Genomic DNA, 72,089 nt, shown 5'->3' on the forward strand with positions numbered 1-72,089 from the left:
GTTAAATGCAGTGGCAGCAACAAAAATCAGTTAATTACGCATTAAATGCGATGTATGATGGGTTAACATGCTATACAAGCCAGTAGTTAAGCATTGGAGAGCAAAAGAGGGGGAGAATAATTTGTTTGTTGGTCGTGTGTGTTATTATGGACTTATTACTTACACCTGACTTCGTTGAAGAGCCTATAGTTTGTGTTAAAAGTATGTTATGAGAAAGTTGACTGTTAGAAAGATGTCGGTCGATGTGGGGTTAAAGGTTAATTTTTTTAAGCAAAGAGGGCCACAGACTGATTAATCTTTTTCGGAAATCTGTGAAGATCTGCTTCGAAGACATGATCTAAGGAACTCAAAATGAAAACTGTTATAAGATAGCTGCAGCTTTTGTCGGTTTTTAATGAAGCTTTCTATCACGGACCCGTTGTAGCTATCAAAGAATCAAGAAATCTGCATCTTCTTTCAATCAGTATTCAGCCTGAGATAATGTCAAAAAATTATAAAGAATCAATATAGGATCAAACCCTTTCGTACTCAACGATCGGACAAAAGACCATACCAAAGTGATTTAAAACTGAATATCATATTAATATTACTGAACTCTTTCTGACACGATTCGATAAAACTTTTATAAAATATTTTGTTTGTACAAATAGCTCAAGCTCAATAGACCTTAACATCTAACGAAAATACCAAAAAAAATAAGAATCTATAATCGATATTTTCACGAAAATTAGTTTTTTGTCGGCGGCAATCAACAAGGAACTAAAACTTCTACTGAAACTTGAAAGCTCTTTGGAAAGGTCGAAATTAGCCTTTCTTTCGTGGTTCAACGATTGAGCTGAAAATTTTCTGTTTAAAAAAATTTACCAGGTAGATCCATTGGTTCAGATCCTAACCCTTTATCTTTTCAAGTAAGAGTTTCTGAAAATATGGGCACAACATTTTTAAACGGTATCCTGAATATTGGGTCTTATAAAAGATGAAGTAAAGCTCAAACGTTACTAAGAGTATTTCTATATGATCTATTGGTGGCTCAGACTCGCTTCAACAGTTCAATTGATATGGAACTGTGGATGGATAAGAGGGAGGATTCGGTTTAATTCAGAAAAGTTTCAAAAAATATAATTTGTAGTGTAATTATGCAGAGAAAAATAAGACCACACTCAAATTAGAATATCTTCAGTAATTTCCCTAATAAAAATATAAATAAATCTATACCGCTTCAAACATTAAATGGAATTTCGAGTTCTGCTCGAGAACTCATACTGAGAGCACCCTCTTAAGGAAAAATTTCGACTCTATTAAGGTTAGAATTTAATATGAGACATATTTCCAGTATTGACCTACCTCTTGTGCTAACCATTATTGCGCCGAGACTTCTTCTGACTGTTGGCATAAATAGTGATTCCTGGCCTTGCAATGAATTATAAACCTAATTACATTTAGATTTGGTTCAATGAAAAAAACGCTCGGCGGAGGTCGCTTTATCTATTAAAAGAGGGCACTCATTGGAATATTACATCTTCGTATCTTTAAGAAGATGAAGAGAAGTCTCCTTTCGAGCTTCAACAGACGTCTTCTACTCATTTATTTAACCATAAAGCAAACTAAATCTCTCTACAACACTTAAATCAACATAAAGTGACATAAATGGAGCATGGCATGCATAATAATTTTAGAGGCGGAAATATTTATGGATGCGGAAGGAGTGTTTTTATAATTTAAAATATGTTTTAAGGTAAACAAAAGTGATTAGAAATATAATGCCTGCCTGCCTTCCAGGCTTGTTTTCATTATTATAATTTATTTTATTTTATTTTTATGCGAGTCATTCCCGCAGCAACGCAGCCAGCACACCATTGTTGCAAATAAGATGCGTAAGTTATGCTAAATTTATGCGTGAGTTGCATGCGAGGAGGCATGTGAACATACTGAAACATATATAAATCTACTTGTCCGGCCTATAGTAGCAGCGCTGGCTAAAGATGACTCTCCAAGGGATTTGCATGCGGTGCATAGGAAGCGACTCTCGGCTATTGAGGTCATATGCAAAAAGACAAACAATTCACATGCATCGTATGATAATATTATGCGTGTGGACTCTGGAAATAATAGAAATAAAATGAATTCAAACAAAATGCAAAGAGGCTAAGAGTGCGCCTAAGCGCGTTCAGTTGCAGGCAGCGTGCCTGCGGTCTCTGTTGGGCTTCGTAATTTTATTCGCGCATATAAAGTTAAATAAAATGCGTATCAAGTTGACATTTCAATCCGGCCAGGCAGGCGATTTGTAGCTTTGCTAAGCATCTAACCCAGTCACCGATCGACCTCCGAAAGCTCCTCTACCCATCCACTCTTCTATGGTTTCTCCATCATCTAATCTCTCTGAAGGCAGCCGTCGCTTGATTCCTTCTGGAATATCGATTAGCATATACTAGATGTGTTTGTATGCAAATTGTTATTGTTGTTATTGTTATTTGAACTGCTGACTATACTCTGGACAGCTTTTGACTACACACACAAATATACAGTTATACATACATAGCTACAAATGTATATAGAATCGAAATAAACCAGTACTTTGTCTGTAAACACATTTCATATACAATTTGTTGTTGTTGTTGTTGTTGCAGCATCTCTTTCATTTATTCAAAGCGGCTGTCTAGCATGCCTGTCAGTCAGTTTGAAATTTATCAATGCCCTTGGTTATTCATCAAGCACACATCTAAATTATTCAAATGTAAATTGTGCCGGTGAAATGCCTACAAAACGAGGATAATCGGATAAGTTTGTGGATTTTTCGATCAAATATTTGTTCGCTCTCTCTTTAGCAGTCGGTATATGGAATATCGTATTTTTCCAATTTTGTTATACTTTCCTGAAAGTGATCTTCTGAAAATGAACATTATACCCATTACTTTGAACTATGACTCCTTAATTCGACTAAAGTTTCACATTATATAGCGAGAACTCTCGAATAGTATGTATTCTTCCGCGCTCCGCTCTTAAAGGCTTTCAATATCTAAATGCTCATTTCAACTAAGATGTTTAGAAGCCTATAGTCGCAGGTCTTCTTGTGTTTCTTCAGTAGTCGACCGTTCAGTACTTTTGCCAACCATTTACGGTGTGACAAGCCTTGACATATATCTGTGACATATAGCATATAAAGCTGTGGATTCATGATTTTTATTCGTATAAATCAGATGCTCAGTGAAATTTATCAGTATGATTCTCTTTGAAATCCATTGATTCGTTGAATCCTTTGAGCTGTAAATGACATTAGCCTCCATTTAGCTCGCCGCTTTCTAGGACCATGGTGTTCGGCTACTTGTGTAACTTCTTTGAGTGGTCCCTATCTGAAAAAGGCTCCTTGCATGGTAAGGAAGAAACTTATAAAATATTTGCAAGCTGATTTCTGAATCCAAAATTCGCCTTGTTGTCTTTCTGAATCTCCACGTGGCAGCAGTGTTGCACTTAATATATACCTATCTAACTGTACTCGTACGTGTATAACCACACCTCATAAACACCTTCCTAAATAAATACGAATACCTATAAGAGTGTACTGGCATGTAGGCTGAGATAACAGTTCAACCTCATTTCACCACTGTTGCAGTAAATGTGAAATACTCACTGTTACCTCTATGAGGTTTAAATATCGAAAATTTATGAAGCACTTACATATAAAATACAACTTCAATTTAAGTTCTAAGGCATTTAAAGCATTGGAATGGTAGGTGTGATAAATGGAATGCAACCAGAGAAGCATGCAGGCATGGCTTAAACAACTACAAAATACGGTTTCATCTCCTCGAAGTCAATTCATTACCTATAATTGTTCACTCGTCCAAAACTCAGACAAATTGTGGTCTACCGGTAAAGCTCCATGAAAAGTTTGATTTCGATCTGTTACTATTTTTTGATTAAGTATACGCCCTCCTATCGAGAGTTCTTATGAGAGTCTAAATGTCAAATTAGGTTCCAGTACTTTTATTTCGAAGCATAATGCCATAGTAAATGCCAAGGCGCACTATAAATCATACTAAAGCTCTCTAAATATAAAGGGAATTACTTATAGGATTTTATTAGGCAAGTTTCGGAAGGACGATGATCTCCCCAACTTGCCTCAAAGCAGCTTTCTAACTTTTCTTATCTTACGGAACGTGCAATTAGTTTATAATAACTTGAAACTCTAAAGGAAACGGAGATAACGAGTCCAGTTCCCACCGGATAGAACACACGGAAGAGTTCTTGATTGCTTTTAATACTTCTGTATGGGCTGTATCATAGACAAAATATACAAAATAATCTAAGTCATTCCTCTGTCAAGATATCATGATAAAGAAGGATGATTTGGAGGAACTACTTCTAGAATCTGAAATCTTCTGAAATTTTAGAATGTCAACGCAATTAAAAAAAATGAGTCTCGGTTAATACCTCTTACTCCAAACGAGGAACTATAAGGATGGGTAGAGACGTCATGCATTAGGAATGTCCATTAACTTGATTTAGAGGGAGTCTGCACTCGGTTGTCGAAAAGTACTAAAGCTCCGTGCTTCCATGAATGCATGTATTCGAACTCAAGGGATGGAATAAACGGTTTTCTATGTAACTCTCTTCACCTCCTACTCTAGTACTCTGCGTCAGTAAGAAACCTAATTGGTACCGAACTCAAATTGACTATGTATAATAAAAGATTAAATCTAAACATTAAATACTGCATTGATTCAAGGCATATTTTCGTTTCCGACATTTCTCATTCCGGCAAAAGCTGCCAGAAAATAAAGCATAAAACGCACGAAAATCTAAAAAAAAATAATTGAGAATAAGAAAGCTCGCAATCAAATGGCACATCCGAGGAGCATTAATCCCACCAGTCACCAGCGGAATGCAGATGCAACGAGGCGACTGCATTTACACGATTCTTAACGCCAAACAAAGTAAATGCAATCAATGAATGAATGAGCCTTCGAAAAGTGCTACGCAATTAAATGCGACGCAGCCAACAGCCGTTTTGGTGGCAGGCAACAAGTGCACTTGCCGGGCCGGGCTTAGTGGAGCAACAGCGCGAGTATGAGTTAGTGAGTAAGTCATCGGCGAGCCTATTCAGACAGAGAATGCGTCCAGTGGAGCGTTGAATACGCAATCAGTCATACGATTAAGCGGAAAAAAGTAGGAGAAGCAGATGAAGAAGAAGAAGAACAAAAAATTAGTGCAGTCAGCCGAGTCACACCGGTGAGCAGTCACCTGAAGCGCCAGCAGCAATTAGAAGAAGTCGCCAATGCCGTCGGTCGCCACTTGCAGATCAAGTATTTTGCGGCTGCGAGGTGTTTGCTTAAGTGCGTGCCACAAACTGTGGCTGCAGAGACGCAAGCAAGCTGCTTACTGAAGTGTCACTGCAGTGAGCAGTGGCAAGCGTCTGGTGCTGCCGCTTATTGAATGCCTTAAGGAGAAAGCGAGCTTTTTTGGTGGCTTCCAGATGAGATGAAGTGAGGAGGCGGCGCTGTGGCATGCGGCCACTTGAGCCTGATTATTGTTGACTGCTGCAATTTTAAGTGCAACTCATTAATCGTAATCGGCAGCGTAAATACAACAGCCTCGCACATGCCTATGCACTTTTAGTACGCGCCAGCGTTGCAAGTGGGATTTGCGCCAGCCGCAGGCGCTCTACTTGCTGCACGCAGTATTGCGGTGCTGCGATTTTAGGCTTAACTTTGATTATGGCTTTACAAGATATTTTTACACATGTTCATTGAAATTCCAACGCTGTCGTTATTGTTTTTGTTGTAGTTTGTGGTGTTTGCGCTTTTAATTGGAATTATCCGGCAGCGCTGAAATTTCGCATTTTTTCCACAACGCTTAGCGCTTCAAGTGGTTACGCCTTTTGTCATTTGTTAGCGCTTTCGCTCGCCAGTGTGTTTGTGCATCTGGGGGCCTCGATATTCAGCTCTTTAACTGGTGTTGGAAATGCTAATACCAATTGCTTCCAGCTGATTTTGTTGCACGATAATAAATGTAGCTAAACGAATATAAATTGTAAACGCGATTTATCAATTTTAATATAATATTTATAAGTGACGGTGGGAGGAAGGTACTACGGAGTGGAAAGTACAGTCATTTTGTAGAACGAGATCTGTATAAATGCAAGGACGCTTTTCTTAAAAGTTGTCCAAAGGATTCAGAGTTTTAAGCCGCATTAATCTATTGATGGATTTTCCTAACAGCTTTTGTGGAAGCCAAAAAAAACATCTACCTACTTAGTTTTTATACCGGGGCTTCAGAAGGAAAAATTGATGAAACGGATTTGAGTCCATAACTGATCGAAAGAAAATCAGGCACTTCACTCATTCAGTTCCAACAACGTTCAAACGGTGAGTCCATACCGCCCAGTTAAAACTACAACTTAAAGAACAACGAGAGATCTGGTGGTGGTAAGAAGACGAATCACTTTATGTTAGTGGATTTTACGTTATTTTAGATAGTTCTTTTAGCCTTAAGCTGTGGAAAATTGGCAAGTTTTAAGCGTGAATTTGATAAGAAATAGTTAGAGAACAGAAATAAGATCACTTCAAATCTTTTAAGACGTCTGAAGTGCATGGATAATAATTCCCACTAGGGTTAGGAACTTATCATTTATTCAATTGCGGGAAATTGTTTTCTTTTGAACTTTTGAATGTTTAAGTTTAACCAGTCCTTAGTTATTAGGTTCTACAACAATTTTGGGTGATCTCCTTCATTGAAAGAAAAAGTCGAACAAATGTCTGACCGAAAGCGTTGAGTGCCAACAAAGCTCTAGGTTTTTTAAATTTCTTTTGCTTGTCCGCTTATTTTGCGATTGAAACATTGGGAGATGTGAAATTAACCGGCTGAGGCCTGAGCATTTGCTGAGTACTAATTTTCGTCATTCTTCATGTTTATGAATGTGAGATTGCAGTGTTAAGTGACCAGTATACTATATTACTCAGTTCCATATTTTCTAAAAATATAAGTTTTTTGATCTTTCAGCATCCCAAATACACTAAATAGTTTTGTGTTACACCCTATCTGAAGAATCCGCAAAAGCTCCGTTTTAAAAGACCACCAAGATAGGGACATGGGGGTTCTGGTCTTTTTTTGGCAACTAATGGAGACTGTTCTCCAAAATGCTTAAGATCGGACCTTGTTACTTAAGGGTACCAGTGTAACCTATGAAAAATTAGGCGATTTTCGTGAATTTTTTTTTTAAGAAAGTACTCGATCGATTGTTTCGAAGTTTTTTGCACATAATAAGGTAAATTTAAAAAAAAAATATTGAAAAATAACCGAGTTATATACTATCTTTGGCCGAATGAGTTGCTAAAAGAAAAAAATTCAAAAAGGTTATTCAAGTTGAACATATTTCCTATGCAATGACCAACGATTATTGAAAAATATCAAAAATTAACAAAATGGCGTAATTTTTAAACAAAATATCGCTTTTTAGCTAAAAAAATGGTATTTTTTTAAAGCCAAATTGAAATTTTTCATCAAATCAAAAAGAGGTCATTGTATAGTAAATATATTCAATAATACCCAGTTTAAATTCGATCGGTCAATTTCTCGTTGAGTTATGGTGTCAGCAATTTTGAGAAATGTTGATTCGAGGAAAACGCGTTTAAAGTTTCGACTATAGCTGCTTATACCTGTGGGCGGTCGCTCTTTAGAACGCTACCATTCAAAAATTGTTCAAGGTCTTACCGCTTTCACAAGATATTATTGAAAGGCTAAACTATCGAATAAGCTAAAAATCGATTTTTTGAAAATGTCACAGTGGGATAGCCCCTAAAGATATGTGTATTTCGGAGTTTGGCAATTTCTTCTTTCTGCAGCATTTCTCCCCAGGAACTACAAATATTATAGATTTGAGTTACTTATTTGAGTTAGAAAAATTATTTTTGGATTATAAAGTACAAAGTATTAAAGAGAATCAAGTGGCAGATATATAATTCCAAATATTTTTGTTAAAAATTGTGATTTTATCCTGGCTTAAATGAACTAAGTATTTCTAAGGTTATTTAAGTTCTAAGAATATTTATTCTTTGAACACTACTTATTTTATATTTATTTATTAGATAAATATGTTAAATATAATTTCTAATGATTTTTTCTCACATCCTGTGTACTTTTGGTTCCGGAAAAATATTAAGACCAAAAATTTTCAAAAAATCATTTTTTTAACTTACTATAGTATGGATTACTTTCCAATATGAGAATTATATCTCAATATTGCAAATAGATATCTTAAATCATTTTAAACAAGCAAAAAAGTCATAAAAATCTGCAACTTTCCCCAAAGCGAAAAGCTTATTGATGTGTCAACGTAATTGCTTTGACATTTCGCTGCGCTATGCTGCTAACTTACTTGCTTAAAGCGCTTAGATTGTTTCCAAATTGAGTTCTACGAATCGCAACGACAAATGTGGCAATTACCTGTGGCGCTGCGTGAACGTGCAACATATGACAAATATCCACATATCCAAACATGTACGAGCGTTGTTACTAAAATAAATTTCGACTTACACTTTAAGCCGAAAACATTAGTCACACTGGTCGCCAAGCAACAACAAACTGCCACACATGCCACAACTGCAACGCAACGCGGGCAACAAGTGTCGCTGCACGCGGGCCTACACGGCTACGGAGGATTAATGTTGCATTTTGATTAAGTTTAAGCCAATTTTCTCAGAGTTTAACTTAATTAGTTCGCGTGTGCGCACACTTGCCACCGCGGCGGCTGTGCAACATTTAAAAACAGGTGCGTGCCATGGCATACTCACCAGTGTGTGCTCGCCACATATTTGCATGTGTTGCAAGAACGCTGGAGTACTTTTAATTTTTTTTTGCATTGTTGCCACACGGTCACTTGCCCCTTATGGTTGTGCTGCTGCTGCTGTGGCATTGCGCAATTTTCCTGCTCTTTTGCATTATCATTATTTATTATTAGCCACACTCATCCATCCGGGTTTTCCTTGAACTGCCCCTCACTGGAGCTGCCACATTCAAATGCGCGCGGCATGTTGCATGCATGCGTATGCGTTTGCAACAGCAGCGCCGACAGCATGGAGCCGGCATTCAAATGCATTTTTATATGTTTAAGTGTTTGCTGTTGTTGTGTGTGTGTGTGCCGCGTTGCCCAGTAGCTGTTTGGGAACAATTTGTTTTTGACAGATTTTGCTATTGACAGCGCCTTAATGGATTAACATTTGTAAATGTCGTGTTGCGTGCATTCAGAATGTCTTAATATTTGCAAGCAACGCCAGCACATACATATGTACGTGGCACATAGCGTTGTTGCAACAGCGTTGCACATACATTTGTTGTTGTTGTTGTTGTTGCAACAACTGACACTGCCATTTGCGCGTTGAGTTTTTATCTCTGCTTGCTCTCCAAGGCGATAAATTATAGAAATCTCAAACACAACAACAAAGTGACCAGCGGAGCTATAGTTGCAACAACAACAACACGCTCTTTATCTGTATTTGCAACATTTATTGTATTTGCTACAAGCGATTTCCAGTTATGACACACTTGTTTGTTTGCATGTGTGGCTACTTGTGCTCTTTTTTTGTTATTTTTATTTTTATAAAGTTCTTCAGCATTTTTTCTCTTTTCTTCATAAATTTTTGTAAAGTGTCAGTTGCGTTTGCTGATTATATCTGATTTGTAAGGCAAAACTTTTTCAATAAGCAAACAAATTCTTAATGGAGTTTATGATTGCGCAATAAACAATGTCAATAAGTAGTATTTGCACACAGTAGGGTGGCGCATACACATATAGGGTGGTCTGCGTATTGGTTTATACATGTCTTAGTAAGAAAATACTCTGTAAACCCAATTTCCAAGAGCTTAGGGTGAGTTCTCGATCCAACACAAATCTCTGTATAGTCAAATTTCAACCGAGATTCGCCCAAGACCGTGTTTTTACTATCCGGCTACAGAAAATCTTTTATTATACCTCAATAGTCCTCACCATGTACCCACACAAATGTCTGTATAGTAAATTTTCAACCGAGACTCGCCCAAGATCGAGATTTTACTACCCGGCTACAGAAAAATTACTTATCTTACCTTCATAGTCCTCACCATTCACCGAAATCGAACTTACATATTATCGTCGAGATAAAAAGGGCTTCTTCTGAAAATATAGAGCTGAGTAGTATGTCTATATTTTATGCTACTCTGAGGCTCATATAGATGTCATATCTTGAGCTCGAGACGGAGTTTGTTCGTTCCCACTAGAATCGGGTCTAAATGGAATAGGTTGAGCTCGAGCAAAATCGTTATCCATCTCTAAAACCATACCGAAATCGGAGCGAACTCGAAAAAATATTTGACGAAGAACTGGGAACTTGCCAGCATTCCTCAAATCCATGGAATTTTTTTACGCCGCTACCACAACTACTGTAAACATTTTAAGGGTGGTCTACTACAACAATACCTACAAACGTAATCTTAACATTGTAACGAATTTTATCGAGTTCATCGCATTCTCAAAAAGATTATTGACCCTAGTTGTGTCACTTTTTACCGTTTTTATTCTTACCGTACACTTTAATCTAACACTTTTCTAGTATCGTTAAATTAAAGATTTTATGAAGGAATTCTGGATCGAAGAATTCTTTTATTAATCATAAAGTCCTACACATTTCCTCGATTTGGGTTTCTGTAGAATGCTTCTTAACCATTAATAACCCCGAGCTGTTGATCCGTCTTAGTTTTCTCTATCCTATGTGTATCCTCAAAAATTGGTCCCTTGAATGATTCAACTTCCATCTTCCATTTTGGTAATGGCAATAATTTCGATAACTACATTGCAGAAAGTTTTCCCTCCTTTTATAGACATATTCGGTCAAAAAGCGTGGTAATATGGGTGCTAAGGTCTTACCAAATCTATTTAACTTAAGGGGTTACATGGGTTTTGTCGCTTAAAAAATGGCCTATTTTCAACATTTTTTATGTAAAAAAATCCTTCGTTCAAGCACGAGTAAATTGTATCTCGAACACCTGTTCAAAATTTCATCAAGATCGGTTGAGTAGTTTTCGAGAAAATTTCGACAACCGACTTTGAAAAGATGGTTCCGAGAAAAACGCGTTTAATGTTTTGAGTAACAATAATAGCTGACTTGGAGCGCTCACCTTCCAAAGGCTGTATCTCCGAAACTATTATTCGGATCGACTAGGAAATTTAGGACAATATTCTTGAGATGTAATAAGCCAAAAAACCAAAAATCGATTTTTTGAATTCACGAAACTTATGTAACCCCTTAATAAACCCGAGCTGTTGAGCCGTCTTTGTTTTCCTATTCCATCTCCTCAAAAATTGGTCTCTAGAATGATTCAACTTCCATCTTCCATCTTGGTAATGGTAATAATTTCAATAACTATCAGTACAATATTGCAGAATAGTTTTCTCTCCTTTATTCATCCAAAAAGCGTAGTAATGTTGGAGCTAGGGCTTACCCAATATTTTTAAATTAATTAAAGCAAAATTTGGTTCCGAACCGAACTTAATTTGAAGTTACTTTCTTTGATCATCTAACGATCTCTTCCACCATCATATTCGGAAAACTTAAGAGCGATATGAAAACAAAGGTCCGTGGAAGTTCGGGTCCAGCTTTTGGGGAACCGCTGATAAATTCGTGACAAATTGTAAACCGTTTACCTATTTCAACAAGTCAAGAATTTGTAAAAGGGAGTAGACAAGACGGTGGACAATAGATATAATTAAGAAACAACTTTCGTTAAAGTTTGGGGTTTCTTAAGGTTATGTCACGAATGCCGAATTTTAGAATTTTACAGATTCCAATATATTCTGAATGAATGTTTTTCTTTTCATTACTATGTCTACCTGATATATCGAGAGTTTATATTTTTTTAACCCTAATTCGACAAAATTTTCAACCCGCGATTATCCAGGTGTTAGTTAAATAGTCAACCAACTATGCAAGAATGGCCGATACTTTTTATTTTACCTTCTGCACCAGAAATCGCACGAAGTAATATGAATATCATATTCAGACAACACCAACTTTACTCTGTTGCTTTAATATCACTCCGAAGTACCACAAAACTTTATTGGTACTTCCACACACCGAAAAATCACACTGAATATTGTGTTTACATAACGAAAATTGTGGCGCTTCCTTTAAACTGCGCTCAAAAGCAAATTCCAATCATACAAACAAACCTATGGACCAAACAAACGGCGCAAGAGCGCTGTAGGAAAGGCGGAAAAAAGACGGAGAGACTGCAGAGATGTCGTGGAGGCATTTCGCCGACAGCCTAGAATCACAATGTCACACTGAATATGGCAATTATTGCTTGTTACAACAAAAAACATTGCGAACGCGTTATTGAAATGCCAGTCAAAGTGTCACTTCATCGAACGCCGAACGCCAAATGCCGACCACCGACCGCCGACCACCGCATGCGAAAACGCTGGAGGATGAGCGTGTACTCTACGTAGCTGCCGGCATGTGTGTGTGTGTTGTTCATGCTTCAGCTGTCGCCGGCTGTGAAGTGCGGGTAATGAGTGGAGAAAGCTTGTAGTCGCTGCAAGTGATGCAAAGTAAATAAAATTCGCTGTGGATATTGAGACTAGCTAGCGACGGCAACGTTGCGGCGCCACTTGAATTTGCCAAATGCCAATTTTTTCCGACGGCACTACAAAGCGCCGCTGCTGCGCCGTGGAGCTGGGCGATGGAGCTGAGCGTTTAAAAGGTTTTTCGTGTTTGTCATGGCACACCGTTGAGTCGTGGGTATCGTGGGCTTGTCGGCAGAGTTTGGGCAGATGAAGGCAGTAGGCAGGTGTTGTGGCGCTTGTATCTTCTATATACTATATGTATCTACCTTTGAATTTATATGTCATTGAGTATTCGCACGGAAGTGTTGTGGGCTTTTGGCTTGAATATTTCAAAATTAGCACAAATTTTCAATATTTAATCAATGAAAATCAATGCTTGCACTCGTTTAGTATTGCGGCAGTCATTTGAATGAGATTAAGGGAGGAAGTAGGCATAAAGGTAAGGTATTAGTAAAAAGAAGCTTGCACCAAAATTACTTTAATATTGAAGATGTACTCGTATCTAATGAAAGACATATGTCAGCCTTTAAATTTATGCCGGTCGAATATACCAAAACCATTTTTTTTGTTTTATCTAACAACTTTCTGCTAAGCCTTTCTCTTGAATATTTCAATTTCAAGAGTTGCCCAATTAAATATAATTTCTCTTGGCAGCGAGTGGTGGAGTGGTGGTCTACTATAAGAACCTTATTTAAACCCTCAAACCCCCTTGACTTATAAGGTTGTGGTCGAAACAGTATCGTTATTGTATCGAGAATTTCCTAAAGCCTTGATCATTATTAGTAAGTTGAAAATTCAAAATTACTTAAGACAAAATTGATAACTGATATCATTAGAGGTCTCTAGGAGTATCATTTGCAAAAAGAGGTTAAAAAATGAAATAGGGTTGGTTTAGGTGATTATATAGTTTAGTGAGTAAGTCCAACCGAAGTCCAGAATAATGCAAAAAATATCATAATTTACTATGGCTCAGTTCTGATCGTTTAACCACGCTAAAATCTATATGTTCTTAATACGGATTCTTTGCTCCCAAGAATTTACTGCTTGCATCACAAAATTTATAACAGCTCGCTGAGTATTGGAGATTGATCGGGAGTAAAGAATATCATTGTAAGAAGTATATAGATTGGGTATGAAATCTAAAGGCACAAATAAAAATAAAAAGTGTTACAGTGTTCGGATTTAGTTCAAATATGCGCCGTTTCGATAATCTGTTTCCATCTAGACGGCAACTTCATAATACCCCCCTCGTAGAAGCCCCCTCCTTATTTGCGAAGAACTCGAACAGCCACTATTCACAAGCCTCTTTTGAGTTCAACTTTACACCACCAAGGTCGTCTGCCATGGACAGGAACAGGCGGTAATAACTTAACGCGATGTCCGGGCTATATGGTGGATGTGGTAAAACCTCCCATCCGAGCTACCGAAGCTTCTGACGAGTCATCAACAAAGTGAGTGGTCTGTCGTTGTCCTGGTGGAACACTACACACTTCCTGTTGGCTAATTCTGGACGCTTCTGGTCGATCGCCTAGAATTAAGCGTCTGGCCATATGGGAGCAGCTCATAGTGGATGATTCCCTTCCAATCCCACCAAACACACAGCAAAACCTTCCTGGTCGTCAATTCCGGCTTGGCCACTGTTTTGACGATTCACTGACCTTCGACCACGGCCATTATCGCTTTTTCGTCACCATCCGACCCATCAAAAATGGGTCGAGTTCGTTCCGTTTCGGCAACATATCGCAGGCGTTGATTCGGTCCAGAAGGTTTTTTTGCGTCAAATCATGCTGCACCCAAACATCAAGCTTTTTTGTATATCCAGCCTTCTGGCTGAAATATGTTGAATATATCTACTAGTGCGGGTGCTAATTATGGGTATTTCTCTAACGGTAATACTCTGATTTTGGATTGTATTTGGATGATAAGAAATACACGAGTCCATACTATATAAAATAAAATGTATACTGTCAGTTGGAAGTGCTGTATTCTTTTAAAATACTTTATTTCCTGCTAAAAAATAAGTAGTTGCATGCCACTTTGAGGCAAGTATGTGCTAATCGTCACACACAAAAAATGCGCTATCCGGTTTCCAAATGTTCCACTTAGTACACTCGACGAATTCGAGAATTTAAGTGTCTAATTTGTAATGCATTTAAAAGCAGTTAAATAATTTCTTTGCTTCAATCCGCAATTTTCAATGAAACCGATAAAAAACAACAAGCAACAACAACCGAAGTACCCTATTTTTGCCATAGAGAGAACAGTTAACGCCCCCGACAAAAGAATGCGACCACAAGTAAATAATAAATAAAAGTAAAAAAACGCTAATTTATGCAGCCCTAAAAATGTGGTTTAACAGTTTTTTTTTTCGAAACATTTCCACACTTTTCGAAATTATTTGTAATTCTTGCTTTATCTTTTTCAGCTTAATTCCTGCTTTTACACTGCCACAAGTGTATGTACTTATCCAGGTAAGTGTATAATTTTGATCCAATAAAAAAATTCTCCACCACATGAGTGTTATCTATCCCTTTGCGATACAAATCACCTGTCACCTTGTTGCACTTGTTGTTGTTGTTCCCGAGTTGAGATATTTATGCATTCGTTCGACATAAAACGATACAACCGGTGAATAACAGAGTTGAACGACCTTATTAGTGCGAGTTTTTGAGTGTTGAATTTCTGAAATTGGGGTGTATTTAACGGTACATATGCAATTTATGTTGCATTGATAGCAAAACAAAAAAAAAACACGAATACAAGAAAAAACTCTCACTTAAGCTATCCGATAAAAGTGCCAACTAATTTGTTGCTTTGAAGAGAAATTGCGAAATTAGCCAAAAATGTTGAAGATAAGAGAGTGAAAAGAAATTCGGGGTTGTTGTGATGTGGCAAGATGTGAAACGTATTTCTAAGAGTTAAAGGGTTTTTATACAAACTTGTCTGTAAGTAGTTGGTGTAGATGAGGCTTTGATGGGCCTTTTTTCCTGAAAGCAACAATAACTCGACAGGTTCCATACTCTTTATATCTTTAAAAGTTAATTGGCATATAGAATAAGTAATAAATATTAGTCGAAAAAAATACAATTTTCTTTATAACAAAGCCTACATCAACCTAAAATCGCACAGGTCATCATGTAACCAAAATTCTAAAACTTACATATAGTATATTTTGTGAGAGTATTTTAATTTGAGCCACATCGCGCATCTAAAAACAAGTGTCTTGATGTCAGTTAAACTTTGAAAATTGTTGTATAACCATTCCTGCAGAAAACTAGTCCACTTTAGGTATAGCTTCGGGTCAAAGCTTCTAGCACATAGAGAGATCTACCTTTCGTCCAATATAAATGAGATATAGTAGACTAACGTCGTCACATATTCTGTTTAAGCGTCCACATCATACTATTAATGAGTTAGTTTCTGTTTTGGAAATATGCTTCAAGGATAGTCTTGGCCACTGTACATCCATTTGTAGATTGTAATTTAGTACTGTTTACTGATTCTGATATTTTTTTAAGCAGTTTTCATTTTCTTAGCTACTGTAGTACTTCTCTGGAGTATATTTATAAGCAAAGACAGCCTGAGCTTCAGGAATAATAACGAGAAATCATCTTCTCAAACATCTAGATCTGAAACTTCCAGATGGTATGATGTTTCAACGATGTTTGAAGATAGATTACAGTTTATAAGAACTGGATTTTATTAATCACTGTACAAGTTCCTATAGTAGTTCGAATGATAGTCGAAGCTTTCGGCAACACTACCATCTATACAGATTGAAGAATTATATACGCTGCCAGGTTATATAATCTTTACAAATAAATAAACTAAAATCTTCTTTCACCCCGAACCCATTAACTCTATACATTTTATTGCATTGTATTGGCGTTGCATTGTTTTCGTCAACCTTTCGCGATTATTTACCGTTATTTTTCATAGCTAAGAAAAATGCTAAATTTCCAAAAGATCTGGCATACAAGTGCTTGCTTGAGCCACTAAGTTCCAGTTATGCCTATTGACGTAAACTTTTTGTTAGTTTCTTTTACGGTTCTACTTATTTAATTTCTTTTGATTTTATTTCATATTTTTATCTGTTATTTATTTGTTTTTGTTCAGGCAAATGTCGCTGGCATAACTGAATAATGAGCTCAACGAATATTTACAATGTTAGCACGCCTGATATGCTTTGAAGTTCCGTAAGTAAGTTCTGTAAGTTGACTTACCCAGCAGGGAAAATATAGTGATGATAGGAGCTCCTAAGGTATCACCAATAAAGCATAAAAATATTCACAGGATCGTCTGAAAATAACCTAAACCAAGCTAAGTTTCAAAAATGACACTTAAATTTAAAGAAATTAACCGGTTAGGGTACATTAAGATAACTATTTATGCTCTAGTTTTCTAGCTTATTGGCAACACTTTAAATTGAATGCAGATTCCTTAACCTCAAATAACCCAAAACTCTAACTTAACTCATCTTAACTTAACTTAACTTAACATAACGTAACATAACTTAAACAAGTCAGCTGTGTAAGATAACTATGAACACTATATATTTAAATTAAATTAATTTAACGAAAATTAATATTCATTTATTCAAATCAAACTTAACTTAACATGGCGTAACATAACACAGCTTAACTTATCACTGTCACAGTTTACTAGAAACACTGTAAACTTAAATTTGAACAATAAAGTCTTAACGTAACTTAACATAACTTAACAGAACTTAACATAACTTTACATACCGTAACATAATATAACCAAATTTATAGTCAGCTGTAGTACGTTACTAGATAATTAATTTTATATAAACTTAACGCAACTTAAACTAACTTAACATAACTTCACGTAACTTAACGTAGCATAATATAACCTAATTTGTAATTTCAGCTATACCAGCTTACTAGGAACATTATAAACTCAACTTTGTTCAATATAAACTTAGTGTAACTTAACATAACTTAAGCTCACCTAACATAACGTACCATTATATAACCTAATTTATAATATCAGCTATACCAGCTTACTAGGAACATTATAAACTTAAATTGTATCAATATAAACTTAACGTAACTTAACCTAACTTAACATAACTTCACGTAACTTAACATACCGTAATATAACCTAATTTACAAGGCAGCTGTAGCAGGTTACTACGAACACTATAAACCTCAACCAAAACTTAACGTAACTTGAATTAACTTAACGTAACTTAAACTGACTTAACGTAAATTCACGAAATCTTTAAAAATTATGCATCCCAGCTCATCAGTGACACCTTGCATCGCATACAATTTCTTACATGCCATTTCTCTTTATGTAGTCCACATATCCTTGCCCACTTTAAGCAAACACCTTTACAAGACACTTGCGGCAAGTGTGTAAGTAACTCGAAAATGTTTGCCATTATTTTCATAATTTTTATGCGCTTATTTATGTACTTGAGCGACTAAATTTCTTACACTTCTATGCAAATGCTCGAAACTTAACTTAAGCATAGCACCTGAGTGTATGTGTGTGTGTTTGTGTGTGTTTGTGTGGCAGTGTCAGCGATTTGCTTGCTTTCTTCTTGGCTTACACATTCTCCCTAACGTTTATGTGCTAATAAAACAAACTTAATTGCCACTCATCCGCTCATTTGAGCACTGTGCTGCACTACATAGTGCCGCCAAATACATAGCTCCCCGCCACACCGCTTTGCTGCAGACTGAACGCGTCGGGCCGACAAACAAGCGCGACATGCTTCACTTGCAACACTTTGGAAAGCAGTGATCGTTGCAACTAAAGCAGGCAGCGGTTGTTGCTGTTGTTGGTAAAAAATAACCACAACAACAACAACAGCGAGCGGCACCACCTTTAGATATTTGCATGGCGGCCGCGCGGAATGCGATCACATTACAAAGTTCGTGTTATATTTTTTGTTACTGCTGCTGCTGTTGTTGTTGTTGTTGTTGCTATCACACTCAAATGAAACTGCAACAATTTAATTGCTGTGCGTTGCACGTCATTTCGGTCAGTTTGGTATGCTCGTTTATTTGCATGGCATGACTCGTATGCATAGTGTTAGTTGCCGCATTTTGTGGCACATTATTTTCGGCGCAGCAATGGCGCTGCACTCGTTATCTGGCATTCATCAAGCGCAGTCGCGCAGAATGTTTTCTTCATTCTATGCCGCATATTTATTTGTTGTATTTACCGTTTTTCTACTATTCAATAGTTTGTTGTTGCGGTTGTTGCTGCTGCCGCCACTAGTCTCGTCTTACACAGCGCATATTTTGTTGTCATCTCTACGGCTGGCTGCGTTTCTGATACGCAAAGTGGTAGCCGAGGCGCCGCAAGCGTAAAGACACACACACCTAGGCACATACGCGGTTATGTAAATTCACACGCACACACACATGCACATGCAGTCACCTGGTGGCATTCAGCCTCAGCTATTGGCTAAAATGATTAGACAGTTTTGTAAGTAAATTAGCCATCACAGGCCGCTGAAGTGACGCTCGCTGCCGTCGTTTGTATTCGCTGCATGCCGCATGTCGAAAATGGCTGGGCGCTTGTTCGAAAAAACAGCCTCAGTCGTCTGCCTCACAGCGATTTCATTGCTTCAAAATTGTTCATGCAAATAACAATTTGCAAATTTATTAGCCAAATTTGGTTAAGTTGCTTTGCTCATGGTTGAGTACTAACGTTTTTATTTCTAGTATTCTAAAAAAGACCGGCTAAAATTCAGTGACTTACTAATTCATCGTCTTCATGACACAACATCGCCTACAGTGGCGAGCAAGATGAAAATAGGAGCCAATCTTTATATATTAGGTTAGCAAATATCTCTCTTCTGCCTATTTGACTTTCGAATTTCGCGGCAATACTATACATCCTTGAAAGGTCTTGATATAACCTACAAAACGACGCTATGCATGATGACTTTGGATATTGCGTTCAACAGTTATAGACTTGTAAACATGGATAAAGTTTTCCTTCATTAAAGGCAAATCCGCTAGAGACACCATGGATAAGCCAGCCAGCGGAAGACCTGTAACGACGAATACCGATAAAATCATGGAATACATCGAGAGTTAGACCGGCATGTGGCATCTCGTGACATCGCCCAGGAGTTGGGAGTTAGTCATCAAACCGTTTTAAACCAGCTGCAGAAAGCTGGATACACAAAAAAGCTTGATGTTTGGGAGCCGCATGATTTGACGCAAAAATCCTTTGGGACCGAATCAACGCCTGAGGTATGCTGCTGAAACGGTACGAACTCGACCCATTTTTGAAGCGGACGGTGACTGGTGACGAGAAATGGATCACATAAGACAATATCACGCGAAAATGGTCGTGGTCGAACGACGGTGAATCGTCCCAAACAGTGGCCTAGCTGGGATTGACGGTCAGGAACGTTTTGCTGTGTGTTTTGTGGGATTGGAAGGGAATCATCCACTATGAGCTGCTCCCATATGGCCAGACGCTTAATTCTACCATCTATTGCGAACAACTGGACCACTTGAAGCAGGCGATCGACCAGAAGCGTCCAGAATTGACCAACAGGAAGGGTATAGTGTTCCACCAGGACAACGCCAGATCACACACTTCGTTGATGACTAATCAGAAGCTACGGGAGCTTGGATAGGAGGTTTAATCGTATCCACCAAATATCCCGGACATATCGCCAAGTGATTACCACCTGTTCCTGTCCATGGCGAACGCTTTGGTGGTGCAAAGCTGAACTCAAAAGAGGCTTGTGAAAAGTGGCTATCCGAGTTTTTCGCAAATAAGGAAGACGAATTTAAACGAATTTTCCCAGCATTGTAGCTCATCACTTTGTCTCAAATCACCTACAATCCGAAAAAAGGCGCATACACTTGTTCACACCGACTTTTAGTCGGAGCTCACTCACAATACAAGCGCGTTCACAGATGTCGCCCGTTAGATATGCAAATTTGTTATAGAAATTTCTCTAGGCCCATCTAAATAAGTAATGCTCGTAACACATACTCGTACATTGTATGCTATGTGAGAATCGTTTGCCGAACTCATGCTTAATTTGAATTTTAGTGCCATAACTCAACTGCCAAGTAAATAACGCCGAGTGGCTGTTCATCTGCCCAACCCCATGGTCACCAGTCGCTAGCTTCTCTGCTGTACATATGTATGTTATGTTTTAGCGAAAATTTAATTGACCAAATGGCGTGTAGTGTACTCGGATTGTAAATCCACTAAAGCCACTTACATATATACTTTGTAATAGAATGCCATATAGGGTGACTTCCACCAGCGCCGAGGCACATTCATTTGTGTTATGACTTTGATGACGTTGATCATTGTTGTTGCTGTTCTTGTCATCATCATTTAGGCGGTCGGCCGACCAGCTTTTTTGGCCATTCGCGTCGTCTTGCCTATTTGGTCTTCTATGGTAAAGTCCATATTTTAGACAGCAATGACCATATTTCCTCAGCTCCAGCCGACACATATGACAGCAAGAGCCGCGGCCGTCGTACACAGTCACCTCCAGCCGAGCAGTTAGCGATTTGAATACCAACCGCAACTTAAAAATTGCGAGGCTACCAACAGCCAATCATATTTTTTGACTGTAGTCGGTAAGAAGTTTGCGGAGTGGATAGAGTAGGTGGCGCGGTTTGAAGTTGGACACATTTTGGTGGCATTGTCTTGTCAAATAGATTAAGTACAAGTGCTTTTGCAGTTTCAAAAAAAAAATTTATTATTTCTTCACAACAAAGTTGCATTTTTATTGCCAAAGACTCTTCACATTAACCCAACCCTAACTCCTCCAAACCCCCTCAACCTAGCTCACCATCTTAGTCTCATGTGCACCTCCTCAATATCGTCGAATTTTCACAGTTACCAATCAGTCACTTTCAATAATTTTAAGTGTCTTTTTGGTCAAATTGCCCTGCCCAAAAATGATTGGCGAGAATTATCGTTAGCATAACTGGCATGGTTGCATCGTAAAGTGACAAGTTTGTCATAAAAAGGCAGAACATTTTATTGTTGCCCAAACAACTCACGGTGAATTTCGAATTTCATGCTAAAATTTTAGTTATTAGGAAAGAAAATTATCCGAAAAAATGCATAAAATATGAATAGGTAACTATTTTTGTATATATAATATATATATATATACTTTTATATATAATGTTAGGTTAGGTTAGGTAGGCTTGCGGTGACAGTCAGTCACAAAAAATGTAGAAAGGTGACAACTTCAGGTTTATGATTGATGTTTCTGAAGCCCATGACTAACTAGCAAATATTAACCTTATCTTAATTACATCTTCGTTTTTACTTCTTCTTTACAAACTCAAGATCCACCAAAAGTTTTTCCAATCGAGTGTCTTCGTGATTCCAAGTCCAGTCTAGTTCTATTTGCTGTTTTTAGTGTCGATCAGATCTAAGAGGCAAGTTGTTATGCAACTAGAAAACAAGTTTAATCGTTAGTCTAGTAATAGAAGAATCTTCATCATCACTGGTTTCTATTGAATCATAAAATCTCATCGTGTAGATAATCTATAGTCCATGAGCAACTTCATTTAATCCTCCTTTAACTTCCCCTCATTATAAGATACCTATAAAAATAGTTTTGAGTACCGTATCACACACCTTTGACAATCGTAGTATAGTGGTTAGAGCCGCACAATGCTACTCTGCAGAATCCTGTATTCAAACACAGTCTCCCACTAATATAAAAAATGTTTTTCTAAGTACTCCTATAAAAAGGTTCTCAAGGAATGTACTATCTATTCGGAAGTGGCGTAGAATGATAGGAGTCTTTATTTACAGAATGATCTCAAGACTTATAAATATACGGGAGGTTAAACTATAGTCCATTTATATTTATACACATGGATGATTAGTCTTCCAAAATTAACTATTTTATTGTCAATCTAGATGGAATTGTGAATCCATTTGGTCTGTGACTACATCTCGATTGGTTAAACGAATTTTAAGAAATAACGGTCTTGGGATATGTGATCTTCATAAATACGTATCTTAATGAAGTCAATTTTTTCAATTCCTTATATTATTAGGCATTCCAATATGATAAAAGTGTTCCACCACATACAAATCCATTCCTGTTATGCTGTTGAGGCAGTCTTGAGAACGGAAACTCAAGACTTCATCAGCTATATTGGCTTAGAGTCCTAGCGAAGATTGAGATTTCATCAAGTTTCTAAGTCTCACTGAGTTTGAGAGCGGAACCTCAAGACCATCACGATTATTGGATTCTAAGTCTCACTATTTCAATTCCTACTTTCTTATAACTGACGGTATTCGTCGCCTTTATTGGCCTTTCAACTTCACCACTGCGATGTTGCGCTTCTATTTCAGTATATGTACTTTTCGTGCTTTTATCGGTTAAGTAATATTTTTTGCACACTTCAGAGAATTAATATATATATATAAGTATGTTTGTAGATATATCCTCGAAAAGGCCTGTATTTTCAACCGCTGAGCCACATTTTGTTCTTAGTCAGCACATGAGAGCTCAGTGGAGGAATCTATGATTCTTGCGCTGCTGATCTTGTCCATCCTTGATCCCATTGGACCATCTGTATTGTGTACCAGTTCTGTCAACTGTGATCTTTACGTAGAGCTTAACAAGGTATTCGCAAAATTCTTACCCATACAGAGTCTGGTCTACCCAACATCACTTGTCTTTTTCATGAAGCTTAGTTCCTTTCTTCCATCCATCTGCAAAGATCTGAGTCTCAAAATAGAATATTCGTAGCTTCTTTTATTCATTAAAATATTTAGTAATACAATAAAATCATCATTATTAGCTTCAATACAGTCTCTAACTGTAAATATTATGAGAAAATTCTTAAGAAAATGCGAAATTTCACGCGAAGCGGAATCTAATTGAACGGATATTGTCTCACCTTGCGTTCAAATGTGCACCGAGCAATAATTTCACTTTACGACCATAATTATTATATGCTTCACACACACACAGACAAATACAAAGAGGCGAGAAGAATAGCGAAAATTTAATGGTGTGAATAACCTCAAGACACTTGTCGGCAAACGCTTTTATGTTATGTGTGTGATGAGCGTGGCATGCATTCAAGCGCGCAACATCAGTGTTGCATTTGCTGTCAATTTATTATCGCCGATTTGCCCTCAGCGCTGACCAACTGCCACTGGCCATATAAGATTATATAACTTTGTTATGTTTGTGAATTGCAAAATGTTAATGCATGCTCAACTATTAATATAACGGTACAAACATGCTGCATGCTGCCAAATTTTAATAACTGTATGCTTTCCGCTACTACCAAACGCCTAATTGCTTATGTGACTGGTGACTTATGTGAGGTTAAAGCGAGCGCGCGCTTACATGAAAAACAAATCAGCAACAACAACAACAATTGCCTCGATTTGGTAAACTGTCAAATTATATTGCAAATGTTGCATGTGGCACGCGCCGCTACATTAAAGCTATCGCGCTAGCAAATATAGCGACCGCAGGCGCGCGGTGCTGCGACAGCCGCTGTCACTGTAACGTTGTCAACGCGCTGGATATGTGAAAAGACGCAGCAGCGCGCCGTAACAAATCCACACACTGCTGCTGCAGCGCGCAGTTGTGGCATGGCGCATGCGTGCCACAAACGCACATTAATTATAGCGGCCGCGTGCAACACACAAGTAAATACACGCATATTGAAGCACACAAATTACTATTGCAAGTACTCTTATGGTGTTGCATCAATTTTGTACAACAACTGAAATCACACTTTAGCGCTTCGTTGCTGCCACAAGCCGACCGCCTATGTGTGTGCGCGCCTGTCGTTTGCGGCTTGCCGCTTCAATGACCGCCAACCGCCAGCCGCTACCTTGTCATTCGTACTCCAGCTGAGTGTGTGTGTTTGTTGTTATTGCAACCAGCAGTATCACTGTCGCTATTGTTGTTGTTGCTGTGCGCGCGACATGTAATTGCCAGCTAGTGTTTCTGTCGCGCTTGTTGCAACTCAAACCGTTGCTGTTGCATGCAATGGTCAAAAGCGTGCAACGCGCCTCTTGTTACAAGTGTTGACAATAAACGTCAACATCACTTGCCTGTTAATTTATTCGCTTGACGCGTTCAATGTGTCAAGTGTCGCCACATATACAGACAACCGCGCTCGCACACACACACCTGCAGTAGGGCGCGCGCGCGCTTACACATCGCACCGCCGCCACTTGTCACGCCAGGCAGTAAATAAAGTAGTAACTTGTTCTATCGATTGGCGCGTCGCGCAGCTGAAGTGCAAAGCGTATGAAATTGCAATTTGCTGTTACAACAACATTACACAACAGAAAAAAAAACTTTCTGCTGTCTGTTGTTGCCGTTTGCTGCCGCCGCTGTCACCGTACGAATTACATAAATTGCCTGAAATTGAATGAAGCGCGAAATTTGTATCGATTTGTTGTGCAACAGCGCTGCTGCGGCTGGTGGAAAAGGGACGCATCAATTGATGTGTGCACAATTACATGTGGATACATGTTGGATAATTACTTCAACATAATGGTACATCATGTTGCATACTTCACCATAAAACTGTTGCACAATCAACCAAAAAATTACAAGGGATGCTGGGACATTGAACTCATAAAATTTAACGAAGAGGTCAAAAGAGATCATGTGGTAACAAGTGGAAACATTGTAAAGGGTAGATTAGAAGCGATTGAAGTTAGAAGCGGGCTTATAAAGACCCACTGTGTGTTGAGCGTTAGGGCTGGACTTCCTGAAGATTTGGGACAACGAAAAACTCGACGAAAAAGGTTAAAATCACTGGATCTCTTTAAACATCTTAAATATCACCCTCAAAACACAATTCTCTTAACATAGCCCTCGATAAATAAATCGGATGGCTCATGTCGAAGTCCCCTTCCTTTGTATTACCGCTGATCTGTAGATCAGATAGGATACAACTTTTGAAAACTTCTCTTGAAAACTTCTAGTGTCGTCTCATCGGATATTGACATCGTTCACGCTTCTGCACCATAAAGCAGGAAAGGGGATTAAAAAGCGACTTATAGAGTTTGGTTTTGGTTCGTCGAGGGAGGACTTTACTTTTCAACTGCCTACTCAGTCCAATGTAACACCCGTTGGCAAGAGTGGTTCTGCGTTGGATTTCGAGGCTGACATTGTTGGTGTTGCTTGTATAAATTCTGATAGGGCTCGGGGTAGTAAAACTTCCACAACTAATATTGAATAGAGAATAGTTTTCAGTAAGAAGCTTAACTCCCAAAAATAACGAAGAGCTCATTGAATCCTCAATTTCGAATGTCTTTCATAAAATTGGGAATAGTTCAAAAGCTTAGTTCCGAAACACGTCATTATCCCACACATATTTCGGAACAAATTGAGGGAAATTCATCTACAATTCCCGTTAAGTATGGGTTGTCAATGCCCTTATTGTCAGTCTCAGGAGGTTCCTTTAATAGCTCATTAGTAAAAATAAACGACGAGGGTTCTTATACCCGAAGCAGTGAAGAGTGAAGACGATGATCTTTCTAAAAATTAACTGAGTTGTGAACACTAGAACTAATATTACCGAATCATTCGCAACTCAAAACGAATCACACTATCAATCCTTGACTCAATTGAGTTTCATGGATCTCGAAGCGTATTTCTATTCTATGAGTCTTATAAGCTTTTAGTTTAGAGGAATGAAGCTAAAAGAAAACAAACTGACTTTCATTGATACTTCAATCCCTATCATACCGCATATAATCTCTAAAGACACACATATTCTTGTTCTCACAGCGTGTATCGACGGTGAACATTTTCGAGAATTAAATTCAAAGTTCCACAAAAAGCAAATATATTTGCATTTCCGATTTTGATTTAGACTAAGCGTAGGCCACTAATTAGCGTGTGCTCTGTACATTTACACTAGATTTTTTATTATATATACATACGTACGTCAGTAGCTTGAACGTTTTGTTTGTACAAAATTAGCCAGGTTTTTCTTCATAGGCGTTGTGCTGGAAAAATTGAGGGCATCTCGTGGAAATGAAGTATGCAAAAATATATAACAAAAAGCGTGCAACAGCAGAAGAAAAACTCGCCCCTACTGAGTACACAACTAACCATTTAATTCAATTGCGAGTGCCACCATTTTTAGCCGAACGATAATTGCGGGCATTAACCCTGCTTTGAATGAGAGAGAAAATATAATGATAGAGGTATGACAGATATTGTAAATAGTGATGAGGATGTATGGTTGAGGTGTGTCTTAATTTAAAATACAAGCATAGAGCTTTATTATTATTATTTTATAAAATTTATTTAAGATGTGTGTCTTAGATAGAAATACGCCTAAAGGTAGGCAACACTTTTTACTTTTAGCTATTATCTTTCAAATTAAAAAAATAAAGCATACATTTAGGAGAAAAATACATTACATTAGAGTGTTGAAAAGGATTTAAAAATGTGTAAGAAACTTCAGGGCAAAAATTATATTTTTCATTTTCATCATCTTTGTAAGGCGATCTCTCCTTCCAATGGTTTTAGTAATGCCTGTCATTGTTTACTTACTTTCGATCAACTTATGGTTAAGCACCAGCGCCCAGAGGCAAATTCAGTCTAGCCTAAATAAATAGGGGTATGCGGCAGTTATTGCCAGCGGAACTCTTATAGGGGGCAAGCGAGCGAAAAAATTACCCACTCGAACGCGCCTTCAAAAGTGTAATTTATTGTTGTTTATACAAAATAATGGCACTGCCCACTTGTTGCATGCACCATAGCCAACGCGCAAACACTTAAACGCCCTTCATTACGGTAAGGCATATATATGTATGTGTGTGTATATGTTTGTGCAACAACAAGTAGCCAACATAGCTACTAACAATCGTCTTGTGGTAGGTTAATTTTATTGGCCAAATAAGCAGTTACCTGCAACGTGCAACATTTAATAGCAACAATGCTAATGCGAAAAAAGCACACACTTAAACAAAAACAAAACGCGCTGAAGCGAATTATAGCGAACTGACGCGATGCGATGTGACGCGACGGTGGCCCTGTTGAGGACGAGTACGCCAGCGACGTCGCGGATGATGACGACAATGGAGGAAATGGAAATTAACATAAACAAAAATATTTGTATTGCATTTGGGCGGTCGGCCAGCCGCTTGTGGCATGGTGGGTGGTTGGCCATGCAACGGCCTGCTGCAAATGCATGAGGCATGAAGCGTACCATGTACACACTTCGCCATGCTTTATGTGCAAAGCAAAAACAATTAAAGCTATTGGAGCAAACGCAAAGTGGACGCATTGCAGTGCTGACTGCCGCAAAATGTTGCATGAACTGCAGCAATGCAGCGGCTCAAGTGGTGGTCAGGCGCTAAGCGTAAACAGCACAAAGGAGTGAATTGAAGAAGAATTGCAAAAGAAAGGGGGAACTTCATAATTTCTGGTCAGTAAAATGGTGCATGCAAAAATATGTTGCAAGTTCAACTGTGTATGTTTGTTGGTGTTGCTAACGATGGTGGCACAAATTAAAATGGCTTACCATAGGTCAGGGGCATGGCTGTTTTGCATATGCGCGTTTTTTGTTTTACTTGCAGCATTTTGTTGCAAGTAGCAAGTACATATGTGGACTTGCACGCAGCCGCAATTTTCGCCGACGGCTAAATGTGAAATTCCACAAACACCCAAACACACACGCGCATACAAATTGGTGTTTGCCACTTTTTGTTGCACATATAATTTCTATAATTTCACTCCACTTTTGCTTTTATAACTGCCCCATACTTTGCTGGAAATTTTCACATGCTTCATGCCACACGCGGCTGCCAGCGTCGCCGGAAAATCACCGCATGGAAATGAGAACTTGAACTTTTCAACCGGCAACAAGCGTTCGCAGAGTCTGTAGCAATCAAAGTGACTGCATCGTTGCCGCTTGCAACGCGTTGCGCTTGCTGCAACCACAGCGCTACGAGTAAATCGTGCATTTCGTGCAACGCGTGCAACTATGTCCTAGCGTAAAGGACGCGTTGTATTTAGTTTTTGTTGTTGTTGTTGTTGTGTGGGTGCTTTACCGGCCCCATTATTTGGTGCCCCCAAAAATGTTGCACATTGTTAACGAAAGTGCAACAACAAAAGCGGTAGCAAATAAAATAAAAAATCGTAGTTGTTGCAACAAGAACAACAACAAATATAGTGGTAGACAGCACCACAGTGAGTTGAGTCGCACTTGCGCACCATAAAGATCGCACTTGATCAGCCAATTTCAACGGTCAATGTTCAGTGCAACGTGCAACATCATGCGCGCTTAGACATACACACAGCCATACACGTGTGTGTTCGGTTCGGTTGTAGAAATCCGCAAAAAACATCTCATACGGCAATTTTCCACTTATTTGCGGTGCAATACTGGTTTATTATAAACTTCCACACGTCGCACAGTGGACTGAGAGCGCAGAATTGTTGATAAAAAAAATTTAAAACAGTTATGTAAAAAATAAAGCGATCAATCTTCGGTCACAACTTGCTGTAGCACGGGATTATTAATAAAAATAAGTCTCTAGAGTCTTAATTTCCGAAGAGTTCGTTTGGAAGCTCTATAATATGAAAGGTTTCACGGCCTTTTAAAAGTTATATTTGTACTTTTCAATTCTCAATTAATCGGAAGTACCTCAGTTGAAAGACCAATGATGAGTTTGCCAGAGAGAGAGAGTCTTGAACTATCTATCAGAACTACGAGATCTTAATATACGCATTAAAGAAAAATTGAGCGTTGATCGTCCCGAATTGAACAAACTCATCCACTTCGCTCATTAACATCTAAGGAGAGCTACTGTAGAATCTTCTATAAAAAATTTCAGACATTTTGTCTAATCCATACTAATATTTTGAAACAAATCAACGCTCAAGAGCCTCAGAACCTACCCTTGTAAAGTATTTTTTGGGCAACTTAAGTATTTAATTTAGAATTGAATTGCAGTCCAAGTAGTTCCAGTTGAAACTACTGTAGACAATCTGCGATAACTCTTTCAACATTAGCTGGTGCGTTCGGTCTAACACCGATCCTCTTTGTCAGAATGTCTAAAGTATGTTTAGAGACATTTTGGATCCAACGCTCATACCATATTAAAGAATATTTCAAGCCCTTTCCAGAAATGTATTTATTTAATTGAACTCTACATCCAAAGAATCAAAAAGGTCGATTCTAAAAGGTCAACGATTTTTCGGATATCGCAATATTAAGGTTTTCGAAGTCAAACCTCTAGGATTAATGTTATTTCATAACATCCGCATTCACTCAGTTATACAAGCCCCGGAAGTACTTATGGCAGTCTACGGTAACTACATCTTGAATGAGGATCAACTTGTCTGCATATTTACAACTTCCACCTGAGAGGCAGCATGATCTCTTGGATGTTACCAGAAATAATATGGATGCTCGTAATAGATCCCACAGCGGACTTCACACTATGAACCATATATGTATGTAGATTTGACAATCATCGAGTCTTTAATTAAATTGTTCCTGATCGGTGACGGATTATGGAACTCAAGTATCTGAAGAAACCTCTATCTGATATTATTGAAATTAGTATATTTTATATCCGCCGAACATCGGAGCTTTTCTTATACTCAAAACAACAAAATAAAGTTCTATATCTGGTATTACTGCACTAAATTCTTCAATATTTTTTGTTTAATTCGAAGTCACAAACCGAAAAAAATTCTTGAAGATTGAATACACACACCAAAACAGAACACTGTGCCACTTAAGGAGCGGAACGCAACAACACCCACGACTTTACGCGTGCTGCGGCAATCATCAGCCGCTATGTTGAACAAAGTTGTTGCTGTTGTTGTCGAGCGACCGCTCACACAAGCGGGTAAGCATTGTGCGATCGCAAAAACGCGATCACGCTTAAAGTGCTTGGTTGTTTCAACTGGACGGCGGTGGTGGTGCATTGGAAAAACGCTTCCTTCTTCACATGCGCACTGACTGCCGAGGCATACCATTGAGAGGCACCCATACAACGGACCACAATGACCTGAGTTGTGTTGCAACACAACAACAACTTTATCAAGAGTGCGGAAATATCTCAAATTGGTCCATTAAATTTGCCAAACGATTTGAGCGTACCGCGCCGCAGCCGCATGGAACTCCAGTCCATCGCAACCGTGCAGCTGAGCTGTGGCAGCCGGGAGTAGTTGTAGGTGTGTGTGTCTAAAATATGTAACTCCTACAATCAACGCTGTTGTCTACCATTTGCGGTCACTTCGTGCGTCTAACTGGCAACGCCAACAACCCCTCGCTTCATCGCCGCGCCCTCCGTCGACCGCTGTAAGTTTGCTCTGCTCAGCGCTTGCGCAATGAATGCGTCGCACTGATCGCGATGCGCTGCTCTAAGTGGGTGAATGTTCCATCGAATTTAAGACTTTGGCAATTGGTGCGCTTGTTGTTGTTGCGTTGCACGTTTGAGCGCGGCTTACAACGTTTCTAATTTAATTCTCAATTTCATGTAGTTCCATCTAGCGCTTGATTATGTGTGTACCATACTGTTGTTGTTTCAATTTTGTTGTAGATTTTTGTATTGCTCGCGTTGTCTATGGTGTCCACTAACGTCTTACACTTTACGAGTGGACGTCCGATGTCCGAAAAGTCGTGATTTGAAAATTGTTTCTTCGCCGCTTCGGGATGAGTTAAGTGCGGATTTTCACGCAACGACACGCAGCGGCGATCAGATGCGATGATGGGAGTGTGAACGTGACCTGAAATAAATATGTTTGTTACCAAAAACCGATCTATGGCATCTAATGGCGCTGTTGGTTGATTGGCGGTGTTGTAAGAGACGTGAAAATTGAGTGAAGTATGTGGAAGCGGTGAATACAACCTTGTTTGGCGGTATTAGAAAGTCATTAAAGCTAAAGCGGTGCTTGGAGCGGCAGTTGCGGCAAGACAAATGTTCACAATTTTTATATAGAACTTGGGTTTGTGCGATTGTCAAGCCTTGAGCTATGTCAAGTACAAGTTAAGTGCTTCGAGGGCAATAGAGTTAAATGATATTTAAATTTAATGTCTAATAAGTAAAGTTAATGAGATTTGCCTCTAGAGATCGGAAACTGTGTCTAATTTATGGGTCTTTATTATCAAAACCCGACGACATACTATCCTGTAGATATTTTGAGGGTTGCAAAGAGACCACTAACCGAATTAAAGTGAAAAGGACGCAGGGAAGACATAAAATATATCTACTCCATTTGTAAATAGTCAAAAAATTAGTGAACAAGACGTATTTGATATAATCTTCAATGGGTAATAATAGTTAAGAAGCACCATATCTCATCAAGACAATGAGTATAGTAAGATTAGGAAATATTTGTTGATCAAGTACGTTCCAGAGCCTTCAGATCAAAATGTAAGAAATGTGGAAGACTTATCTCTATATCATTAATTCCAAGACGCAATATGTACCAATTTCCCAAAGAGCAAGACATCTTGGCTAACAATAGGATGGCCGAAGATGTGAGATCCAACATTTATCAGTGTTGATCTCCACATGGCGGGATCTGTTGAGAAGGGTGCGTTGATACGATTATGCATTGTTTTCTTCCAAGTAACTACGGCAACTGTCAACCGGACTTACTGGTTGGCTGCCGTTTGGAAAATTATGGATTAAAACTAATAGGAACAAATGAACTCACTAGATCTCTTGAGATTCATCTCTGGTCTGAAGAGTCTTGCACCTCCGCAAGTTCTATTAATCGACCAAGGTTCGTAAAGCACAGATAAAGCTCAACGAACTGGCAGATAAGTTCATCATCACAATGGGAACTAGTCGGAGTACTGAGTTGAGATAAAAGTGTATTTTCCTTCAAGCATATCAGGGTCCTTAATCTTCATATTTAAATGGACCGCCGTTTATCCGGTCAGTCGGGAACCCAGAAGACGCGAGTGCATTGAATTTTAATTCAAATCCTAATAACAAGCTGTTTTATTCGCTGAGAAGATTCCAGATGTCTTACATATATGGTATATAATTATTTTTTTCTAAAGGATCTATATGTAACTCGTAACAGGGTAAAAAGGGACGTACTCCACTTTTTCGACACTTCCAACACTTCCAGTATGGAGTTCCAACTGGAAATCTTTTTCATATCCTAGAAAAAAAGACTAGGCAGCGAGACCGAATAAACCCGAGATCAGAGAGATTTCGCCGACACTGTTAACCCACCGAAAGATCAGTTTACCACATACTCATACAAACGATATGAACTTTTCTGCAGACATGTTCCGCACATGACCGCACGCAGTTTAGCGAGTACATTACAGTCGACAGCAGTGTTAATGTGCCACGTATGCCACATTACCGTCAAGATCATTTACACGCTACGCTTAAGCCGAAAATTCGAGATCACACAAACTAAGCGCAACGATCTATTTCTAGTAAACAGCAAGAGTGCCTCAGAAAATGTGGCATGCCGAAATGCCACTAATCTTGCACGCTGCCGCTACTTCCTGCTTGATAACACATAAACGAGTGTAAGCTATAGCGAAATGACGGAACGATATGTCGATCGTGTTAGAAACGCTCTTGGCCCTTACGCAAACGCAATGGCAGAGGGCAACGTACGCTCCGCAAACCGTCATATCAAGTTCAACAGCATTGCTGCTGACGATTCGTTGCAGTCGCAATTATGATTGATCGGCTCGCCCGAGTTCAGAGGTCAATTGCTGCAGAGCATGCGGCACCGACTGCAACTGTTGATCGCACAGCAACAAAGTATTTTAACTAGAATTTCTACGGAGCCGCTGAGCTCGTGTTCTCATGCGCTCATGACTGCTGCTGCATGATATCAGTACCTTCGTGCAACACATCCGTTGCGCTGCAATTATTGCAATCGATACGCAAAGGCAATAAATTTTGCTCATATTACGTCGGCTGCAGGTTCCTCTCTTAAATGCTTGTTGCTTGCTGCCGCGGCGTTTATTGGCAACTTTACACTTTCAAGCGAGCGAAATTATATTTGAGTTTTGCTGGTAGCCAGCAACCCAGTGGGGCTTAGGTAGCCGCTAAGCGCTGAATGTTGCACGTTGCTTGCGCTCGGCCGCAATCAATCGAGATCGCAATCGTCGACTTTTAATGCTTTGATTCCCATTGCTCATTTTCTTGCTGTTGTTCTTCTTATTATTATTTTAAAGCCAACATTGCGTTGCACCAGTAGCCGTGGCGGTGGCAGTGTCAGTGGCTGGCAACAGGCGGCAGCAACGGCTACCACATTGGTATTGCACCATTTGCGGGGCTTTTTATTGGTGTTTTGTGCCTCAGTTCGTCCTCAGCCAGGGGGCACATCAAGATGTTAACTTGTGAAAAAAATTCCAAGCAACAGTTGTTGTGATTACTATTGTTGTTGCTGTTGTCGTCATTGTTGCCACCGCTGCCACGCTCATTCAATCGTGATCGATTACCGTGCCAGTATTGTTTTTATTGGTTTTGTTGTTGCTTTTTTAGTGCTGCTCCTGAAATTCTCTAGCGCTTTGCTCGCTTTTTCATTTTTTTGGTGCGCGCGATATTGTTTCGATATGCGGCGACAGATTCGTTACAGCGCATTCGTGTTGCGAGCCAAATTGTTGTTGTAATCGTGCTATATGGTAGGCGGTGCTGTTCTCGACTGTATTTGGTTTGTGTTTACAGAATTTTATGAAGTACCGTTATTTTTAAACGGCATTTATGGCATTTTAAGCAGTTGACAGGTGTGGACGAGGAACCAGCAAGTAGAGTAGGCTTAGTCGATAGTGACCTCATAAGGCAAAGACACATATTTTGTGAGTTTATATACCTGGAAGCAATTGAAGTGGAGCTCTTGGGTTGGTTTTGTGCGTATTTTCTCTACTTGAAATCAGAACTGGCTCTCTCAAAAAGTAAGACTCACAATGTTTCTATCTACAGAGTTCCAATCTTGATTAATGGGATCGGCCTGGAAGTCTTAGACCACCTTTATTTTATTCACAGTTGATAAAAAATCGAATCCAGTCTTTCAAAATTGTTGCTATTTTCGTTTCCTGTTTTCCCGCTCTCTCCAAATTCATTCATCTATCCATCTCTCGTACTCTTCGTGCCTGTATTGGATAACTTCCGGACAAATATCACTTGTTATGATCTGACACACAATTCGTGAAAGCTATAGCTTAGTTTGGGAATAGTCCCAATGATCATATCAAGCCAATTTTTAACAGAAAGGTTAGTCAGGCCCTTATCGACTATATTGTGGTTTTCTGAGGAAAAATTTTTAACAGAAAGGATAGTCTGGTGAGTACCCTGCCTGCCCTTATCGACTATATTGATCTTTTCTGTGAAAGACTGGAAGAGATAACGGGACATTTAGAACAACGACCAATGATTATAATGAAATGGGTAAGAGAATTGATAAGTTGTTGATAAGAACTACTTTAGTGTGTAAAGTTAAAATTTCCGATATAATAAATAACCGACATCTATCGGAAACTTATTTTAAATTTGCATGAAGATGGGCTATGGGTTTGTTTTATATTTACTTTCTGATCGCGTTTCCATTGGACTCTTACTAGATATTCCTTATACCGAATAGAACTCCTCATTTGTTGCTAACCGTCAGAACTGAGCTCGTGTCGGATACTCTAAATGATAAGTCGGATACGCTAAATCTAAGGAAGGTCTTACAAAGCAATTATTTCTTAATCTAAGCAGATTACGCCCCGAATGAAGCCGTAATCTTTATCGTGTCTTCTTTATCGAGCTGCTCCTTGGAATAAATGCAAAGATGCTTAACTCCACTTAAGCCTTTTGTTGACCGAAACGCGTTGACTTCGCTCATCTCACGCTTCTTGAAGGCATTTTCATCACCGAAACGGCGAAAATCGATCGATGACTGCGAAACAAAACAAAATAAAAATAAGAAAACCAAGTTGCTGACTTACACACGTCATCCACCATAACCGCTTCCTTTATTATTGTTGTTGCTGCTACTCCTGTTGATCTTGCTGCCACTGTCATCTGCTGCACACCGCTGCTGTTTACACGGAATTTGTACTGATTGCTGCTAGTCATGCCTGATTTGTTGATTCACCATTTGCGATTAGACTTTGCGGATCCGTAAACACACACCAACACACACTCGGCTATACTCAGAAGTTCGTGTACTATTGTGTGTGAATTTCGTTGCATGCAACGATCTTTTCTTTGAAATTAAATGCATTTCTCCAAATCGGCGTTTAATTGGTGTCGAGCTTTTCTTCAGAGAATTATTTAAGTCGCTTTGGACGGTGCTTCTGGGTGTCGATCACTTGATCATTGGATTGACAGTTGCTGCTGCGTTAAATTTGAATTTGTCGCTTCGCTTCAGAAGCTAATCGAATCGTTTTGTTTTTCATTTTGCCCTCAGTACAGCTCTTCTCTGCGATTGACCTCTCATCTGTGAAGTAGAAAGTCATTGAACTTCAAGTGATCGCAGCGTGAAACAATTTAGTACTACTTTGAGATTGGTTCAAGATCTGATTGGAACAGAAAAAAGCATATAAACGGAGTGATCCTTCCAATGAGGAAATATTCCACGAGTAGCCAACAAAAAATTAACGATTTGGTTAGGGAACCTTCGATTTCCGACAGATAGTCGGTTAGAAGTCCTAAAATTTTCAAATCCCCATCGATGGCTTAAGGAAAGGCTTTGTCATGATGAACTGGACTCGGCGTTTGCCATTATTTGAGAAAGAATGTAGTGAATCGAAAGTCTAATTAGAAGTCAGGACCTTTATAGTAACAGCATGGATGCCGATAATATTATTTTTATACTGGCGACGAACTTTCACTATTTTCATAGTACTAAAGTCCGCAGATCTTCAGGTTCCTGTCGCTTTAATTTGCTTTTAATTATATTCATATTCTTTCGGGGATACTTTCAACTCTCCAAATGTTTACTTCAACCGCCGGGTAATCACACATAGTCGCCTGGTTTTGGATGGAAAGACTCATGGACTTGCAATGTGGCCAATTCCAAAAATCTTGGGAGGTATTATTTTTTCAGGATATTGTGTTTTTGTTACAACCTCTTCTTTATTCTTTCTTATTATTTTAATATGGTTCCATATTTTCAAAAGTTGAACGTTCTCGGTCAATCATTTACTACATGCTCGATTGTAGGTTGGTTTACGGAAACTTGGTAAAACATATTTTCAGTTAGATTTCTAGGAAGCTATCCAGTTAAGTAAAGTCCTCTGACATAAGCAGGCTTAAATAGAAGTCTTCCGAAGATGAAGTAGTCTTTTCATCAGCGCTAAACTGTCACTAACAACACAGCACTAATCGGCTATATATTTGCGCCTAAAAACTTAACTGTAGTTCCACTCGAGGCAAGTGTACAACGAAAAAGACAAACCTAAATCATACAATTCAATTAACCATTCAAATTTTCGGACTACCTCAGAGCGGCAACACATCATATTTGCCACAAAGCAGGCATATTGCCGGCACAGCCAACAGGCGCTTGGGGAAATTTGTGAAAAATGCAAAATCAGCCGAAAATTACAAATTATCAGGCGCGATTTATGCGAGCAGGTAAGTACATAAACGTTCGCGTAAGCACGAAAGTATGCCGATTTTCTGCGATGCGAGTGTGTGCCTCCTAGTTGAGGCGTTCAATTCGTTTTTCGTGCCTCACGACTGCCAGAAATCATAGTGTCCACTGGCTGGGCGCTCCAACCACCCGTCGGTCGCTCAAAGTGTTTGCATGCATGCGCGGGTGTGTACATTTGTGGCAACAACCTTTCAACACCTTCGCACTTCGCGTGTTTGCCATTGGAGCTGCGGCAGCGGAGGCGGCAGCGGGCGGGTGTGGCGCGCATGACAATTTATGCCACCTTTTCGGATGGCGCGCGCAATTTTCTAGTTTAAAAACGTTTTAATAAAATACCAAAATTACGAGGTGCACTGCAAAGCAAACGTAAATTGTTGTTGCTGCTGCTGTTGGTTGTTAGAATTTGCTGTTGTTAATTTTTGTTCGTATTTTCTTTCATTATTTTCTCATATCTGGTCAGGATTGTGTGTGTGGAGTTGGGCATTTTAGGGCACTTAACACGTCAACACGCTGCTGTGTTCATGACGCAACAACAACAATAACCACAGCAACAACAATGGAAGGCATGCCAGTAGTCATGCTGTTAGGACGCTTAGGCCAACACTAACAATAACTGCAACAAATAATTCCCACAAATGGGTAAAGTTTTGACATGATTGCTTGCCTCGAACCACGTTGGCTTGGCGGTGACCAATAGAAAAAATTCAAAAAAAAAAATAAATAAAAATACAAAAACAATAACAGCCAACTTAGCCTACTTGCCCATGGACTGCCGTTTTAATATATTTGCTAAGCAACAAAAAAGAAAATTAAATAAAAATTGCATTTCGCGCGCTCAACCGCTTGCAACAAGCTATCAGCGCGATAATTTTGTTGTTTAGGAGCGCGTCCGTCAGCGCTGACCGGCGAAAAAAGAAAGCATCTCACCAGATAAGATTAAGTCAGTACGCGCGCGCTCAGCTCTATCGGCACAATGGTGGCGAACTCGCGCTGCTATCGCTCGTTAAGTTACGCCAGCGCGCCAAGCGCCTCAAACAGCACCCACATACGTGCCGCATGTGCCACACTCATAAGCGTTTCCTTCTCGACTTCAATGGATTTCATGTCGATAGTTGCGCCTCGCGATTACTCCCAACTTGAGCATGTACGCTTCATACATATCGCCGCCGCCTATCGCAATCATACGCGCCTGCCAGCCTGCGACTGCGACCCATCAGCGCTCACATGTGCGCGATCATTATCTAGTTACTTGCTGACAGCCGCAATCCAAAGCTTAAGCTGCTGCACATACAATGGGACTTGGATATAGAGGAGTGTATGCCTGATTTAAGGTATCACGGCTGTTGGCGTTGAGCGCGATTGTGAGCGATTTACGGTGCAGCTTTCCGTTGGTGCAGTGGCCGAGACACCCACGCACGTTTGCTGTTCGGGTTAAATGGCCAATGCGATCGACTATATATCGGCCTTAAATATTAATAAATGTTTTAGTCCAGTGCGTGACAAATATATGTCTATTCTACGGGGCTGGACGCGTGTTCTATAAAATCTGAAAGAATAGATCTGAGTAGAATAGATTTTAGAAATCCTTGGATCAGCATTACCCGTTTGACACTTTCTGAATACCTTTCTACTGGAACCTGGTGAGATAATCCCCTAAGTTATATACACCGCTTAGTTGACTTAGTTGTAGTTCCGACGGCACCTAACTTAAGACGTTATTTCTTGCCTCTGATACGAGTATGCTTCAATCATTCTCATACTATTCTTCTTACATATGTATTACATACAACTAGACTGATTCCACAGTGGTCCGGGTAGATTATGGAATCACTGTTCTTATCAATTACCATTCTACAGAATATAGTCTTACTTAATAGTGCTGTTTTAACACCTTCCACTTCGATTTCGACTTTGATCCCGGTTCATCGTTATCTCTATATTCATTAACGTTTTTTCTTGTTATATATTAACTCCGGCTGTACCGAAGCTAATATACCCTTCACAGGTGCATTTCTTTTAGTAACTATGTTTTTAAGCACATCGAAAGACGTAAGAAAAAGTAAGTAAAAAAAAGAAGACATTTAATTAATTCCTTTTAGCCGGGTTGTTTGCTAGAAACATTAAGGTTATATAGTTAACCGATCTGAACAATTTCTTCGGAGTTTATATTATTATCTTAAGTAGTAATCCATGTCAAATTTCGTGAAGATACCACGTCAAATGCGAAAATTCCCCATACAAGCCATTGATTCCGATAGTTCGGCAGCTATATACTATAGTGAACCGATCTGAATAATTTTTTCGGAGATTAAATATTATGAACAATAGCTCACACCAAATTTCGTGAAGATATGTAGTAAAATGCGGAAGTTTTCCATACAAGCCCTTGATTCCGATCGTTCAGTTTGTATGGCACCTATATGATATAGTGGTCCGATATCGGCAGTTTCGACAAATGAGCAGCTTCTTAAAGAGAAAATAACATCTGTAAAATTTCAAAACGATATCTTAAAAACTGAAGGACTAGTTCGTATATATACAGACAGACGGGCGGACGGACAGACAGACGGACAGACAGACGGACATGGCTAAATCGACTCAGTTCAACATACTGATCATTTATATATATACTTTATAGGGTCTCCGACGCTTCCTTCTGGGTGTTACCCTGTTCAGGGTATAATGATCACTTAATAATTATTTAATAGTCAGCGCAAAATATCTAGAATCCAATGAATTTTTATTGTACATCTAAAAATATACCAAAAAAAGAACAGCAATAAACAATATTTGTCGATGAGGCAAAAAATAAGAAAGCATGCTCAGTAGTAAATAAATAAAACTATTAAAAATTAACAACAATAAAAAATTTAGTGCAAAGAATTTGTTACACTTTCAAAAGAGACTTCCAACAAGCATGAAAGGGTGCTTATTTGGCGCGGGGTCGGTATGAAGGGGATGTAGCTCAGTGGTAGAGCGTTCGCTTTGCATGTGAAAGGCCCCGGGTTCAATCCCCGGCATCTCCAAGCTGACAACTTTTTGTTGACTTTGATATTTTTTAATTTTTATTTATGTACTTTTTCTGATTTATTACCAACTTTTTCTTCAGTTGCTTTAATGACTTTATTTGCACTGTTTTGCCTTTCCAATTATAGAGGTATCTGTGTACAAATGTATGTAGATATAGCTTTTTTGACCAAAATTAACGGTATAAGCACAAATATGTACTTGTAATTGTAGATTTATTATATAAAACAAACCTCTGCAGACATTTGATATATACTTTTTATATGCATTTATAGAAAGATTCTGTATATTCATTACCTTTGTATATTTATATTGTAGCTCTATAATGAGTTAAGCTTTTAAAATATTGGTGGGCTATCGGAATGGAGATGCCGGGGATTGAACCCGGGGCCTTTCACATGCAAAGCGAACGCTCTACCACTGAGCTACATCCCCCCACAATTACACGACAGCGACTAAGAACTAATTTACCTTCGCAGCTCTATCAAAAACCCCTTTCTAAACCAGGTTGGATCGACTTTTTACTTATTTAACCTAACTTGCCTAGTCAGCACCCTTTAAAACCAAAACAACCAATAAATATTGCAGTGTACATTTGTTTGTGTTTATGTAAATATATTTAACGCCAGCAAACAACTTTATTAAAACAATCACAAAACTGGCGATTTGTACGCTTGTCAAGCACTAAATACCTTCAAGCACTTTGAAGCGCCCTCTTCGCAACTTATTGGCATTGTTGTTGTTATTTTTGTGTTGTGTTTCTTTAAATATTTACAATGCATGTCAATGTATACACGGCTGCCGGCAAGAAGATCGTGACTCTTCCCACTCCTCTCAATGCACTGGCAGATGATATTGTTTGCTGCGCAGGCGCACAAGTGACTTTGGAGGCTGCAAAATATATTCATATTTCTAATTTTTTTTTGTATTTTAGAAGAACAGGGTGGTTCGAATGCTGATTTATTTATGAAAGAGTAATTTATTGCATAAACTAAAAAGTTTTTAGACTTTGGTGAGATCTCGTGGTGTACAAAAAATCACTCTCTTGGTCTTGGGATACTAACCTAAAACCATTTTTTTCGCTCCCGCTTTGATTGACTCAGTCTTAACTTTTTTGGCAATTTTTTCAATATTTCTTTATTTATTGAATCTGCTCTTTAAAGCCTAACATAAACTAATAAAATCTTAATTCTAATTAAAACTAGACAAACTCAACCAAGCGATGGAGTTGTTTTGGTGAAACGTTGTTCTTTAGTGTGCTGGCATACCTCTTCTTTTTAGACGTGATTGATTACAAGAATGTACTAAAGCATAAGCCAATGGGTTTGGGCTATCTCGGAGTTTGGATAAATATTTATTTCTGCTGTTCTCTACTTCTTTCTTTACCATGAGAATACCAAGATCTTTATGGATATTTTCATTACGCATGTACCATGGGGAGCACGTTTTTGTTCTAAGCTTTTTTAAAAGTAAAAATTAAAAGTAAAAATTGTATATATCCAAAAATAAAGCATGTTTTTTAGAGCCGAAAAATACAAATTTAGTGAAGTATTTTTTTGGTTTTGTTAGTAAATTCTATGACGTTATTAAATAGAGATAGAAATATGACCAATGGCCTGGCCTTGACAGTATCTTTTTCAAGATTTGTTCAAACTTTTCACTTTAAACTGATTTTAAATTTAAAGTTCCAGTATTTGTTTCGTAAAGTAAACCATATCGTTCGTAAACGTCAAACAACTGCCTTCACTTTGACAGCAAACCTTTTGGGAAATTATATAGCTCTAAAAATTACACCCTTTACCTACAAGAATAAAAAATTTAATTTATTTTAATTGGAATTATTTATTATATAATATAATATTTTATATATTCACACTAGTCAGTTTATTTGTGGTTGAATACAAAAATTTTATATTGAAGAACCACCCTATAGCTACTGGTGCTCCCACAAAAAAGCTATCAGATTCTCTTTATTATAGGTAAATAATCATCAATTTTAAAACATTTTTCATATTAATTATTTTTTATTTTTTGTTGTTAAAAATTTAAATCAGTATGCTTTAGTACCACCCTATAAACGCGCATTTGCACTTCTAGGTGTACTCACAGCGCGCGCATATTTAACATTCGCATAAATTTTAAACGATTCTCCAACTGTGCATTGTGTAGCGCTTATCAGTTGTGTTGTTGCCTAGAAAAAAGAGCAACAACAAAAATAAAAATACAAAAAACAAAGAATTACTTCAGCTACAAATTTGTACAAAAGCGCGCTTGCTGCAAATAAATTGTTTAATATTTTTCTTTTTTTTTACAAACCGCAACTACATATTAACATATCATTTAAAATTCATATAAGAACACATGTTAGCCGAGTCGAGTCAAGCCGACCCTCACAAGCTTGTGGCACATGCGTATGCGCTTGCCAATGCGTTTTGTGGCAGCCGCAGGCGCATGCGCCACAGCATAAGAGGCCAGTTGTTGCATATGAAGATGATGATATTGCAACAACAATATACATATACATAGATGTATCCACCGATAGCTCTCGGTGCTTTATGGAAATCCGCTGAACACACCTTTTGTCTCACAAAAAAACACAAATGTGGCATGCATTTATGTCTGTATGTATGCCACAGCGGTCTGATAATCAGCAGACTCTAGGTGAACGTTGTTGCAGTGTTCCCCAAGTGGCAGCAGTTGCAGCAGCCACCACAACCTTCAGCAATCTATTTTGCATATGTGCAGCACCTTTTAGTTGCCCATATTGTTGTTTTTAGTGTTGTTGTCGCCAGCTTAGTGTCAACCAAAGTAGCCACCACTTCATTGTTGTTATTGCTACTTTTGCCACATGTTGTTTGCATTATTGACACAATGAAGATGTTAGCTAGCTGCTTCTCCACTGACAACAATGAGATTACAATTGCAACAACAACAAATGCAATACCATTTTGCGGCACATCAGCAGGGCACAATTGCAATAAATTTGTAAACAAAAGTGTTTAATTTATGACAACGATTTGTTTGTTTGGCGAATAATCAGCTGTGGATTATATAATTCATTGTATTGTTGTTGTTGTTTTTTGCTATATTTCTGTTATTGTTTACTTTTTGGAATCGTATTGTTATTGTTTTTCTAACAAAATATAAGTAACTTGTTTCAATATTCTCTAAAAAGGTGGCAAGTGATTGACTTATTATGTAATCATCTGAGAGATTTAAGAAAAATAAACTCAAGATCTCTTGATGAAGATAGCTTTCTTGAAATATATATATGTATGTAATTGGCGTTGAACCGTTTAGCCGGCTATAGCCGAATCGATGAGATCGCGCCACTCCTCTCCTCTCTTTCCTTCGCTGTTCGGCGTCAGTTGAAGATTCCAAGTGTAACCAGGTCGCTCTCCACCTGGTCCCTCCAACGGAGTGGAGGCCTTCCCCTTCCTCGGCTTCCTCCGGCGGGTACTACATCGAACACTTTTAGGGCTGGAGTGTTTTCGTCCATTCGGACAACATGACCTAGCCAGCGTAGCCGCTGTCTTTTTATTCGCTGAACTATGTCAATGTCGTCATATAACTCGTACAGCTCATCGTTCCATCGTCTGCGGTATTCGCCGTTGCCAATGTTTTGAGGACCATAAATCTTGCGCAAAATTTTCCTCTCGAAAACTCCTAGTGTCGTCTCATCTGATGTTGACATCGTCCACGCTTCTGCACCATAAAGCAGGACGGGAATGATAGCGACTTGTAGAGTTTGATTTTGGTTCGTCGAGAGAGGACTTTACTTTTCAATTGCCTACTCAGTCCAAAGTAGCACCTGTTTGCAAATCAAAAGTAGGGTGTCTCATCCGAGGCTTTCTACGATTTTTCATTGGTACTTCGTTTTTATGTAGTGGGTCCCAAATCCTACGCACATCCGCAGAACCGGGTTCGCCTTCTCACTTTAGCTCGCCTTCAAACGGATGTTTTTTAGCTACTCAGAGGATACTTGGTCTAAAACCGGAAGTCGTGAGCTGCTTGAATCATGTGGGGAAGAATTGTTTCTGGCCACTCCGTCTTATAATTAACAGACTAAATTCGATATACTTTGTACACAATTTTAAAAACTTAGAACTAATATTCAAATACAAAATAATAGCGAAAGATGGATGGATGGTCTGTATCTGAGACACACATAAGAATCATGCACAAGATTCTTAAATAAACTAACTAACAAAGTAGTCTTATAAAAAATTCATTACCCATAACAAGTCTTGATAGTGTTGTGTCAGTCTCATATACATATCGCTCATTTACTTGAATAGAGTTACAACTCAAAAAAGTCGATTTTTCAGGAGAGCGATTTAAAGTTTTCAATTGTCTCTTATTTAGCAAATATAGAAAAATGCCATCAGTTTATTGACAAATCTAGTGGCCTGTAATATATTAAATACAATGTTGACCATAAATGGACCAAATAGAGTGTACTAATGCTTTTTCTTGGGCATAAATGTGACCCATTTTGAATTGTGTCGTTATTTCTGAAAAATAATTAAATTTCGCCGTCATGTGTCGTTTTTGTTGAAAAAAATCAATACGGAAAATTTAATTACTTTTCACCAATTCGTTGTAATACAAAATATGTCGTTCTTTCTGAAAAGGAAACCAAATTCACTCTATGACATTATGTGTTATAACACAAAATATGCCTCTCTTTCAGATAAAAGTCCATGCCTCATTCTGGCACAACTGAGAAGTGTCGTTATTGTGGTTAAACAATAATGCAATATAACAAGTTTAATAACGGCACATTCTTATTTCACGGTTTATTTTTCTACGCATCGAAATAAAATTTGTATACAGTGTTTTTTGAGTTATGACACTATTCAAGTAAATGAGCGATATGTACTCTGTATGTACATATTCTATAAGTAAATCCAACATATTTTTGAAGTAGTCAAGTACATAGTTACTCACTAATATGACCATCTCCAAAAATGCTAAAAAATGCGATGTTTTGTTTTCATTTTAATTTTCGTAATATCTCTCTAATATGATAACACTAATTCATAGAAACAACTCAAAAACCAGAAACACTTGTATTTAATTGACATAAATCAAGAGAAAGCCGAAAGCGAATAAAAACAATTGCAAACCGATTCAAATATTTGTTTGTCATATGTTAACCGGCACTTATTTGGCCAAGTATATTCATAGTGGGGATGTAGCTCAGTGGTAGAGCGTTCGCTTTGCATGTGAAAGGCCCCGGGTTCAATCCCCGGCATCTCCAGTCGGTTGTAAAACAGGCGGAATTTTTTAAAAAATTGTCGAAGAAAATGAAAAAAATACTTTAATCTACCACATAAATATGTATCTATGTAAAAAGAGGTATGTGATATAATAATGAATGAAAAGTAGACATTTAAAGAAACGTTAAATGGGCAAAAATTGAGGGCATCATTGACATTTTTTTAAATTAATTTAGGTATTTCAATTAATAAATAAAATTAATTATTTATTTGTTAAAGACTTGAAATCAAGCTATTAACTAACATAAGATTATGTAAACATATTTATATTAACAGCACGATAACATAAATTGCTGTATATATGTATGTCTGTGTCTCTGTGAGCATAGAAGTGGCAATCACATGTTTATTAATAAAGTTTTCCGCAAAGTGGCAGCACTTGAGTCGGCGCCTGAAAGTAGGCTATGAAAGTTCATTGTGTAGATCGAACGATCAACAGTACAGGATGGTATGGATATTTTAAAATAATTAAAATGTAATATACAAGATTTTAATATGCTCTATATTTATTTATTATACGATAATAATTATGTTAATTAAATTATCACAATTTTTTTTATTATAAATCAGAAGTTTATTGTTATAAAATTATTTAAATTTTTTTTATTTTTTATTAATTTAACCAAAAATTTTGCTATTTACATACTACGGATGTAGATCGACTGTGGCTCCAACACAGCCTTCAGACAACGATCTTCACTATATTAAATTGTCTCCTCATGACATTAAGTCGGTTTTTGAAAAAACAAAAAAAAAAAAAAATACGTACTAGTACGACTAAGACTTTCTCTATAAAATAACTGCACTTTTTTGTTTGAACATAACTCATAGATGTCCACATTGAAAAAAATTCTTACACGGAATAAACGCTATCAACACACTTGAACTTGTGGAACGGTTCATAAGTGTCATTCAACTTACCGATCCTCAAGATATATTAATGATGTTTAATTTAAACCTTAACATTTCCCACATCTACATTTGTATTTTTCATCTCATTTCGATTACAATTATTCTAACACTTAATTAGAAGTTTTAGCTTTCCAACTGCAATTAGTTTCGAATTATGTTCACAATGCAGTTGGATTTCGAAAGTGAATAAGTACATTGAACTGCAATAACTTGTTAACAATTAACCACAAACAGTCAAGCTAATGAGCTGAAGGACGTAACAATTCATTCGAGACATTTATAATAGAGTTGTGAAGATACGAGGGCGGTTGAAAATACATACATATTTTGTTTGGCTTATTTTATACCTTTCAAATAGTAGAACTCCTTAAGATTCATAATATTTTAAATATTGCGAATAAATGGAATCGATCGATATACCAATCCATACAATATCTGTTCAATTGTTCGGAATAATATTCGGCGATGATCGTTATTTTAAGGTAATTTGAAAGCTTTTCAAACCTTACACAACATCTTTCTTTAGGCCTTGAGGTATTTTCACCAAGAGAATACCAAATTTAGTACATATTATTATCCATTATCATTTTTCTATCAAGCACTGGTCGATAAAATCGATTAAATCGTTTTATATCGATCTTGGACATTTGTGTCAACATTAACCCCACAAAATATTTGTAGAGATCTCTTTGCATCCCAAACTTATTCTCAAATGAAAATGTCACTTTTTGAGCCGAATTCTCGACATTTGCGGGAAATTTTGCTTCTCTTTTTTAAATCCAAGAAAAGTGCTGCTGAGGCTCATCGACATTTGTAACCGTTTTTATACAAAAAAAAAACTTAAATTTACAAAAAAACGGCGGAAGCAAAGTTGTAGTCCTAAGACCATACACCTTCCATGCGAAATCTGGCCGTCTTTCAGATAATCACATCTTAAATAATAAAATTATCCTGCTTTTCTCTCTTCAATCTCCGATTCATTGATTTATCACCCTGCCCTTGCTCATATGTATGTGAGTACATAAACTATATACGAATAGTTCTAAATGACTTCTGGAAAAGCTACCGCCCTAAACTTCAAGTATTCTCAAGTGCAGTTCTGCTGTTTGTGACAAAAGCGGTAGCTATAATTAGCCGCCGCTGCGAGCAAGTTCCTATCAAATGTGACGAATCGCTGAATTAGCAAGTAATTACTTGGTCGAAAAAAAATCAGCTTAAATACATCGAGTTATCAGACAGCACAGTGGCTGTTCTTTTGAGTTTGTGTTAATATTCTTACTTTGTGTGGTAGCCAAAAACAAATTAAGAAATTACATTATTTTTTGCTGTTTTAGTTTACAAAGCATAAATAATAATGTGATATGGCATAACCGTTGATGTAACTAACCTGACACTTGCTCATAATGCAGCTTCTGTTCTTTTATCTGAACGTGAGTCCAAATTGAGTTCTGACTAAAGTAATTTTTTTTAACATTTTTTCCTAAAACATATGAGATTCATCTCCAGTCCGCTAACCAAATGTTTCCAAAAAAAAATAAAATAAAATTCTTCAAACCCCCAACAACAGTGGCTGCTTCTCCACCAACCAGTTTTTGAAGCCGCTGTCACTTTCGAAAATGTATACCAAAATTTATGTTGTCTCTTGCGAAATGCTGGCAGATTTTATTTATTTTTCTGTCATGCCAAAAAATGTAGATGATCTAGAGAAAATGCAATAGGAGTTGTGATGAAGTCGCTTAATTATTGTGCATAATTTTCAACAAACTTGAAAAAATTATAAAAAATACTGTCATGTTATCATAAATTTAGAGTTTGTTTTTTCTCATTTTATTTTCATGAAAAATTTGCATGCGATTTGAAATGCTACGAAAGTGAAACTAGAAATCGATAACAACAAATGACAATGTCGAAACACTTGAACTATTTTATTTTTTATGGCATAAAATTAAGATGCAGAGAAAAAATAAACAAACAGTGTAGAATCCTGTTATGTTAATCGAACTGCAACCGAATTTAATACTATTTTCAATGTTGTTTTATTTAAATTTTGGGTTTATGGATGCAAATTGGTAGACAAAGACAAAGCATAATTTTTGGGAGTAAGGGAGTGGTTGATATGGAGACTGTTTACATATTTTTTTAGGGGGTTTTCAACGTTAAGCTCAGTATTTTGGATTAATTAAATAATTTATAAAAAAAGGTAAAAAATTATTTATTAAAAAAAAAATTTAAAACCGTTTCATTCGATATAAAAGAGTCGGGAGACTGTTTTACTGATCAAATGTAATTTCAAAGATTGTTTAACTGTCAAAATATGTTCTCTATCGTTCTTGACGGTGTCTGTCAAACGCAGTCCAAAAAAGGAATGGTCCTAACCTCTATTTTTATTTTTAATGAATTTTAATCGAGATTAATGGCTGGTGATAGCAATCAATTATTTCTTTTAGGAGTAGTTATTGAGATTTAAAAAGAGATTTAATCAAATTGTATTAACTAACTGTCTAACTGTTAAAATAATAACTAAATTAATTACGCAGATGTGCCGTTAATTTCGTCTTTGGTAATTGTCGTAAAAATTCAAGTAAAAAAAAACAAAAAAAATAATAAAAATAATAATTGCTGAGCTAAACTTGACCTTGAGCAAAAAACATTGGAACACATATACATATATATATATATATATATATATACATACATATAGAGTATAATAACCATGTAAATACTCGCACTTACCAATGCGTCAGCTGCGTTGGCCGCGTTAATTGTATACTTGAAGTGTACGTTGAAGCGTTGAGAAGTAAATAAACTAATAAAAAAGACAAAGTAAATAAAAAAAATGTCATAGAAAAGCGAAAACTGTAAAAATAAATAAAAGACTACAAAAAATCACAGCGTGCGAAAATGTAAACGCAAATAAAAATAATAAAAAAATAATAATAATAAAAAATATATATATATTGATTTAAAAAAATTGAATTTCAAGTGCAAACTAAATAAGTAAACAAACTAATTATGATGAAAATACTTGAGTTCATATAGAAATATTATGACTTTTATATGCTCATACTAATAATGTTAATTAGGTTAAGTTGAATAGCTGCATAGTTGCTGTTATTAAGTCTTAAAATATCACCGATAAGTAAGAAAGGTAAATAGAAGAGGAAGAAGGAAGGAAGGAAATAATAAAAAAACATGTAAGGCAGGGTTAAGCTCTGGTTAACCGAACATTTTATACTCTCGCAATATATTTATTTAATTTAATTATTATTATATAATACACAAGTTGACCCACATATTCGTTATATATGTATATGGTATAAATTTCCATTGAGCCGATTTCACCCACTTTCGGCACGGAGACATATTATTAAAAGAAAGATATTCCCTCTGAATTTTTTCAAAATATCTGAGAGACTTACTTATATTTTCGTTAAAAAATGTATTAGAAGCACTGAGGATCTCATGTTCGATATATGGGGCCTTGAAAACCTATGTTCCGATTTCGGCGATTTTTAGAAAGGGGGTGCCTGTTCCGATATCTTCACTAGTGCTTACTTTATGTTTTGTAAAGTACACGATTCAGATCGACTTCAAAGTTCTGGTATATAGGAAGTAGGCGTGGTTGTGAACCGATTTGGCCTATTTTCACAACATATCAGTGAGAAACCAGGAAGATATTATGAACCGAATTTTATTGTAATTTGTCGAGTAGTTTCGGAGATATGGATTTTGACTCATAAGAGAGCGGAGCCACACCCATTTAAAATTTTGTATACCAATTTGTGTTTTCCCTTGCTGAATTAAAGCATTTTCAGTAGTTTTCAACATAACTTTCGTATGGGAGATAGGCGTGGTTATAATCCGATTTTTTTCTCCACCATTTTTGGACTGCATAAGGTAGTAGCTCAAAGAAACGACTCTAAAAAGTTTGGTTGTTATTAGTTACAAAATTACATATATATATATATATAACTCTATATCTAACTCCTTTAGTTTTGGGTGTTACAAACAACCGTTATGTGAACAAAACTATAATACTCTCTTAACAACTTTTGTTGCGAGAGCATAAGAATAAAAATCAGTCTTTAAGTTTGAACAGTTAGCTGCTATTTGAGATTGTAGGAATGCGGTGATCTCTTTTTTCATCAAACAGCAAATACTATATCCGAAGAAATACTTAGAAAGCACCTACTCTAAGACCATGCTAATTTCAAGTTACCGAACTATGTTGGAAACAGTTAAACACTTTTCAAATGAGTTCACACTATTTGTATATTCGGTTATGATCAGTAATGCAGCAATAATTTCTTTCTTCTTTCAATTGTATTCTCCAACGTAGAAAATACATCTTCAGTTGGAGTTAAGATAGATGATACTCTAACGATGTTGCTTAGGCAAAGTTGCCTCTGAACTTTTATAACGTCGTTATTTAGTTTATAAAAATGATCAATCTAACTCGAGAAGATCCATAACTCCTTAATAGAATCTATCTCCAGACAAGAAAATCGACCAATTTACAGCTCTATTTTAAAAGATTGTGATCTTCCAATATACATACATATGTATTTCGGTGAAATTTTTTTTTAAATAGAGTTTGCATTTTTATTGTACATATAAAATTAATATTGCTCTAAAATATGGTATTTATGTTCTGATATTTATGTCATCCAATAAATACATTTGGTTCGGTGAAATGAAATGTCCGTAACTCCTTTGTTTGATTAACTTTATCACCAAAACATCCGGATTTCAACTCGTCCCGTTACCCTGATCATTTTGATATATATAACCTTTATCTAACTCGTTTAGTTTTCGGTGTTACAAACAACCCTTGTGTGAACAAAACTATAATACTCTCTTAACAACTTTTGTTGCGAGAGTATAAATATAATGTCGTAGGACTCTTCACTGCTTTTGTTGGTAAAAGTATGGACTACACTAGTGAATTTATTCGGATTTCTGCATTAAAAACGTGAAAAATAAAACTTACTACAAAAAAAAATCTAAAAGTCCTAAGTTAAGAATAGTGCTTAAGTATTAATAATTAATAGTATAATCTTCTTCTATTTTTCAAATAGTAAACATGAGACTTACAATAAATTAATTCAACAAAAGCTCACTCTAGTGACATAAACGCGTGTCTCGAGGTAACACCATAAAGTGCCACAGAGCATTTAAAAAGATTTGTTATTTAAAAAATTGCAAACAAAAAGCAAAATACAAAAACACAAAATCCAACAGCTGTTGAAATAAATTAAAAGTCAACAATGCATTACCGTTAAATAGACAACTATATATTTACTTACGAGCAGCTGAGCTCATAGGTCTTTCGGTCTTCAAAGCCTACTTGACTGAAGTGAGACCTGAAGTTGGCAGCTAAGCAACTTATTCAATGATCACACATGTAAATAAATAGGTAAACATAGTTACACATCTGTATATGCGTGTGTGTATATGCAAGTGAAGCTGTACTTGTGTGCTTGTAAGCTGTCATGACGCAATGCAAACACGCCGCGATGATCATTTTACGCTCATTTGTTGACTTTTCATATGCGCTTGCGGTACATACATACACACATTTTGCACATAAATAATATTGGAATATTTTTGTTAAGCATATTTATTGCCTTCCAACTACCGTAGCTAAAGTAAACAATATGGTTAAAAGCATAAAAATCGTAATGTCTTTTCTACTTCTCCTTCTTTTGCTACTCATTAGTTTTTATTTGACAAGTGTCTTTTGTTTGCGGAAAACAACAAATTGCACAAAATTTGGCATTGCATTTGAAAACGAAATGAAGTTGGGTGCGTTTGCAAAATTTACTGCAATATTTACTAAAATTAAAATCTATGCTTGAGCCTCAATATGGTATGCCATTGCATGTGCAAATCAGCTGGCAGCGCTGTGTTATGTCTTGCAGAGGGCATTTCCGCATAACATAAGTGCCTTTGGCTTGTTTGGGTAAACTCTTAAATAGGTGTTAATAGTATTTTATATTCTTGTCACCCGATAGTAAATGCAGGGTAGCATGAGGCTTGAAAAAATTTCAAAATTATCAAATCAAGTTTCTGCCAAGAACATGTTGTATATTTGTTCTCTACTATAAGACTATAGAAGACTTGAGAGCTTTAATAAGTTCTTATCATCGGAAAGTATGGCTTTACGCAGTGATATAAACGGAAAGATAAATGACCTTGAATCCCTTATACATTGTAGTGATCACACAATGGAATTGGTTACCCTTGGATCGGAAAGATCTACTGAAGAATACTTGCCTTCGAATTAGAGAAAACATGAATGAAAACAACCACCTTCAAGATCTTTTAAACGGCAATGGACCCAGTTCTGTATAAATTTCAGAGGTATACATATCTCTTAAATCTCAAATAACCAAATGTGTTCAAAAAATAACGGGAATTTTAGTTTTTTCAAATTTTTTTTTTCATTCGTTTAAAAATAATATGGACTCCATACCCATAAAATTTTATAATTCCGATTGATTTTTGAACATATCCGTTGACATTTCGTTCTGTTCTGTTTACACAGAATATTTAAAGCAAATCGGGCGGTATTTTACCTCTCAGGTCATCTAAGTAGAACATTCACATGGCATACAAAAATAAAATCTAAATTATACCGGTCAACAAAAAAATATATATTTTTTTTGGGTTTCTGTTCTCATGCTTTGATTCTGATTCTAGACATTGAAAAACACTTAAATATTAATCTTTAGTTCTTTGTCACAGGAGAAACTAAAATTTAACATATAGATGTCAGACCCAAAAATCGTGTTGACCGGTGTTATAAATACAAATACAAATCATATAAATATAAATGAGAGCAAACCATTTTGAGCAAAAGTTCCCACAGCCAATATTTGAAGATTGTATGAGAAGTGATACGTTTAAGTAAAAACTCAAGATTTAACTTACAAATTATGCGATTTTTTTTTAAATTGAAAAATATTATGGTTAAAAATCTGAACTAAAAATAAATTCGACTGGAGATGCCGGGGATTGAACCCGGGGCCTTTCACATGCAAAGCGAACGCTCTACCACTGAGCTACATCCCCTTCACAACACTCCAACGCCAAGTAACTGTCGCGTCACGCTAACTGATAAGCGCTTATCAAACTAGCGATGATAACAAAAAAAAGTTCGGTAGTTTATGTAATGCATTGTCCGTATGTACCAATGTGAACGAACTCTATTGAAATTCCCCACTTGCCTCCGCATTCATTTAGCACATTTTACGTTTTTTTGCATTCCAAAGCTAAATTAATTCATTTCATTGCGAAGACAAATTGTCTCCAATATTCTGTGACAGTTGCCATTATGGCTTGTAGCGGCATTACGTTTTCAACACACTAACGGTTTTACGTTCAACGTGTTTTAAATACAAACAAATAATTCAGTAAATAAAATGCATTCAATTAAATTAACTCATTAATAAGGCAGCTGAGAGACAATGCGGAATAGCCACATGTGAGTGTGTGAATTTAGTATAGTGACTAATGTTGTAATTTTTTCCTCGAATAAGATTTCACATAAAATATTGCTGATAAAAGCGTTTACTAAATTAAGAGTTACGTTTCATTGAATTTGTTTAAATTAATTAGATTACAATTTTATTGATTAAATCTTTGGTGAATGCTTTGTAAATAATGGCTGCCTGATATTTTTTAAACCTTGGACAGTGGTGAAACGAACGTACATATAACTGAAATAATTTTTATACAATTTTGGAGTATTTAAGTCTCTCTCTTTTTGTATAAAAGTCTCCCCTATTCCCGTTTTAAGAAAGAGAATTCCCGTTCTATCCCGTTATAGTCAGAGACACGAAAAAGTGGCAATTTTCAGTAACTTTTTTGCTATTAAATTATGTTATTTTACAAAAGTCATGATATGGCATTATTACACAATGTTTTGGCTTGAAGTAACGAAAATTTGAAGAATAAAATTTATAATTTCCAAAGTTATAACTGTTTGTGTTGACCCAGTTCCAAAAAAGGTACTTGCGGTGGCAATCAGAAATATAAGAATCTTAAGTCAATCGGATAAGAAAAATTAGTTTTTTAAATAGATAACCCCTGAACTGATCGAAGCTTGTTTTTTTCAAAATTAATAAAATGGCGGTCTCAGTAAATTTTTTCTAGATTTTCGGGAAAAAGTCAACAGTTAAGCTAAAAAAGCTTCAATAATTATGTATTCTAAAAGCTGTAGAAATTTCATTAAAACCTACTGAGCGGCTTTCGAGTTACAGTTGTCACCAGTTCAAACAAGTAAGGAAAGGCTAAGTTCGGGTGCAACCGAACATTTTATACTCTCGCAATTTATTTAGAGATTTACATATATTTTCGGTGACATATATTTTACATATATTTTTAGTAATTTTCAACCTAACCTTTGTATGGGAGGTGGGCGTGGTTATTATCCGATTTCTTTAATTTTTGCACTGTATAAGGAAGCGGCTAAAAAAACGAATTCAGAAAGTTTGGTATATATAGATTTATTGGTTTGCAAGATATATACAAAAAACCTATTTGGGAGCGGGGTCACGCCCACTTTTCCAAAAAAATTACATCCAAATGTGCCCCTTCCTAATGCGATCCTATGTTCCAAATTTTATTAACATAACTTTATTTATGGCTTAGTTATAGCTCTTTATGTGTTTTTGGATATCGACATTTTGTGGGCGTGGCAGTGGTCCGATTCCGCCCATTTTCGAACCTAACCTTCTTATGGTGCCAAGGAATACGTGTTCCAAGTTTCATTAAGATATCTCAATTTTTAATCAAGTTACAGCTTGCACGGACGGACAGACAGACATCCGGATTTGAACTTTACTCGTCACACTGATCACTTTGGTATATATAACCCTATATCTAACTAGTTTAGTTTTAGGACTTACAAACAACCGTTATGTGGACAAAACTATAATATTCTCTTTAGCAACTTTTGTTGTGAGAGTATAAAAATATAGTTTTGAGAAAAACGCATCTAAAGTTTCACACTAGCGTATTGGAGTGCCCGAGCGCTCTTTGTGATTTGTCGAATAACTCGAAAAGTAATTATCGCATCAACTTCAAATTTTCGGAGAATACCTTTTAAGGTATTACACTTAACGAAAATGCAAAAACAAAAAATTGATTTCAGAATACTGACTACCAAAATTTCAGGTTAGATCAAGAAAAAAGTAAACGGTTAAATGCAATACCTCAGGTTATGGTTCCTTTATTATGCTAAATTCTATAAGTTTATTGTGTATATATTTCTTTATGCCAATCAATGTGTTTATACCACTTATCTGTTCGATTCGCTACTCTGCAAGTCTTGGACAAATCGAAGTTATCAAATAGTTATACCAGTTTATTATTTATACCAGTTAACTGTTCGATTCGTCACTATTAATGGGTTTGAATTAGATAATTGGCTATAATATTCACCAAACCATCATCAAATTTGAACTTGGAAATATAAGAGGCTTGGAAATATAAGGTCAGGTAGGGTAAGGAATTATTTATATCTCTAATTGAAATAATGATATACTATTGTAATTTCTGCAAATGTCAACAAGATATATTTTTTGAAATAATACTAACATCTATAAAGGTAGGCTGAATTAAACAACATTAAAAAAAAATTCTCCGAAACGCACGTGTTCTCTGACCTTTACAATGGAGACTCAAAATAATGTTAATAAAATAAATTTAATCGCATGAAATAAATTACAATTTACGTGTAATAAAAACAATAAAACAACCAACTAGCTAACTAACTTGCTCGAATTAATCTTATCTGCGAGTCTATGAGCCGCCTGAGCAGCACAAATTGCGTAGAAGACTTGAATGATACTTGAATGACACATTCATGCACACACCTACAAACGAACACAGGTTTATTATGTGTGAATGAATTTATTTCGAGTAAGCCGCACTAAGCCAAGCCTACAAGCTATTATTAAGTACTTTATAGTTGTTGTTGCTCAGTTGGCCAACTGCACTGTAGAGCTTGGGTGTGAATTTGTTGGTTGACTTGTTCGTTGCTACCACAACAACAAAAATATTAGAAAAAGACAACACAAACAAAAATATATAATACAACAACAACAAAAAATCATATTTCAAAAACAACAAAAATTCAAAATGGCAACAACAACAATAAAAATGTTGCTGCAAGTAAAAACAAAAAATATTAAAAAATAAATACATACAACAACAACCACAAAAATGATATGCTAATAAACACATACAAATACATCGCAACAACAAAAGCTTTAGACTGCCAAAAGAAATAACAACAAATCCACTACTGTAAAGAAAAAACCCAAAAAATGGTACAGCAACAGCAATAAAGAGTCACCTCTCAACTAAGACAATGCATTCAAAGCTCGCTTCTACAAAAAGTAGCTAATTTTTCAGCTTTTCAGTACACAGCTGAAGAGCAACCGAACGGATAAGCGTGTCATTCTGACACTTGAGCTGCTTTACTATATAGATATAGTTATGTGTGGTCGTTGTGGCATTAGATGACGACCACTGACAGCACTTGATTAACTGCAAACATGCGCAGGTAAGCAGACGCTTTCAAAGAAACAATAAAAAATGAAATATTTTTTAGGAAAAAACAACAAAAAACATATGAAATAGTTTACTAAATAAATCACCGCTTCTTCAACACTTCACGCAGCGACGAAACAATTGAGACGCACTTTAGAGGTCAACAACGGGCGCTGCCTAGTGAACTTTAGTATTATGTATAACAACAAGAGAACATAAACGCAAACAAACTACATTATACACATTTATTCTTCAATGTAAATTAATTAGAATTATAAAACAAGCTTCTTTTGTTAATTTAATTTATGTGCTAAAAATTAATTTCTAGTCTTCTTTTGCAAAAAGATTTATGTTTTCCTTCACGCAGAAAATTATTGCTAATTTTTGTCCATTTTCTTAAAGCTTTATTACCACATTTATCAATTGTCGGCCTTTTGGCCACGTTATATATGACCAACATTAATTAGCATTTGTCGCAAACAGTAAGTGTCAAACGTAAGTGAGCGCGATTCTTTTGGAGGCGTAAATTAAACGCATCACGACGCACATTTCATTACCCACTTAAAATGGCATTAAGTGTCAGCCGCAATCACTTTAAATCGCTTCAAAAGCTTTCTGCTTCGCTGCTTTAGATTCTAAAGCACTGGGGTTGTAATTAATTTTTACGAATAAGAATAACAACAAGAATATTTGCAATTTTTTTAAGAATTTATATATAATTGGTTTTTAAGAATTTTTATGGGGTGATCTTTAGGATCAGTTTTTTTTTTTGCTCCCGAACAATCTAAAGACTCTTTGTAACACCTCATAAGTTAGGATGATGAGACCGAATCCTGATGGTGTTAGTCTGTTAGTCACTCTGTTCGTGCTAGCGATTCATTCTCATATAAATGTTAAGTCCGAAACTACTAAATGCTGAGAAATTTGAAAGAAATAGGTCCACTATTCTCTATATACCGTATAGCTGGTTTTCTCTACTGTGGAAAACATGTCATAAGATTTGCGAGATATTTCCTTCAAACTAATAACGTTGATTATAATGTCAATCGTTTTCAAAATTGTGTGATATCGGTCTGTTTTCATTCCAGATCCGAATGTTAAATTACTTTAATTTTACAAATTGTCTACAGTAACTTATCAGATATTAGACATCTTAATTTTGTTGCCTACATTTCTGCGCCTAGACATTTCATCAAAGCGAAAACTCATTATTTTCTACATTCGATCAACAGCATTTTTTCAGATATCATCTCATCTCAGAAAATTTAATGAAACAAACCACTTTTCGAAACATAATTATTATTTTTACTTTTCAAATTTAATAAACACCTATTGTAGCACCCTGTGGTCATCACTTAAATTAAAACTTCATTACTTTTGACACTGTTAATTTGACAAGTTGTCTTTAAAGTCTCTAGAACGGCAATTTACATGTTCTCAATCAGCTTAAAGTCATAATGAAATTCTCGTTAGTGCTCTTTGGAAAACAAAGTTGGATTGAGTCCGGAATTATTAATATTATATGAAGAGCTGACAAGCTGCGATAATGGAAATATGAATGAGACTTCTAAAAAAACTCAAAGATATATGGGAAAAAAAAACACTAACATTTACAAGAGCTGTTTTCTGTTATAGATCACTCAAATATTTTACGAGATCTAATAAACGAATCCTGAGTTACGTAATAGAACTCTGGAGATATGACTTTTGATCACAATGGCAACTGTAACCGTAAAATATCATAAATAAACTGCTCGTTGGGCTTGTCAACTGTCCACTTAACTCACTTAGAACCGAACTAGAACTGTCCTCTAAAGCTCTCTTATTCATTTGACATAATATTGCTACCTCCTCCGAACCTTGTCGAACTACCGCAATGGAATGCCGGTTATTCGTCAGCAATTTTTGGGTTTTTACTCAAAATCTTTCATGAGCTCACTCACAATCGTTCAGTTTCTACCTTTTCTAGTTTTACCTTCATCTATTAGCTATATTAGTCATTATTTTTAAGAATTTTTTCTGCGGTTTTCGAATATCCGGTCGATTTCTCGTTTAATCCTTTAGTTTGATAGCAATATAATATTTATTTATATATAATATGTATTTAATCAGATTTTTTTTTTATTTAAGCTACTTTGTTTACCAAAATGCTTTCTTCAACTTGATGCTCAACGAACTCAAAATCCTGTTCACCTTGCATTTAAGTTTCATTTGTGGAACGGTCATTTACCTCAACCAAACTAGTACTGAAATTAAAATTTATAAACTCTAAAATTTCTAAAAACATTTTATTTCCAATTTATTTGTATATAACTCAGTAATTAAAACCTTGTTGACATTTAAAACGCTTAAAATCTTAAATATTTTACCACAGTGTTAATTGATAAATTAGGCTTTATGTTGCGGTCGCTGCCAATTAATTGCAAAAAAACAACGAAATTCTGCATTGCGAAAGATGAAGATGACACTTTCATGTAAAAACCACAACGAAAAAACCCATTTATTTATATATTATTCTTAAAGTAATGTTTCTAAAAAAATACGCAAAATTCACGTTTTTCCTTCTAGAAAAGAATAATACCGAATCTACACTACAACAAAAGCCGCAAAAATATTTTTTTAATATAAAAATAATGCTGACGAGATGAACAAACGTCATGCATATATTTAGAATTTAGAATTCCATGCGTGATTTGTGGCTCACCGAATAGTTCTCCAGTTCTATGGTATGCAAATGATCAAAACAAAATTGAAGCGCGATACGAAGACTGTCTGAAGACTCTACGTGTCTGTATGTGTATTTACTTCTATTTTATTTTAATTTTTATAGCGCTATGATGCAAGTTCTTGTATAGATTTATATTTGTCTGTTTGGCTGTTGGGTATTTAGCATAAATAACCATTAAGCACTGTGTCACTGATTCACCCATAGACCACAAACTAGTTCTGGATAAAAGGCTAGTATAGAACCGGAAATCCAGAAAAATGTCTCTAGAATGCAAATCATCGTGAAACATACACACAAACAAACGAAGATGAAGTAACAAAGCACCGCATTGTTCAATATTTATATGTTGAAGCTCAAAGTGACTCTTAAAAAAATATTATCGAAAAGCTAACAAAAAGTGGCAATAAAAATATTAAAATGAAAAAAAATGCAGAATTAAAAATGCAAACTAACTGAATATGCAATAAATTTAGCCAAAAATTTGGCAAAAGGATGCTCGGATTAAACAGTTATTAAATAAAAAATACTGTTTATTCTGGAGTTTATTTATAATTTTTAGAGAATTATTTATATAAACAATATTATTTTGTTTTAATAATTTTTCATTTCTAATTTTTACAAAAGTTTCTTACGTAATATAATATTATTACAAATTTTTCAATGAAATTATATTTTATATATAAAATAATTTTTATATAGATATATTTTTTTTATTTAATATTTTTTTTTATTTATTTATAATTTTAATTTCATTTATGTTTTAAATCTCATGTTAACTATTTCTTCTCAATTATAATTAAAATTTTTTTTAAATAAAATATATTAATTTTAACAAAAAAATATTTTATTATTATTATTAATTTTTTATTTAATAAATAAGATTATATTTTTTTTACATAAGAAATATATGTAAATTGATAAAAATATTTTTCAAACATATTATAAATATGATTTTTTCTAAAATTAGAAAATAAGTTTTATAATCTTTAAGCAAATATTTTTATATAAAAAAACTCAATAAAATTTTTCTAAAATGTATGAAATGGATGTTTACTAATTCATAATGTTGCTTTATAACTTTAAAATTTCCAAAACTACGCTCTTAAGATTTATAATGTTTTTTTAGTATACAATATTAATATAATATTTTTAGAGCTTCTCTTCACATTAGTTTTTAAAAAATTAATTTATTTTAAGGCAGTAGTCTGCTTTAGAAGCCGAAAAAAAACGTTTTTTTAGCAATTTTTTTTTTAAGGGAGAAAATGATTGCAGTAAACGGAATTTTAAGACGATAGTGCACTATATTTAAGGCTTAAAAAACAATATTCATTATTAAAAAATATTGAAATTTTTTCAAAGTTGTAAGTTATTTTTCTGGAGCGCCTGAAGTCTGCACTTGTAAATCGGTGCCGGTGATGAAGGTTGTGCGATGCATCTGAAACAGTCGAACCAATTTTTTTTAATTTTTATAAGTTTATTTTCTTTATGAACTAAAAAAATATCGAAGAAGTTATAAAATTCGAAATTTTTTCAAAGTTTGAAAAAAGAGATAAAAACTATAAAAAATAAGAAAATTATAAAAAAAATGTTTGACAAAATGAAAAAAAAAAAACTTTTTATCAAAAATATATTTTCCGAAAATAAATAGTAAAATAATATTCAATACAATTTTTTATTTAAAATTTGTTATAAAAAAAATATTTTACTGAAAATTATTTTATTATTTGTTTAATATTGAGTAAAATATTTTTTTTAATAAATTAATTTTAAATATTTTTTTATTATTTATTATAGGAAAAATATTTTTGATAAAAAGTTTTTTTTTTTCATTTTGTCAAAATTTTATATATATTTTTTTCATTGTTTTTTTATAGTTTTTATCTCTTTCTATTGTCTTCTTTCAACACATTTCTGCAACAAATTTTTTATTTTTTTTTCGACTCATCTCTTTACGCTGTCTTTCTCCACAACTCATTACGATTTGAAGAAAAACACATCATTATACAAATTTCGCTAACAAGCGATTACGCAAATCTCCTTCCCTAAAAGCATATGTAATAACAAACTATATGCAAATATGTTTGTACATATGTATGTATGTTTGCATTATTGCGATTCACCATTGCTTAGTTTGTTGGCACATTAATTAGTCGATTTGATGAGCCGATCGTTTTATGGTGAACGAAATTGTTAAACCATTTCTTCAGATCCGTCACATAATGAATGCGCAGGCGCAAACAAAATACATGAATATATTGATATCAATAAATACAGCTGATAGTCATACATACATTTATGAATATATGTAGATATGTTTACAGTAACTTTATAAAAGGCTGGAACTTTGAAGGTCAACGTTTGCTTTATAGTCCAATAACACTGAAGCTGCTTAGAAGTTATTTATAATAAATGTAAATTAATTCCTTAAAAGAAAATTTTTCATAAAGTTCTGTCATAATTTTATGATATTTCTGTTTATGGATAGATCTTTTTATTGGCCCGCAACATGTTGCAAAGGGTATAGTAGTTTTAAGTTTGATCTCAAGACCTACTACATCACTTTGGACCAAATTTGAAAATTAATTAGTATACTCGTATATAAATGTATTTGTTGAAGTTTTGTTTGTCAAATCATATTTTTCTGAAATAATCTTCGAAACCCAGGGACATGAGTCAAAGGGTAATTAATAATCCTTGATACAAGTAGGAAACCTACATCACTTAATTATCTATTATTTTTATAAGTTTGAAAAAATATATATATTTTTTTTTCATTTCAATTTCGTTAAACGACATAACACTGAAAAAAAAGTATTCATACAACTGAATGTGGGCTATGTAACCACATCATCTCTTTAATGTTGTCGATTCTCTTTGTCTCAAGCCGCAATAGTCACAACCTTTTTTTTTATTAACAAATCAATTAACCCTTAGGTGATGTTAATGCTCCGGTGATTGAAAGGCTTGTTATAGTTGTTGAATAGCGCCTATTGTTGTTGATAATCACAAAAGCGCGAATTTTATTTAGAAAAATTAAGTGATTTCATTAACAAAGCAATAAATATAATAGCTTGCAAATTGGAGATTTCGCATTTCTTATATGATGTTTTATATAAAGTATAACACATAAGAGACTAATAACACTAGGTTGTTTAATGAATGAGATAATAGCTGTTTATATATATATGAAGAAATACGTAAAAAAAATCATATTTTTAATGCACAACCATTATTTGATAATACTAACATCTTCTAAAATTGTTCGTCAAGTGATACCACATGCCTTGAGATAAGTCTGTCAGAAATTGTCAGTATTGCAATAATGGGTGTGGGTAACCCTTACATTCTTTTTTATATTTTTTTCCACTATTTAATAATAAGTTTTAAACACCTTTTTTCGCTATATCGGAGAAACATTATTTTTATTTTTTAATATAATTCCAAATATTTAATGATCAGTTGCGAATATTATTTTCACTTTTTGGTTGATTACTTACCGCTACCTATTTAAATATTACTTAACTTCTATGAATAGAGTATTGTGCATTACATGTCATTGATCTACAACAGGTCCATTTATATTTGGTCATCAATCATTCAACTAATGCTAATGAAGTTGTCTAAGCACTTGAACAAGAAAAAACTCGCAGATTAAAATGTAATTACGGCTTCAAATAATGAATGCAATTATTATTTACAGTTATAGAAGGAGTAAGAATTAAAAATATTTAATAGAAAAATATAGATAGAATAGAATATAATATATATATATATATATATATATTTGTCGAATAAATATGACATCCGCCATTTTTTTTTAATTTAAGTTTTTTTTTTGTGTAAAACGGTTACAAATGTCGATGAGCCTCGGCCGCAATTTCCTTGGAATTAAAAAAGAAAAGCAAAATTTCCCGCAAATGTCGAGAATTCGGCTCAAGAAGTGACATTTTAAGTAGAGAATAAGTTTGGGATGCAAACAGATCTCTACAAATATTTAGTTGGGTTAATGTTGACACAAATGTCCAAGATCGATATAAAACGATCGATTAATCGATTAATTTAATCAACCAGTGCTTGACCCTAAAGACATCTTTTGGAAAACGGCGGAAACAAAGTTGTTGACCAATATATAATGTATATACTTAAATCTAAAATTCTCCTTAACCACATTTTTTCTATTCTGTCAAATTCTACAATAAAGTAGCTATATAGACTTAATGATGCAAGCTTTTCAGATATCGAACGTTATAGCTATACATATTGAGCTTAATGATTCGCTGAATATAGTGCTGAGTTTTCATTCAACACCTGGAAAATAGGATCAAAGTCTATTTATCACATCCACAAAATCTTCCAAAAAGGGTGTAACCCCGTAGATAATAATTGTTTTCATTTGTTTATAATTCATAAACACTAATTGTGTAGGTCAACTCATGGATTTTCCAAACGTTTTTGATATAGATAGGTGTTAGAGTTTTGTTTATATAAAATTGAACTACTTAAAGCGTTTATGTTTTCTCTCATCCCCACATTGCCTGCTAATGAACATCAATACTTGACAACTGTCCATCAATGCCCATTAAAATTAGTTGCCTCGTCGTGTAGCCTCATTCATATGTAAATGATAAGACAACAAATAGTCGCCGCTTTGCAGCCTGTTCAATAGTTTTCGCAGAAAATCTCTATTATTGAGATATGCCTTTTATAACACCATTTGTCTATCAAGGTTAAGAGCTCAACATGATTTATATTATTAATCGACATATGTAAATACAATTTAGTTGGTATATTTGAAGGTCAAACCCACACAAATTGCAAACACTATTGCCTAATGTAAGCTTAAACAGTTGTACAGTGGCTTTAAAAAATAATGGAATATGTATAGCAATGGCATACAGGGAAATATAGAAATAAAATATAAGAGTTTTTAAACATTTAAAATATATATTTTTTGAAATATCTACAACAACTAGCACTTGTGCAGGTGCGAGGTTTTTCTGGCCGAAAACGGTCCTTACAGCTGCTGTCTCTTAGGAAGGTCTATCTCACCGCAAGTCCCCAAAGCTGTTTTGAAGAAGGCTAGAAGGAATAAGCTAAGCACTTCCTCCGTCAATGTCGAGTCCAAACGCTTGGTCGAATCATAAGGATCTTTTGGTCAGTTAGGAGTGTTTGGGTTACTTAAATGACAGTTGAAGCTGTCTAAGTGAGATTCCCTGCAATGACCTAACCTAAGCTAACCTATTCAATATCTATTGAAGGAAGTTTACACAGCATTTCTACCATGCCTAGTCGTTGTAAGAAGGCAACTCTATTTGAAATATTTTTGCACCCAAGTTTTCTCAAATACATTTCTGAAATATCTGCAAAAATATCCAAATTACAGATAAGCGTTTTTTCAATGAAGATTCTACTAAGTCAGTATTCAAACATTGGTTTCCAACATTACAATAAATTCTTTTTCTCCAATTCAAAATGTTGGTCCATTTACTTGTTGCAAGCACTGTTTTTAATTTATTCAACACAGTAGGCTTCATAAATTGACTCAGCGATCGTTGATAGCTGTTTATTAGGAAAAATTGCCGAAATTCAAAAATCAGTTTCTGTGAAACCCCAGCGATAAACATCTGTTTTTTTTTTGCGTGAATGAACGAAAGGTGCCAATTTGACAGCTGCCAATGTGTTGTAAATCAACTCATTCATTTTTATTGCTTTATCACCTCTGTTGCATCTGCTTTGGAGTGTGGTTAATTAGACATGATTTTTACAAATTCAATTTCGTGATATTTTTAACAATAACGGTTATTAAATTTAGAGATGATTTTTGAAATCAAATAAATTTCCAGCCGGATTTGACAGTTTGTAAGGGTCTCACCAATTTCTAACATTCTAAATGTGGCACGAAATGATTTTTTTCTCAACCAGCCAGCAATTAAGCGACTGCCGAGTGTTGGGAAACAATGCGTTGGCTTTCATGCTTTGGAAATTCCCTGCAATTCAATGGCAAATGCGGATTTCGGACGCTGGACAAAAAAGCATGAATATTAATGGCAATCACATCACGCTCTCATTTGGCATTTGTGATGTCACTTTAATTGCTATCAAAGGCAGTCACCACACACACTCTCACACACATGCATATTTGCATTTTGTTTGCGCATGTTTGCCGGTCATCTTCGCAAGCCTTCGCCTTTCACTTAAACTCATTCATTATGTAAATTTGTAAACGCGCATCCAGCCAGTCGTTTTGAAAGTTCGTGCCGTTGTGATTAAAAAGTCATCAATGATTAATTTTGTTTATTTTCAATTTTATCAAGTTCAATTTTTTCCGCTAGTTCAGCCTTAAGTTAAGTGTTAAGTAAGCGATAAATTATGTACTTAAAGGCAATCATTTCGCGCGTGACACGTGGATTGCCGAAATTCAGTCAGTCAGAATACATTTTTTTGGAAATTTTAAATTATGTATGTATGATTGGATGTACTTAATTGGCAATATTCGTGATTTGAGTATTATTTGATGTCTCTGCACGAAACCACTTAGGCTAGAGTAATTAATTTTAGTAACATTCACAATATCTGCCTAAACAAATGAAAACAATGGAGTGCATAAATAATGCATGCTAATTTCTATGATGATATGCGCACGTGCATTAGGGTGGTTATTTTTTTTAATAAATTTAAAAATAAAAAAAAATTTAGGTCAAAGAATAAAAAATAAATATATATTTCATAATAAATATAACTATATATATAAATAATATAGAAAACAAATATGAATACGTACATTAGGGTTGCTCCAAAAAAAATAATTGTTGTTAAAATTACTGCCAAAACGTTAATTTGTTGTTAAAATGTAATATTAATATATTTTTTATAAATGATTTATATTTACATTAGGGTGGTTCAGAAAAAATAAAATTTTGGTATTTCTGATAATAATTTTCAACAAAATTCTCGTTGACTGGACTTTAAAAAACAGTTCCAAACTGTAATTTTACAGATAATACATATTCCATTTCACTAATATTAGGGTTCTTAAAAAATATACTTAAAAACATTTAAAAAATTAAATTAAATTATATTTTTTAAATTACATTAGGGTGGTAAAAGTTTAAGGTTTGGATTTTTTTTATATATGATCAAATATACAAATTGGTGCAATATTCAGGTAGATAATTCATTGTGGTGATAATCATAGGTCTTTGTAGATTCATCTAAAATCAATCGGGTGAGAAAAATTAGTTTTATAAATAGACTAGCAGACCGCTCCGGCTTCGCAAGGGGTTTAAACAAACATTTCAAAAGTTTTCTTTCTCGTTTCTTGCATGGGTTCATTTAAAAAAAGTAAAATGAGGAAAATTCGAACATGAAATTATATTTTATTTGCAACGAGCTAAAACTTGATTATAACCTCTAGTCTTTGGTGTCCGTTGTCTTTCTCTCTGATTATGAAGGCGTTGGGAACGCTCAGACCTCGACGTCCTAGCGCGAGCTTGTATATTTCTCATATAATATTTTGTTCTTCAAGCCGCTACACACGGTCCATACTCGACCCTCAAGCGCATACTTGGGAGGTTTTGAAATTTTGTTCAGCAAGCAGCTGCGAGCGCTCGTTACTCCACTCACTGGCTTGCTATTGCGATGCGAAGAGAACGACTTGCAAGACGATTTTCAGTTTCAGATTAAGTTTCTGCATCAAGGAGTCTTTTTGATACCCTCACCTGGGAACTATTTCCAGAAAGTTGAGATTCTAACAATAAATACAGCCTATGTTACTCGGGATGAATGTAGCTTTCCAATGGTGAAAGGATTTTTGAAATCGATACAGTACTTTTTGAGTTTATTGATTAGAAACATATGTATCTACAAATCTTTCCTCTTTATAATAGTAGTATAGATAATCCTGGGCCGGATCGAAGTTTTTTTCTTTTTTTTTCAAAAATTAACAAAATAGCTGCCTCAGGAAATTTTTTTCTGGATTTTCGGGAAAAAATTAACAGTTGATTGGTCTTAAAAAAGCGAAATTTTTGAAACACAAAAAAATGCATCGACCCAGTATAATTATGTATTCTAAAACTTGTAGAAATTTCATTAAAATCTACTGAGCGGTTTTCGAGTTACAATTGTCACCAGTTCAAAAAATATAATTTTGAGAAAAACGCATTTAAAGTTTCACACTAGCGTGTTGGAGTGCCCAAGCGTTTTTTGTTATTTGTTGAATAAATCGAAAAGTAGTTGTCGGATCAACTTCAAATTTTCAGAGAATATTTTTAAGATTTTACTCTTAACGAAAATGCAAAAAACAAAAAAATTGATTTTAGAAAATCCTGACTACCCCTAACCTCTTAAATTATAGGCTCACTTTATACACACATATTTGAACAACCACTATAAATTAAGCCAGCTAATTATGTTTTATATTTTTATTATCTTATTTGCCTCATAAATATGCAGCACATTGTATAGGCAATATATACAATCATATATTGAAAAATATGATTTTTTTATGTGCCCATAAATTTAATAATTTGCGAAAGGCTAATTCCATAATCATGCCAAATGTTTTGAGACACATTATGCTAATTGATGGCATAATTATAATTTGGCAATTAGTGCACAGTAGCTCAAAATTATGGTATTGCTTGGGAAATTATTGGCAACAAACATCAGAGCAGACTATTTGGTGTTTCTTATCTCGAAAAGTGAAGAGAAGAATATTTTCTAGTGCAAAAAAATGACTTATGGCTCTAGACTAATAAAGATTATCATTTAAGAAATAACGGGTGATTTTTTTGAGGTTAGGATTTTCATGCATTAGTATTTGACAGATCACGTGGGATTTCAGACATGGTGTCAAAGAGAAAGATGCTCAGTATGCTTTGACATTTCATCATGAATAGACTTACTAACGAGCAACGCTTGCAAATCATTGAATTTTATTACCAAAATCAGTGTTCGGTTCGAAATGTGAAATCCGCTTTTTTATCGACAAATTTTGTTCAGCGATGAGGCTCATTTCTGGTTGAATGGCTACGTAAATAAGCAAAATTGCCGCATTTGGGGTGAAGAGCAACCAGAAGCCGTTCAAGAACTGCCCATGCATCCCGAAAAATGCACTGTTTGGTGTGGTTTGTACGCTGGTGGAATCATTGGACCGTATTTTTTCAAAGATGCTGTTGGACGCAACGTTACGGTGAATGGCGATCGCTATCGTTCGATGCTAAAAAACTTTTTGTTGCCAAAAATGGAAGAACTGAACTTGGTTGACATGTGGTTTCAACAAGATGGCGCTACATGCCACACAGCTCGCGATTCTATGGCCATTTTGAGGGAAAACTTCGGAGAACAATTCATCTCAAGAAATGGACCCGTAAGTTGGCCACCAAGATCATGCGATTTAACGCCTTTAGACTATTTTTTGTGGGGCTACGTCAAGTCTAAAGTCTACAGAAATAAGCCAGCAACTATTCCAGCTTTGGAAGACAACATTTCCGAAGAAATTCGGGCTATTCCGGCCGAAATGCTCGAAAAAGTTGCCCAAAATTGGACTTTCCGAATGGACCACCTAAGACGCAGCCGCGGTCAACATTTAAATGAAATTATCTTCAAAAAGTAAATGTCATGAACCAATCTAACGTTTCAAATAAAGAACAAATTTTATGCGTTTTTTTTTTAAAAAAAGTTATCAAACTCTTAAAAAATCACCCTTTACATTAGAACCGCTGGTACAAAAGGAACATTACGAGGAGCATGCAACAACTAAACCGTAATCTAAATATGTTATAGATCTGAGATATCACAAGAGAGGTTTTATTGAACCTATATATTTGATGCAAGAAATATTATAATCTCCCTCCTAACAGTTTAGTTGTCGACATATGAAAAAGATTGTATCATATTAAGTTATTCCAGGGTTTCGGAAGACTTCTTCGAGTTTCAGATAGGATGGCTCTCTCGTATTCCTTTAAACTACATTTGAAGAATATAAAAAATCTAAGATAGCCTATATAGCCTGTAACGATACAACCCAATTGAGTTGTTGATCCCACTTTCACTTCTGAAAGGCATAAATTGGACTAAATGGTTCTTTCTTTGAACTTTAATGAAACGAAATGGTTTAAAGAAACAGTTAATGTTTAAAGAAACAGTTAATTTATTATAAATGTGGGACCAACAACTGAACTGGGTCGGTTCATGTGAGACGTCAGAGATCTCATGATTTTTGACAGCTATATCTTAGTTACGGAGAGTTTTCTAAAGAATAATGTCGACTAACTCTTTCCATTGAGTACCTAGTTGGTCTGAGAGACTAATGGGAAAATAAAAAGTTTTCTGGGTTAAAAGCTCTAAAAAACCATGCCAATAATATAACACTTATCAGCACAGAATTCAATAGAGAATTATCTGATGTGAGCTTTACATTAAATGCTATATAAAAGCCATCTTCCGCTTTAATTGTCAAGATCTATTCTTCGATTATACAGATCTCAAGTTTTTCAATTCGATATGTGGTACTTGTTGATCGAATTTCTTCAATAAAAAAATCATCTCTGATCGACTTGACTTCATTTGATCGAAGAAAGAAAAAGTCGATCTTTTGAAGCCTTGACGAACTTTCTAGAAAGTAGTCGCTTTTCGATTTGAGTCTTCTTTACCATTTTAATTTTTATTTTGCCACATGCTGCAATAAGGAAACCTCTTAACTTAATTACTTTCAATTTTCTTTTTTTTATTTATGTAGTGAGCATAACAAATTTATTTACCGCTAATGGAACTTAATGTGCTCACATCGATATAAAATAAATCAAATTTGAGCTCTTGGTAATCAAATAAGTATTAATGCACACATACAAGCACACTCACGCATGAAATCAAATGGAAATCCAGTCAGGCAATCGAGCAACTTAATTGCGGGTATAGCTCGTCGCTGCTCAATTAAAGCGATCACATAACAATTGCTTATAAACAAAAAATTTCGATGAAACCAGTTGGTGTTTCTGGTGAATGTATATTGGTTTGTATATTGCTAATTAAACCACTCTAATTTGATACTGTCAATGGATTTGAGTGTTGAGATGCTTCATTCATACAAAAAACAGCTTTCCATAGTGATTGTATAGTAGTCACATCAACACACACATACATTCTCAGAACTGTCGATATGTATATCGACAAGAAAAATCTGCGAAAACAAAATCACTGACATCTTGTAGAATTAACTAATTAACAGTGAAGTAAATGCGAAGAAGATCTATTAAATAAACCGGCCAAACTGACAAGCTGCTGGCTGAGAACCCATGCGCCCCCCACACTACCAACCAGCGTTGCAAAAGCGCTAGGCTACGCATGCGTGCGTACATCTGCTTGCCGATATGTGCGATCGGGTGATTTGCAAACGTCATCGTTGACTAAAATTAGTCGGCTTAACGCCAATAGTTTTTAGTTTTTTATTAGCACAGATGTCAGGGTGTGTGTGAGTTGATAATAATGCTGTCATCATACGCCATCATCGGGCAAACAAATGTTGAGCATCTTCGTATAGGGTGGTTCATAGGGAGTTACTTTGGAAAATATTCAAAATGTTCCAACTGGGAATCTGAAATTATATTGGGGACTGATACGACGATTCCGACCTTTAACGCGACTATCGATCAATTCTGTGAATATATAGAATCAGAAACTGTTATCAAGGGTTACTTAGAAGGTAAAAACTGTAATCAAAATCCTGGATAAAATGGTATTCCATACATGGTTGCTTGGACGTAAAACACAGTCGGAAAGACCTCTTGACCTGATAAAAGTGTTCCTTCGACCTCATCACATGTCTAATATTCTACTGATTCCTTCTTATTCCGTTTCAGGAGAGATGAGATCTCAGTGATTGAAGCCCAGTTATAGTGCCCTATCGTAAATTTGAGTTCCTTTATACCTAAAGGTGGTAGATCTTATGTTTGTTGTCAAGCATTGGTCTGTTGGTAGTAAAACTTATTTTTGTTAGTGTTCCAAGGCTTGTCATGTTTCTCCAGCATCTATTTCTTTAATCAATATTTGAAAAAGTTGAACGGACTTGGGAAGTAAATGGTGATTAAGATCCAGTCGGGCCTTATTGGAAGCCTTATATCTCTACCTCAAGATCTGCGAACGGGAATAATATTCACTCCGTTGATACCTTCTTTGATACCTTCTTTAGATGTTCTTCGCGATTAGATTTCGTGTTGACTCAAAGAAGATTAAGGTATTTCCTAAGTAGTATATAAGCTCCTTAATAGGCTTCCTTAATTAGCTTAAGTTAAACATGTTTTTAGTCAATAACTTGACTTTCCAAAAATCATACCACCACATGACCCACCCTATGCATGTTTAATTTCAATTCTATTTCGATCATCTGCCAAATCTTTTTTTTTGTTTTTGCAC

General features: G+C 35.8%; 4 non-coding genes across 4 annotated transcripts; 2 read left to right on the forward strand and 2 right to left on the reverse strand.

Moving 5' to 3' along the window:
* The first annotated feature begins 40,123 nt into the window (after positions 1-40,123).
* On the forward strand, positions 40,124-40,195 carry Trnaa-ugc (transfer RNA alanine (anticodon UGC)). The gene has a single exon. It is a non-coding gene; the product is annotated as a tRNA-Ala (tRNA).
* A 364-nt stretch (positions 40,196-40,559) lies between these two features.
* Trnaa-ugc (transfer RNA alanine (anticodon UGC)) lies at positions 40,560-40,631 on the reverse strand. The gene has a single exon. It is a non-coding gene; the product is annotated as a tRNA-Ala (tRNA).
* Positions 40,632-45,387: 4,756 nt separating this feature from the next.
* Positions 45,388-45,459, forward strand: Trnaa-ugc (transfer RNA alanine (anticodon UGC)). The gene has a single exon. It is a non-coding gene; the product is annotated as a tRNA-Ala (tRNA).
* A 7,933-nt stretch (positions 45,460-53,392) lies between these two features.
* Trnaa-ugc (transfer RNA alanine (anticodon UGC)) lies at positions 53,393-53,464 on the reverse strand. The gene has a single exon. It is a non-coding gene; the product is annotated as a tRNA-Ala (tRNA).
* Positions 53,465-72,089: the final 18,625 nt, after the last annotated feature.

This window comes from Zeugodacus cucurbitae, chromosome 5 (genome assembly GCF_028554725.1).
Source record: "Zeugodacus cucurbitae isolate PBARC_wt_2022May chromosome 5, idZeuCucr1.2, whole genome shotgun sequence".
Lineage (NCBI taxonomy): Eukaryota > Metazoa > Arthropoda > Insecta > Diptera > Tephritidae > Zeugodacus > Zeugodacus cucurbitae.